This window comes from Paroedura picta, chromosome 2 (assembly GCF_049243985.1).
Source record: "Paroedura picta isolate Pp20150507F chromosome 2, Ppicta_v3.0, whole genome shotgun sequence".
NCBI lineage: Eukaryota > Metazoa > Chordata > Lepidosauria > Squamata > Gekkonidae > Paroedura > Paroedura picta.
In genome coordinates, this window is record NC_135370.1 from 80816338 (window position 1) to 80877285 (window position 60948).

A 60948-nucleotide genomic window follows, 5' to 3' on the forward strand; every position below is an offset into this window, starting at 1 on the left:
CCCAAGCTACTTGTTAAAAGACATCTGCAAGAGGCCTTTTGGGTGATCAAGTGAAACATGCTGACCTAATTGCTACACGCTACACAATCCTAATCACACACAAAGGGTTTTACTATCATTCAGCAGCCCCAAAATAGCATTCCTGCTGCTTTGTAACAAACCTCTCCTAAATGCAAAGGGGGTCTTCCCAGCACGTGTTTTTAGTAATACAACCCTTTTGCCTTTATTTCCTAATGTTAAATCTTTGAGACGGCACAAGCGTATTGAGTCTTCTGAGAAGAGGAAAGAAAAAACCCCAACTGCCTTAACTGACCTGATCAGCTGGATAGACCTGCCTCCTGGTTTAAAGACCTCCTCGGATCTTTCATCAGATAACAACATCTTAGAGGGAAAATTGTTGGGCTCCTTTAAAGACTTATCTCCCATGGATCAGCAATTGATTACGGGCAGACCGGAGTACCCGAGAACCAGCTTACTGAAAAGCACAGCCAGCACAACTCCCTTATCTACTCGGTCAACCCACCCATCAAATATGGAAGCACCTAACCCTGCCTCCAACATGACTATTATTGCCCCTCTTAACAAGGATTCACCAACGGAAACAGCGCCTGAGAAAAATAAACATCTAGGACCACCAACCTCTTACAACTCGGGGGGAGGGAAACTCCCATAAAAGGGACAATATCGAGACAGCACACAGACACAATTGTCCAGGAAAGGGTAATGGCAGTGTTTTCTTTGACCCTAACAAATCTCTTGAGCAGCTAACTGAAACTGATTGACTCTTAAATGACCCCTTTCTCTCGGCAATCAAGATCCTCTCCTGGAATGTTGCTGGTTGGAAAAGTAAGGTGAATGATCCAGATTTCATATGTTTTATCAAAGGTTTTGATGTGGTTTTATTACAGGAGACATGGTCACAATATGAAATTAGCTTAGAGGGATATGAATCCCATTCAGTATTAGCTTACAAATCCAAGTCCAAGGGGCTCTACAGAGCAGGATTAACCCTCTTGTCCTCCCAACAGGCAAGCATAGAACTCACTGCTCTATCTGTAATCCCATTGCTGTAATCCCATTACTTCTTCCTAAAATTTTCCAACATAGCTTTAATAATAATTAATGCTTATTTCCCTCCTTGCCTGGACCAGCAAAACTTGCACTTCTACTGGAGCCGCTTCACGATATTTGTTGAGGAACATGAAGCAAAATTCCCCTTGATTGAAATACTGCTTGCAGGAGATTTCAATGCAAGGATAGGCAAAGATGGCACTTTCAAGGGCATTGGGCTTGGACCCAGATAAACCCCTACCCAATTGTCTTTCTGATACAAGGCATTCCAAAGACTCTCATATAAATAATACCGGAATCTCATTGGCCAAATTTTGCATACGTTTCGACAGATTGATACTAAATGGCTCGTTCCCCCAAGATTATCCTGGGGAATTCACATTTGCCCCTGGGAGAGATAGCAGTATGATTGACTATATATTGTTTCCCCCTGCTCTGAAAGAGCAATTAGAGGTATTTTGTATTCGAGACCGCGCTGATAGCGGTCACCTCCCACTGATATTGACCATCAAGATGACCTCTTCCCTAAGGTCATCTCCACCAATTATGGGCTCTGAAAATGTCCAAGGTACCCTATGTAGGATCCCGTGGTCACAAAGCACTGCTGAAAAGATCAAACATCTATTTACTGGATCCAGTAAGAATCCAGTAAGTAACTGGGTCCAGTAAGAATTGAGCTGAGGCTCTCACAATTTCTATTTTATAATGTTATTATTATGAACTTGTTATTATTGTTATAATATTATTACTGTTACTGTTACCTGTTACCATATGTTAATTTTATAGTTTCCTGTTTTCTGTAAACCGCCCTGAGCCCTCAGGGAGGGCGGTATATAAATAGATAGATAGATAGATAGATAGATAGATAGATAGATAGATAGATAGATAGATAGATAGATAGATAGATAGATAGATAGATGCTGCCAGTACTCTAACAGCATTTAACTCCATACCCAACATCAATGATAATCCTTGTGAGGTTATAAAAAATTACAATAATATAATCACTTGCATTCATCAGCTATTTAGCCCCCAATCAAACTCACAGAAAATAATAATAATAATAAGAGTTGGTTCTTATATGCCGTTTTTCTCTACCCAAAGGAGGCTCAAAGCGGCTTACAGTCGCCTTCCCTTTCCTCTCCCCACATCAGACACCCTGTGATGTGGGTCAGGCTGAGAGAGCCCTGATATCACTGCTCGGTTAGAACAGTTTTATCAGTGCTGTGGCGAGCCCAAGGTCACCCAGCTGGCTGCATGTGGGGGAGTGCAGAATCAAACCCAGCATGCCAGATTAGAAGTCCGCACTCCTAACCACTACAGCAAACCAAACCCTAAATCCCTTGTTTGATTATGAATGTTGTAAATTAAAATCTCAAATCTGTACCATTTATCATGATTATAGGGAATCCAGTGCTAAGCTTATGGCTGCAGAATATTTCCATTTGAAAAATCAATTATACCAACTAACAAAGAAAAAGCAAAGTGATTATATTAAAAAAACAATTGGAACAACTTGTGCAGGCTACAATTATCAACAATACAAGACAATTCTGGGTCCTAGTTTCAGGAGCTTTTCATGAGAAATCTTCATTAACTAACTTCATCCCCTCCCTTACTTGGTATGAATATTTCTTAAACCCATTCCACGAGGACAGAGTAAGCTCCTGTAACCTCCCCAAGATCAACCTGTCAGACATCCCATACTGGGCCCCAGTGATGCCTGATGAAGTCAGGGCTTGTATTGATCAACGAAAGCCTAGAAAAGCACCAGGACTTGGTGCGATCCCTCCTGAGCTGCTTAAAACGTTCCCACACTTGTGGACTACTCTTTTGGCTGCTGTCTTTACTGTAATTAACAAAACAGGCTTAATGCCTGACTCATGGACAAATGCAATCCTTGTTCCAGTATTTAAAAAGGGTGACCGCTCACCCCCAACCAATGATAGACCCATCAGCCTTCTCTCTAGTCTTGGGAAGCTATATGCCAAACTCCTATCAAATAAAGTTACCTTGTGGTTGACTAAGGAAAAAATTTTAGGCCCTGAGCAGGTTGGATTCTGTCAAGGGAAATTCTCCCTTGATCATTGCACCATCCTTGCCCACCTTGTCAACAAATATAGTAAGAAAGAGGGTCCAAAGCTCTTTGCAGCTTTTCTGGACCTTAAGGGGGCCTTTGATTCTATCCCTAGAGATCTTATCTGGGATAAGTTGTTAAAGATGGAGATAGATAAAAGCTTCCTATATCTTATAAGGAAATTCTATTCTTCTACCTGTTGCCAAGTCAAACTCACCCTCTTTGGGAGTCTTACTCCTAAAATACCAATCAACAAAGGGGTAAAAAAGTATGCATTTGGGCTCTCCTCCTATTTAACCTTTTTATGAATGACCTTGCTCCGTCACTATCCCCCAATTCTGACCATAGCCCAAAAATTGGTTCCCTTCACATCCCACTGCTTTTATATGCAGACTAGTAATCAAGCCCGCTGTATTCTGAATACAGCGAGCACTAGGCAAGTAAGCCCCCGGCAGCCGGGTGCAGGGCGGCTGGCGGGGGCTTGTCAGGCCGCTGGCAAAGGAGCAACTGCGAGCCGCGCTGCGAGCAGCTCGCAGTTGCTCCGGGGCGGAAATCGGAGGATCCCTCCGATGGTCTGTCCGGAGGAAGGGTCCAATCCGGACCCTTCCTCATCCCGGACACATCCCGCCCCTAAAGCCCTTACTCTTTTATTTAGTCTGCGGCGCCTGTGGCGGTGTTCAGATGATGCTGTAGTGCTGTCCCATTCACAAATTGGCTTAAAACGCTTACTGGTTCAATTCCTGGACTTCTGTGAATTAAACAAACATTAACAGCCATTCCATTAAGTACTTGCAGGTAATGCGCTTAGTGCATTGACTGGTGAAGGCCTGTTTGGGGAGCAACATTACATTTGGGGCTAGACATGTTCTGGGCTCTTCTAATGGCATTGTGGACGCTCTATCTTGCTTCCAGAAGCAGAGGTTTTGGCAGCTGGCACTGGCGACAAGCCAGTTCCCGGACTGGATTCCAGAGGAATTGTGGATGCTTGGCATGGACCCATCCTAGAGGCTGTTAACTATTCCCTAGCTCTGGCAACATGTCAGGCATATTCAGCAGCTATTCAGGGCTATGTGGACTTCATCGGGGCACTGTGGGGCTTAGGAGCTTGGCTTCCCACTGAGGAGTTGATTTTAAGATATCTTATCCATTTAAGATAAGAAAGCCAGTTTGGTGTACTGGTTAGGAGTGCGGACTTCTAATCTGGCATGCCGGGTTTGATTCTACACTCCCCCACATGCAACCAGCTGGGTGACCCTGGGCTCACCACAGCACTGATAAAACTGTTCTGACCGAGCAATGATATCAGGGCTCTCTCAGCCTCACCCACCCCACAGGGTGTCTGTTGTGGGGAGAGGAATGGGAAGGCGACTGTAAGCCACTTTGAGCCTCCTTCGGGTAGGGAAAAGCAGCATATAAGAACCAACTCTTCTTCTTCTTCTTAAGATCCCAGGGATTATCACCTAGAATCATGGACGTTCATGTGGCAGGCTTGTTCTTTTTGTGTAAGGCAATCGGGAGTGGGGATCCGACTTCATCTTTCCTGGTCCAGACATCCTATTTCTTTAACCATCCTGGTTAAAGATTATATATTAAATTATAGATGGGTCTATAATAGGTTGGGAGCTTGGTTATTATTATTAAAGTTGTGGCCTGTTTAAATCCAAAAGAAGTTGACTCCATGTCTTTGTGGCAAAAAGGTATTCCCCTGCAAGGCAATAATATTTAATAAAATATAGCAATTTTTCCTATCCACTGGCATGCTTATGCAAATCCTAACAAAAAAAAACACTGTCAAGTTGAGTGACAAAACAATTGGTATAGCTGGCAGGATTTGGGGACAATGCTCTGGTGGAAGGAAAAACCTACTGAACAAGAGGATGGCCAGAGTCACATCCCTGGTTGGTCCGGTACAAGTGCTTGGGAGCCAATGGCTTAAGTTTTGAACTAGTTAACCCCAGCAGTATCTTGGGAATCTGAGATGGCTGAACTTGGTGGTCCTACTCCTGTGGCTGTACTTAAGTGCATGCAGTTAATGGGAGTGGAAGAAAGGAGAGAGCAGAAGTCAGTTATGGGGCTCAGATGGGTCCTTCTTACTGCACTCCATAAAGTGTGGGAGCAATTAGAAGCCAGCAAACTGAGGAAACGGCTATTTTGAGAGAAGCAACAGAAAGTGCCCAGGGAAGGAGTTATCTAGCTGAGGAAAGAGCTATCACCATGGTTGTTTGCTTTGCTAAGTTAAAGCTTCCTAAGCAGGCAAAGAGAGGGAGCACATTCCTAACCCTCACAAAGTTGGGCAACCTACACCGGGAATGGGATCCTGAAGCTTTATGATGTCTGGAATTCAGATGATGAGGAATCTGAATGTACTGAAGGAAAAGATGAAGGGGATGATACTGCCTGGGTGGCTGAAGCAAGACCTTTAATCACCAACAAAACTAAAGTGCCACCTGGCAACCCACCTGCTGCTTAAGCAACAAGAGTGGTATGAGATTACACTCAGCAGGAGCTAGCTGAGATGGCAAACACAAACAGGCAGAAGCCGGGGAAAGATTGAGCCAGTAGTTGGTAAGTCTGTGGTATCAAGTAACCACTATTTGAGGTTACATTTGACGATGAGCTCGTCAAATTGGGGGTGTTAACTAGAGATACTCTGATTAATCAATATTCATGGATGCCTTACATGCAAGGAGAACAATCTCTATTTGTGTAGCGTGTGCAGAATATACAAGCTTAATATCCCACTGCAATGGATTGGGAAGAACATATGCCTTCATGGCATACTACTGAAGAAGCTGTTGAACAATCAAGATTCCAGCTATGCAAGCTGGAATTTATCAGCAGGGATTTGCAATACCTGACACTCCGCATCTTAAAGCTTGCATGAGAGCTCAATTACTGAAGAGAGCTCCTTAAGGCTTGTGGTCCTTTTTTAGCTTTATTGCAGTGGTTCTCAACCACCATAATGCCGTGACCCCAACTGCGGCAGTGGGAATGGGGGCAGCGCACACACAGGCACGTGGGCATGCAAGCGCAGGCGCACAGGAATCAGGAGGTGGCGTGGAGGTGGCCAGTGCCATGGCTCCACTGCCCACTGCCTGCCGCCTCTGGCTGCCACTGCCACTTGCCACTGCCCTCCGCCGCTGGCCACCACCACCTGCTACCACCACCAGCAACCACCGCAGTAGCCACCAACCTGGTGACCCCCCGAAAGGGGCCAGGCAACCCCAATTGGGGTCAGGACCCCAAGGTTGAGAACCACTGCTTTATTGGGTCCCACTCAAGGGACACTTATAGGAGAAATTGTAATGTTAAAAGGGCAACTGGGAGATGTTCAAAAGGAGAATATTTCCAGATCTCAGACATGCACAGCAAAGGAAAGGGGAAAACCTAAAGCATACAAAAAGCCCTTCAACAATAAAGTGACTTGGAAGCAAATGTTTGTGGAACTTCTTGAAATTGGGGTAACCAGGGGTGACATAGATGGCATTCCTACAGTAGAAATGTGTAAGTTGTGAAAACAAAAATTTGCACGTAAAGGAAAGTCCCCAAGGGAGGGAACTATTCTAACTGCTCCACCCTCCTTAGCGGGTAATAACATGGCTAGATGGAAAATACCCCACCCTATTGATTAGGAGTGTGGTGAGGATCCAGTGATAAGGCTAATAAAGGCAGCTATCCCTGGAGACCAATACCCTCATATACCTTTGACAATTTACAGACTAACATACAATATATACTGTCCCTCAAGGACACAGGGGCAGAGGTAACCCTGATATATGGCAACCCTAATAGACATAATTTTCAGGAAAGTCATACATGTTTGCAATTCCCATTTATATTGCATTCAATGAAATCCAACCCTTGCAGTCATTATTTCTGACCGATGTTGTTCACATACCCCCTCCATTAAATTATTTTATCCAGTTCAGTTGATATCTAGTTAAGATTGCCCTAACCTGTTCTTTTCAGTATGTTTGTCTGGATTTCCTTCTTCTTCTTTCCTTGTTTCTTTAGAGAAAGTTGACCGGAAACTCCTGAACCACATTGGTGCTCATATTGTCATTGCAGAACTGATTGAACTAGACGTTTACCACTTGTGCTGTACCCCAATGATCTAGAAGAGAAAGAAGGAGAGATGACTAGCTAGATTTGATTCATATTAATTGTTATTCATTATTATAGCTTACCTAGTTTGTAGGATAGCACATTATTAAGAGTATAGACAGTGATTTACAATACCCTCATGTGGAATACCAAGTTGTTTTTATATATATATATATATATATATATATATATATATATATATATATATATATATATATATATATATATATATATATATATATATATATATATATATATATATATATATATATATATATATATATATATATATATATATATATATATATATATATATATATATATATATATATATATATATATATATATATTAATCTTCTATTTTTGTTATTGTTGCTGTAATACATGCATGGATGATTAAGAGGACCTAGAGAAAGTGTGTGTTATTAGAAGATTCACTTTAACATTCACACTTTCTTCTTGCAGTTTATTGCTTATTTTGTTACAACTCCCAGATCTCATTGTTTTCCTTTCAAGTGGGTAACCCTGTTGGTCTGAAGCAGCACAACAAAACAAAATCAGAGTCCAGTGGGACCTTTAAGACCAACAAATCTCTCTTTATTGGGTTGTTGATCCATTCTACTACCCAGGTAAGTGCTGCTGCATGGTAGTATAATTTCAGATTCGGGACTCCCAGTCCCCCTCTTGTTTTCTCCTCTTGCAAAATCTTAAATGCAATTCTTGGTCTTTTGTGATCCAAAATGAATCTGTTAATCTCACTTTGCCACTTCTGTATTGTTTGATCTTTGATGTCAAGAGGGAGCATCTGGAAAAGAAAATTCATTTTTGGGAATACCATCAATTTTGTTATCACCATCCTGGCAGACCATGAAAATGGCTGCCTAGTCCATTTTTCATATCATATTTTCTCTGAGACCATGTCTTGTTGTGGTTATTTAGCATTAGCTTATCTAGTTTTTTTTCCAGATTTGCCTAGGTATTTAATTTTGTTGGGATTAAATATATCAGCTGTATCCAGTTTGCAAAGATGTTGCCACAGTCCATCCGTTGAAGCATATGGTATAGTCCCATCTGATGTTGTCAAAGGCTTTTTCTGTGTCGAGGAAGATGAGAGCTGCTTCTTTATTATTAGCTATTATTAGGCTCATAGCATTAAAACAAAGCAGATGTTGTCTCTCATGTATCTTCTTGGCTTAAAGCCTGTTTGATCCTCCTAAATCACATCCTTGAGTCTTTCAACTAATATCTTAGTGAAGATCTTATAGTCAGTGTTTAGCAATGAGATGGATCTGTATGACTGTGGATACCGCATGTCTAGACCTTCTTTTGGGAGCAGAGTAATGAAAACATATTCCCAGGTGCTGAGGAAGGATCTACTTTTCTGGCCAATCATTTCATTCATTATTCTCTGTAATGATGGTATTACTACATGTATCATTTTTTTATATCGCTGAAAGACCATCTGGGACAGGCACTTTCCCCCTTTTAAAAGATGCTATTGCTTCTGTGATTTCTTGAGTGTGATCCCCTGATTTAATACTTTTTGATGTTCAACTTTTTCAGAGGGTTGTTATGAAAAAAATTGTCTAAATCCTCAACTTCTGAATTTGAGGAGTCATAGAGGTTTTTTGAAGAAGGCTATAAAGCATTGTTTGTATTTTTTTCTTTGTTATAATATCCTTTGTCCCCAAATCTGATTAAGGGGGTAGTTTTTTCCCCACACTCTTTACTTAGTCTTGATGCTAACCACCTCTTGGCTTGTCTACCTGCTCAAAGTTTTGCTGACGTAAAACTTGCAGCTTCTTCCTCATTTCCTCTTTGCCTTTTGAGTTTTTTTTTTATTGATTTCAGTATAGCTTTGGAAGGATTGGTCTGATTATTAATTTCTAGTAACTTAAGTTGACTCAGGATCCACTGTAGTTTAAGTTAATTAGTCTGCCCCTAATGAAGCACTGAAGTCTTCTATTATTATTACCTCATTGTCTATTAGACTTACATAGTGTTGGAAAAGTGTAGTAAAAAAAGGAGTTTTTCCTAGCATTGGGTGCGTAAATATTTACTAGTGTCAGGTTTTTTTTCCAGTTGGTAGTGCTAACTTTAGGAAGATAAAATGGCCTTGTGAATTGTGCATCAGGAGATCTGCTGTGATGTTCAGATTAGATATATATACTGCTACTCCTTTTTTATTTTCTTTCTATAATGATACAAAGTGAACTAAAATGGACAGGAATGGGTGAATTTAATTCAGATGACCATCAGGTATACTACTGTGGACAAGAATCGCGCAGAAGAAATCAACCTTCATAATCAATAAGAGAATAGTAAAAGCAGTCTTGGGATACAATCCCCAAAATGACAGAATGATCTCAGTTTGAATCCAAGGCAAACCATTCAACATCACAGTAATCCAGGTCTTTGCTCCAACCACTGCTGCTGAAGAGGATGAAGTTGATCATTTCTATGAAGCTCTACAATAACTTCTAGAAGCAACGCCAAAAAATGATGTGCTTATCATCATGGGGAATTGGAATGCTAAATTAGGAAGCCACAAGATTACTGGGATAACAGGCAAGGTTGGCCTTGGAGTACAAAATGAAGCAGGGCACAGGCTGGTAGAATTTTGTCAAGAGAATACAATGGTCATAGAAAACACTCATTTCCAACAACCCAAGAGACAACTCTACACATAGACATCACCAGACGGTCAACACAGAAATCAAATTGACTATGTGCTTTGCAGCCAAAGATGGAGAAGTTCTATACAGTCAGTAAAAACAAGACCATGAGCTGATTGTGGTTCAGATCATCAGCTTCTTGTTCCAAAATTTAGGCTTAAATTGAAGAAAGTAGGGAAAAGCACTAGGCCACTCAGGTATTAATTAAATCATATCCCCGACGAATATACAGTAGAGGCGACAAATAGATTTAAGGAATTAGATCTGATAGACGGAGTGCCTGAAGAACTATGGACGGAGGTTCGCAACATTGTACAAGAGGTAGCAACTAAAGCCATCCCAAAGAAAAAGAAATGCAAGAAATCAAAATGGATGTCTGAGGAAGCTTTACAAATAGCTAAGGAGAGAAGCAAAGTGAAAGGCAAGGGAGTAAGAGAAAGATACACCCAACTGAATGCAGAATTCCAGAGAAAAGCTAGAAGAGATAAGAATGCCTTCTTAAATGAACAGTGCAAACAAATAGAAGAAAACAATAGAATGGGGAGGACCAGAGATCTTTTCAAGAAAACTGGAGATATGAAGAGAACGTTTCATGCAAAGATGGGTATGATAAGGGACCAAAATGGTAGGGACTTCACAGAAGCAGAAGAGATTTTAAAAAGGTGGCAAAATTATACAGAAGAACTATACAAGAGCGAGCTTAACATCCCTGATGACCACAGTGGGGTAGTTACTGACCTGGAGCCAGACATCCTGGAATGTGAAGTCAAATGGGCCTTAGGAAGTCTGAGCAACAATAAAGCTAGTGGTGGTGACAGCATTCCAGTTGAACTATTCAAAATCTTAAAAGACAATGCAGTAAAAGTGCTACACTCAGTATGTCAGAAAATCTGGAAAACTCAACAATGGCCACAGGATTGGAAAAGGTCAGTTTACATTCCAATCCCAAAGAAGGGCAATGCCAAAGAATGTTCAAACTACCATTGCACTCATTTCTCATGCTAGCAAAGTTATGCTCAAAATCCTACAAGCTAGGCTCCAGCAATATGTGGAACGAGAACTTCCAGAAGTACAGGCAGGATTTTTAAGAGGCAGAGGAACTAGAGATCAAATTGCCAACATACGCTGGATCATGGAGAAAGCTAGGGAGTTCCAGAAGAACATCTACTTCTGCTTCATTGACTATGCTAAACCCTTTGATTGTGTGGGGCACAACAAATTGTGGCAAGTTCTTAAAGAGGTGGGAATACCAGAGCATCTTATATGTCTCTTGAGAAACTTATATGCAGGTCAAGAAGCAACAGTGAGAACTGAACATGGAATCACTGATTGGTTCAAAATTGAAAAAGGGGTTCGGCAAGGCTGTATACTGTCGCCTTGCCTATTTAACTTGTATGCGGAGCACATCATGAGAAAGGCGGGATTAGAGGAGTCACAAATTGGGATCAAGATTGCAGGGAGAAATATCAACAACCTCAGATATGCAGATGATACCACTCTAATGGCAGAAAGTGAAGAGGAACTAAAGAGCCTGTTGATGCGGGTGAAGGAGGAGAGTGCAAAAGTTGGCTTGAAACTCAACATCAAGAAAAGATCATGGCATCTGGCCCTCTCCATTCCTGGCAAATTGATGGGGAAGAAATGAAGATAGTGACAGATTTTATTTTCCTGGGCTCCAAGATCACTGCAGATGGGGACTGCAGCAAAGAAATTAAAAGATGCTTGCTCCTGGGGAGGAACGCTATGGCAAATCTAGACAGCATTCTAAAAAGCAGAGACATCACTCTGCCAACAAAAGTGCGTTTACTCAAGGCTATGGTATTCCCAGTTGCAATGTATGGCTGCAATAGTTGGACCATAAGGAAGGCCGAGCATCAAAGAATTGAGGCTTTTGAACTCTGGTGCTGGAGAAGACTCTTGCGAGTCCCTTGGACTGCAAGGCGAACAAACCGGTCAGTCCTAGAGGAGATCAGCCCTGACTGCTCCTTAGAAGGCCAGATCCTGAAGATGAAACTCAAATACTTTGGCCACCTCATGAGAAGGAAGGACTCCATGGAGAAGAGCCTAATGCTGGGAGTGATCGAGGGCAAATGAAGAAGGGGACGACAGAGAATGAGGTGGCTGGATGGAGTCACTGAAGCAGTAGGTGCAAACTTAAATGGACTCTGGGGAATGGTAGAGGACAGGAAGGCCTGGAGGATCATTGTCCATGGGGTCGTGATGGGTCAGACACGACTTCGCACCTAACAACAACAATCCAAAAATGAGAAAGGTATGATGTTGAAGATTAAGTAAGAACATGCAAAACTAGTTAGAATCACCCAAGACATTGAAGATGTAACCACTCATCATTGGTGGGATATTTTCTCCGGATGGAGCCCCACCATGACAAATATTTTAAATTTGGTTTGGCACCCAGTTGTTGTGTTTTTAATTGCTATCTTTATCTTATTGATTTTGACTTGTGTTCTGTATGTTAAAGTTAGATGATTGTATATAAAATTACAAGCCCTTTTTTGGAAGGGATCTAACAAGATTTGAGGAAAAGATGCAGCATGTCAAGGGGTGGAGTGTATGGGCAGTGATGAGCAAGATATTGTGACGAGGAGTTAGTGACAGGCCTTGTCTTTCCTCACATCACACATATATTCCTTTCATTGCCTTAAAAATGGATTGTGTTTTGCTTCTTTTACTGAATCCTACTGATACATAAGTACATTGCTCTCAAAAAATAGTTTATTATTATTATTATTATTATTATTATTATTATTATTATTATACTAGTAAAAAAAGCCCATTGTATAAAGAAGACAATGGGCTCTAGCACAGTGGTCCCCAACCTGCGGGCCGCGGCTCCCTCTCCCCGCTGCCCCCCCGCAGTAAAAAACTTCCCAGGCCGCAAGTTTGCGGCCCGGGAAGCTTCTTACTGCGGGAGGCGGGGAGAGGGAATCAGGGCCTGGCCGCGCCCGTGCAGGCCGCGCCCGCGCGGCCCGATCCGCGGGCGTGGCTCGCGGGTGCGGCCCGATCCGCGGGCGTGGCTCGCGGGTGCGGCCCGATCCGCGGGCGTGGCTCGCGGGCGCGGCCCGATCCGCGGGCGTGGCCCGCGGGCGCGGCTCGATCCGCGGGCGCGGCCCGCGGGCGCGGCCCGTGGCGCAGGCGAGGGACTGAAGCTACCTGTAAGAGGAGGCTGGCGGCGCCTCCGCAGCTCTTCACGGGTGCTCCTCGGCGGCTGTGCTCCTCGGCGGCTTTTTGGCTGTTTTTTTTTCTCTCCGTGGCTACTCAGAGGTTTCTTTTGTGCTGCAAGCAGGAGGGCAAGGAGGGCCCGGCAGGCGTGCTGTGCGCACGCGTTGGAGGAGGGGCGCTCCTCGGCGGCCTCTGTTGCGGCTCGTAGGGGCTTTTTGGCTGTTTTTTTTTTTCTCTCCGTGGCTACTCAGAGGTTTCTTTTCTTCTTCAGCCAGGAGGGCAGGGAGGCCCCGGAAGGTAAGCTGTGCACACGGGTCGGAGGAGGGGCGCTCCTCGGCGGCTTCTGTCGCAGCTCGTAGGGGCTTTTTGGCTGGTTTTCTTTTTTCTTTCAGTTGCTCTTCGTAGGTTTGTGTTGCTTTCAGTTGCTCTTCGTAGGTTCGTAGGTCTTCAGTTGCTCTTCGTAGGTTGTGTTGTAGCTGCGCGCGGCTGCCGTGGGCTCCCTTGCGGGCGGCAACAAAAAAGCAACTGCGAGCCGCGCTGCGCACGGCTCGCAGTTGCTCGGGGCTGGGAATCGGAGGGAGCAATCGGCAGGCGCTGCGCGCCTGCCGATTGCTCCCTCCGATTGTCTGTCCAGAGGAAGGGTCCAATCCGGACCCTTCCTCATCACGGACACATCCCGCCTCAGAACGCCTTACCGTTTTATTTAGTCCGTGGCGCCCGTGGCGCCACGGGCGGTGTTAAGATTTATAGCCCGCCACTCCCTTGCGGCTTATTCAAATTCCTTAGTCATTGGGAAAGATTTAAGGAGGATCCTGAGTTGGATGGGATTCACCTGCTCTTATCTCTACAGATGCAACAGGGCCCAGGTACTATGCATTCCTGGAATGAGGAGTTGAGAGGCAGGTGTAATCCATCAGCCTTATTTACCTCTTAAGTTCAAGCATAAAAAGTGAGGTATCACTGCAACATAATGGGCTTCGTTGTAGGCTAGCTGAGTGCTACATATCTTTGGGCTTTGGGTCCATATCTTTACTACAATATTGGGGGCCCCAGTAGTTGATTAGAGATATCCTTGCTTAGTATGTATAAATGCTATATTGAAACATCTATATCACAACTGCCTGCTAACAATATTTAATAAAATATAGCAATTTTTCCTATTCACTGGCGTGCTTACTGTTTCCAAATCCTAACAAAAAGAACCATTGCCAAGTTAGGTGGCAAAACAGCCTCAAGAGTCCAAGTGTGGGTACGAGCTTTTGCCATGGAGCCAGCCCTCAGGAAGACCACAGAACAGGTCTGCATCCTAGCACCCATGGTATTCTTGGGTACAATTGGCTTTGCTTCTAGTTAATTAAATAAACCAATACATCAAAAGAACCCTGAGATGTAGGTTATTAAAAGCAATAGTGTTTTGGAAAGATTCCAGATTAAAGTTGTGTTATGACAGTTTCAACATGAGGCTTCAAAATGTGTTTAACACTATTACCAAGTGGTGGTAATCTCACTAATCACTTTTCAGTTGCAATAAAGGACATGCTATAGATAAGCCTTTCTCAACTTTGTTAGCCTGGATAAACATCTGAAACATTCCTCAGCTTTCAAGATACCCCAGAAATAGTGTAATAATGCAGAATATTGTTGGAATGCATAGATGTGTAGATGCCATCCTGGGGTCCCTCCCCTTCCCACCCCCTGCAGGCCCATTATTGTAGATGGGAGGTTGATGACCATATATGGTCATATCACCTGATAAATGTTTAACAAATTTAAAAATATGTATTTAAAATTAATTAACGCCCACCCATTCAAGAGCCAGTTTGGTGTAGTGGTTAGGAGTGCGGACTTCTAATCTGGCATGCCAGGTTCGATTCTGCGCTCCCCCACATGCAACCAGCTGGGTGACCTTGGGCTCGCCACGGCACTGATAAAACTGTTCTGACCGGGCAGTGATATCAGGGCTCTCTCAGCCTCACCCACCCCACAGGGTGTCTGTTATGGGGAGAGGAATGGGAAGGCGACTGTAAGCCGCTTTGAGACTCCTTCGGGTAGGGAAAACCAGCATATAAGAACCAACTCTTCTTCTTCTTCTTCTTCTTCTTCTTCTTCTTCTTCTTCTTCTTCTTCTTCTTCTTCTTCTTCTTCTTCTTCAAGAAAGCCTTCCAGAGCCATCAAGGAACCCCAAGGATAGGACACAGACCCTTGAAATACCCTTATTTGTATAAGAACTTTTAACATTCCATGGATATGCAAGGGACCTCCACTTGAATATAGAAGTTGGTTTCCCAACCTGGTGATTGAAAAATGATATAAAAACAGTTGTGCATTTAATAGCATAATGATACCCAATTTAAAATGTGACTGCCTAAATTTTGTTAACAAAAAATATGTGTAACTGATAGTGTGGAAATGAAGCAGATATGGAAAGCAGGGAAAGGAGCCAGCTGCCTGACGTAACAGTTGCCTGACACAACAGGATGATATGAACCATTAGGGTGGCTGCAACAGAACCATATAAAACTGCAGAATGGGAACATGTTGCTCCGTTCTTCTTTCAGATCGAGTGGCAGCACAGGTCTTGATTGTAAGATTCAGTACTAGCTTTAGAATGCCTCTACAGTCAGCTAGTAACCTGAAAAGGCCAGTACCTGGTTCCAGCGTCTCACAGCTTTTCACTTGGAAAGAGATCGGACTGCGCTCTGGTCAGAAGAACTCCAGACAAGAGAAGTGGCTGGTCATCAACCGGAAAGTTTACGATATCAGCCAGTTTCATTGGCAACACCCAGGGGGCACTCGTGTCATCAGCCATTATGCAGGACAGGATGCCACGGTAGGATTTTATTATAGAGTCTAGGGCAGAGTCTGCACTTACTTTTTTTATTCCATTGTCAATCCTGTTGAATTCAGATCACTTTGAACTCGGGTCTTCCTCTCCCCCCCCCCCTCCCCATTGAAACAGGAAAGTCTTCTGCACATGGTTAGGGAGGCTCAGAAGGTGGGGGGGGGAGGCAAATGGAGATTCTTTCTTTGTTTTCTTGAAAGGGGGAGAGGATCCAAGAAGTCAGAGGAGGGAGGAAAAAAATCCTTTCTTTTCTTGAAGGGGGGGGGAACGAAGAAGGCACAAAAAAAAATCCAAGGCTGACAGAAGTTGAGAGAAATTAGGGGCTTCTCCTTTGAGGCAGGCTTGTCACATGACCACCTGTAGCCAATCATGGGTCCTCTACCAATGAGGAGAGCCCAGTTCAAAACAATGCGATTTTCTGAATATATTCAGGATTAGCAGCAGTCTGAGATATCCCACAATAAAGGTAGGGTCACTCTGGATCAATCCTTCTTGCTGCAGAAGGAAAATTTAAATTGCCCCAAATCCAAACGGAAATCGCATTCTGTGTAGAGGGCAGGGACTGAATCGATCTGGGGTTGGAATAAAAGCTCCGTGCAGTTTACACCTAGGGCAGTTGGGTTGTGGCAGACAATATGCTTTGTAGTCATAATTCCCCAGGCTTAATCTTGGCATCTCTGAATATTCTCTGGTAACTGGGCTGGGAAATATTTGTGCCTAAAATCCTGAAGAACCATAACCAATCTAAACAGGCAAGATTAAATAAACCGGTATTCTGATTCAGTAAAAAGCAATGTGTGGTCATAGGGCTGAATTCTACATTTGAACAAGTGGAAGGTGATAGTGCAAGGGGTTATGCCCCACATCCCCCACCAGAAACCCCTCATATGCCCTGAAAATTCTATTCTGAACAGGGGAGCTCCATAAAATGCTACGAGGCTTAGGGGCTAACTCCCCTGGTTTCTGGAAGAAGGAGTAGGATGGAGAAAATCATCTTGTGTAAGCTTCTCATCTTTGTAAAACCATAGGATCTGACCCTATGTGTCCACTTAGAGATTTACTATAGCAGTGGTCCCCAACCTTTTGATCACTGGGGACCGGTCAACGTGTAACAATTTTACTGAGGCCCGGGGGGGGTAGTCTTTTGCCGATGGATGTCGCCACTGCCTGAGCTCCTGCTCCACTTGCTTTCCCGCTGGCGCCCCTGACTTCCCGTCGCCAACTGGGGGGCGCTGTCAGCAGCAGCTGCGCAGTGCGACGCCAAGGGGGAGCCCCAGCCATGGTGGCCGCTGGAGAGCACCAAAGGTGAGCTGGCGGCAGAGTGGCAGGGCAGCCCTCAAGGCAGCAGCCAGGGAGGAGGACGAGGAGGAGCCGCGGACCGGTACCAACTGATCCACGGACCGGGACCGGTCCTCGGACCGGGGGTTGGGGACCACTGTACTATAGCATAGCTTCATTTATTTGGTAAACCTGTGTTTGGGCTATAATTATATGATGCTATTGTCTGGCCCTGCTCAAGCTCACGGGTGGGAGCCAAACTCTCCAGGGGACCCCCAACCCCCAGCCAGAGCTCACCTGGATCAACGGCGATGACAGGGACCCAGAGGGGATGTGACCCACCACCTCCAAAGCAGCCGAAGTCGCCACCAATAGGACTGCCATTTTGCTAGACTGCCACTCTGCTTGCCAGCAACACCCAGCTGCTGTGATGGCAGCCCACATTGTCACCTTAGCTCATGGTGGCCACCTGGGGCCCAAGCCATAGCTGCTGCTCTCAGGACAGGCTGAGCCCAGGGAAGTCACGGGCAGCCCAGAGGATAGTCATCCTGGGAGGGGCCTCCTTCCTTCCTTCCTTCCTTCCTTCCTTCCTTCCTTCCTTCCTTCCTTCCTTCCTTCCTTCCTTCCTTCCTTCCTTCCTTCCTTCCTTCCTGCCTGCCTGCCTGCCTGCCTGCCTGCCTGCCTGCCTGCCTGCCTGCCTGCCTTTCTCTCTGTCTGTCTGTCTGTCTTCCTGTCATTCTTTCTGTATGTCTGTCTCCCCACTCCACTACCCTGCTAGCACCCACTGCATTCCTGATTGCAGTAGGCTTTTTTACTAGTGAAAGAATAAAATAATACAACCCCATAAAAAAGGAACAACAATAATCCTTGATGGCGGGAAAACTAATCTAAAACCCTCACCCTACCCTGGTTGATCCCCAATAGTCACCATCATTCTTGGGAAAAGAATACATGCCCAGTTGATGAAGGCAATGCCTCTACAGGCTGCTACAGGGGCCTGTATAGGGATGGACCCAATCTTCGTGGCCTAGGGTGGACCAAATAACTGGCAGAAAAGTTCCATCTTGCAGGCCCTGCAGAAAGTTAACAGCTCTGTCAGGGCCCTCAGGTCTTCCCGGAGCTCATTCCACCAGGTCAGGGACAGGACTGAAAAAGCCCTGGCCATGGTTGTGGCCAGTCAAGCCTCCCAGGGTCCAGGGACCACCAGCAAATCCATACACGCAGACTGAAGTACAGCCATAAACTGCACTCCATCCAGAGAGGGGAGGCATGCTTACTGATCTTGCCCCCTTCTACCCAGCCACAGGACCTCCATCTTGAAGGGGTTGAATTTGAGATGACTCTGCCTGAGCCATCCAGACACTGCTTCCAAACAACTGGCAGATGTTTCTGGGGGAAGTAAGGCTGGTCATCAAACAGGAGATAGAGCTGGGTGTCATTAGCATATTGATGACAGTCCAGCCCAAAGCCCCGGACCCACTGTGCCAGAGGGTAAATATAGATGTTTAAAAGTGTAGGGAGAGTATTGCTCCCTTTGGCACCCCCAAGGGGAGTGCAAAAGGGCCAGACAACTGTTCCCCACTACCACTTTCTGTGTCTAGTCCTGAAGGAAGGAGACCAGCCACTGTAAGGCTGTCCCCCAATCCCTGGCCCGGCGAGAATAGCCAAACCACTTCAATCCAACTGATATGGGTCAAAGTCCAAAGATTTCTCCAAGATTTCTCCAAGAAAGCTCCTCATTCCTCTGGCCAGACTTCAACTGCAGCTCCCTGTCTTTTCAGCTCACCTGAGCCAATTAATCAATGCCAGCTATGTGCTGGAAGAGAGCTCCAGTTTAAAGGGCACCACGTCATGTTAGCAAGACAGTTGCTGACTGCAGAAGACTGTGAGGCATCACAGAGTGAGGATTAAGTGGCTGCTGACATATACTAATTTTGAGGCTGGGAGGGTGATGTATGTTTCTTTAAGAAGATCACTCTCATAAAACTCCTGTGATGCATTTAAGCAACTTTGTTCTCTGGTGAATTGTTCTTCCTTTGTTTTCACCTCTTGTATGTTGCTGCTCCTGCTTTCGTTTACTTATCTTGCAAATAAACGTGCCTGTGTCCAAAAAGACAATCTGGATGTTGTTTCACGGGTCAGCAGAGACATTACATGGTGTCAGAAGTATGTATTTTTTTCAACCCCCATGTCCACTTGTTTTGCAAGGTAATTTGGCTGAGAACTGGAAACGCTGGGAGCAAACTTTTCAAATATATTTGACTACAGCTGAAACTGATAATGTATCAAACAAGTGGCAAGTGGCTATTTTGTCAAATTGTGTGGGCGATGAAGCTTTGTTAATTTATAATACGTTTATTTTTTCTGGTGGAGATCCAGAGAATGTAGAAGAAGTCCTTGAAGAGTTTAAGAAATATTGCATTCCATATTTGAATGTTATTCTTTCTGGAATCATATGTGGAGACAAGGAGAGACTGTGGAGCTGAGTTTAACTAGAAGCTAGTCATTGTGAATTTGGGTTTGCTTTTAATGAGATGGTTAGATATAAAATTGTTTTCAGTGCAATGGAGAAACTGAAAGAGAGGCTGTTAAGGGAACCCAATCTCACTCTCAAGAAAGCGAGATATGCCAGATGGCTGAAGCAACAGCAAGTCAATTGCAAACTATGGAACATGTTTCTAAACAACTTCATGAAGTGACTGTGATAAGAGAGGAACATGATGAGGTTCTGATGCATCTAGAAAAATACATGCTGAGTGGAGATGTGACAATGGAAAGGATAAAGAATATTTCCAGTGTGGGATGTGTTGAGATGAGAGAGATTCAGACACCCACATCTGAGTGTAAGGGAAGTCTGCCGACTTTCTGCCGAGCTCCCCCCGGAGAACAGCATCTTTTATTAACGTCACTTGCACATAACATGTATCCATGTATCTCTTTTGGCCTTCAGGCCGGTACTCAAACCCAGAAGCTTCTTGCATGTAAGCGTACAAGCAGCTATTGTTCTTTGAGCTTTCTACTTGCATTGCGATAACAGCATGTTCAGCAGTTCGCTGTTTGAAAAGCCAGGATTATGGCAGCCAACTCTGCTCGCTGGGCAGAGCTTTGGCCAGCTGTGTAAAGAGATTGCCAAGTGCCTGTAGGAGTTTTAAAAACAATAGCACCTCTTGTTTTTCCTCCATCAGAAAAGACTGTAGGCGCTCCCTGTAAGGGAGTGAGAGACAGAAGACTTAAGAACTTTAAGGAAGAGTTAGTAAAGAGAATAAGACGAGGATCTTTGGGAAGATTAAAAGAGATCTGTCCCACAAAATCTGCCAAAGCGCATTGTAGAAGAAAAGAATGCTGAAATGCTAGGGGAAAAGCATGTTTTGTCAAAGGAACAGAAATTTTTACAAGGTCTGTAGCACCACAGTTCACGACCCTGGGAGATCAGATTAGCTACCAGGTCAGGGAGCGAAGTAAGACTGCCAGAAGGAGTGTGGGGTAGGAACAACCATTCCAGAAAATACAAGCGACAGATCTTTGTGTCAGTAGTCATAAGCAATCCAACAGGAAGAGATTTTGGTGATAGAATTAGCAGTTGTAAACCTTGAAAATCTGGAGGAATTCGGTCTACAAAAGTTTGACTAAGAATTAGTGACACTTGATTAAAAGCTTTGCAAGCCTCTGGAGATGGGACAATAATATCCCCTGGGGCTTTACCCTGCATAAGCAAATGAAACAAAGGACTTAGCAGGTCTGTTGATAACAGAAAAGATGAACGCAGCCAGTTAAGCGCTCCTAAAAGCTGTTGTAGAGCAACTAAGGTTAGAGGTTTTGGCCATTGTAGAGAAGGAAGATGAGGAATAGCAGTTTGTGCTAAAAGACGTCTGCCAAGATAGAGAAATGGTTCGACACGCTGAATTTTTTCTGGGGCAATGTGAAGACCAGAAATAGATAACGTAGCAGTGAGATCTTGTAAGAGGACTAAGAAAAAGAAAGCAAAGAAGCACTCTGATAAGCAGGTTGTTGACCGCCAACTCCCCAAACAGAAGGACACCTTTCAAGTGGCCAATCAGAGGGCCAAAGTGATTGACTAATAACACTTACATCAGCCCCTGTGTCCAAAAGACCCTCTAACTCTTGGCCTTCCACCAAAAACTTGTGCTTTGGCCTACGAGCTGAAATAGGAGTAGAGAAAGCAATCATTGGGCTGTGAGGCTCACGCAAAGTAGAGGGAAAACAAATGAGATGTGCTGGACTAATGTCAGAGGGAAGAGACTGTGGCATATTAACCCACAGCTGCAGAGTAATTGGAGAGTGCGTGCCTTCAGGAAGAACTAAAGGAACAACAAAAAGACCTCTTTGATGAGCTTCAGAGCGAGGCAGGATGAGACCCTGATTGCCAGGAGGCACTAGGAACTTAGATAAAGAGGAAGTGGGTTTTCTTGAAACAAGAAATTTTTGAAAAGCTGAAATACAGGAGAGGCAAATTGCTCTGACCCATAAAGTTGATCAGAGGTGTAGACACCACCAGATGCAGCAACACGAGTAAGACATTCATTACTGCACTCACTGTCCCACACAACAAATTGTGCAGGTGTCATGAGCATTCTCATAGTCACTTTCCAATCTTCAGGAATCATGGCATTATTACGAGCAGTAGCCTCAAACATGCCTTGTACAAAAGTACTTTGAATTCCCATATCAATAATTGCTCTGCGTAGTTTATGAAGAATTTTATAAGAAAGAGGTTGATATTCGACTATATTCTGTCCTTGAGCATTTTGTCTGCCTGTCTGAATTACAGGACAGACTGCCAACATCTCATTAAGTTCAAGAATAGTTTCTGGATCTTTAGTTTGAGAAAGTTCTTTTTGAAGAGCTTCCCTAGGAGAAATGTGACGAGGAACTGGAGAAAAGGCTTCCTTATCTGGAGGCACAGGAGGAGGAGGCGGGAGAGTGGGGGAAGACGGACTAACAGGCAAAGCAGACAAGGCAGGACAGAGTTGAGGAGCAATAGGAATGCTGTCTGAATTTTCTTTTGGCAGAAGAGAGGCGGAATAAGAAACAGGACAGATACAATCAATAGCAAAACAACATTGATGCCAGGTGTGAAGAAACTGAACAGAGACATGAGGTTCTTTGTGCAAAAGTTTCCCTATTTTTCCCCAGTCTTTGATCTTAAGTGAGCCTTTTTCTGGGTACCAGGGACATTGTCTATAAATAGTCTCCAGTAATTCTTGAATATCTCGGTCAGAGGTGGACCTGCCACTTTTCTGACACAGAAACCTTAACTCTCTAACATGTTCCTTCTGAGGTTGTGTTAGATTTGAACCCATACTCACCAATGAGGGGTCGTGAAGACGACGAAGTGCACTGTGGGGCCTGTTCCAGGCGTTGATGAGTAGGTGATGGTCCCTGTTCGGGCGCCACTTGTTGGGATGAGAGAGATTCAGACACACATGCAGGTATCTGAGTGTAAGGGATGTCTGCCAACTTTCCGCCGAGCTCCTGCCAAAGAACAGCATCTTTTATTAACGTCACTTGCACATAGCATGTATAAGCTTCTTGCATGTAAGCGTACAAGCAGCTATTGTTCTTTGAGCTTTCTACTTGCATTGTGATAACAGCATGTTCAGCAGTTCACTTTAGCAATACACACACACACACTAGGCCTGCACCACAGGGATGGTGCATAAGACTCAAAGGTGTTCAGCATATGGGAAAATTTGCCACAAGTGTGGAAGAAAAAATCATTTTGCCAAACTATGTACTATAATATCAACAAGGTATAGATCAAGGACAACAAAGATATCACGTTCATAATTTGGATCTACACAGTTTATTTATATGAGTGTTGTCCTATACTGCTGGTGAACTGGATGCAATTCAAGCCCCTGGGTGGTATGTAGATATAAATATAAGAGGATATACAGTAAAGTTTAAGTTAGATACAGGGGCTGAAGCAAATATTCTGCCACTAAAAGCATATAATGACTTGCCAGTTCAGAAAGCACTAACTAAAAGTTATACAACTCTAGTGGCTTATGGTGAAAAAAAGATAAAACCTTTGGGCACCATTGCCCTTGTAGTTCGTACCATAAAACAGGAAAGAGAAATATTGTTTTATGTAACAGACAAATCAACTCTTCCATTGTTAGGTAGGGTGGCTTGTGAGACTTTGGCTTTGGTTTGTCATGTAGATGTTGTAAGTCCAGTAGAATCATTGTCACATGAACATTTGTTTACAATGTATTCTGATGTTTTTGAAGGTCTTGGGGAGTTTGAAGGTTCCCATCATATACATATTGATCCAGCAGTTCCACCAGTGATTCAAGCACGTAGAAAGATACCTTTTGCAATACTGGTCAGGCTGAAGGAGGCGTTAAGACAAATGGGAAGTGTAGGTCTGATATCTAAAGTTTATGGGCTCAAAGAGTGGGTAAATAGTTTGACCATCACAAAAAATAAAATGGGAAGTTGCGTATATGTTTAGATCCCCGCGACCTGAACAAAGCCATTTGTAAGCTATACACTATACTATCCCTACAATAGATGATGTACTGATTCAGTTTGCTGGAATGAAAGTAGATGAAATTGTAGACAGGAATTGTAGATGAAAAAGATGATTATTGGCAAGAGAAACTGGATGAACTGGCATCACACTTACATACATTTAATATTAATTAATTAATTTGTTTGTTTGTTTATGGATTTGTATACCGCCGCCACCCAACAGGTCTTGCAGCAGTTCACAATAAAACATTAAAATGTTTTAATGTTTTATACATTAAAACAATAAAACATTAAAACATTAAAACATTAAAAGCCCCATAATCCCCATTTTACAAAAATACAAACAAAATACAAACAAAAATACAAACAAAAAAATACAAACAACGATGGCATTCTAAAACTACTGACCCCACCTTGTTCAGTCAGAGACCATACCATCAATTCCGTGAGAGAGGGAGCTAGACCGATGGATCTTGGGGATTCAAGATGGAACCCGGGCTCTACCCTGGCCTCAACCATATGGCTGGCGGAAGAGCTCCGTCTTGCAGGCCCTGCGGAAAGCTGGTAATTCCTGCAGGGCCCTCAGCTCTTCCGGGAGCTCAGCCCACCAGGTTGGGGTCAGGACCAAAAAGGTCCTGGCCCAGGTTGAGGCCAGATAAACCTCCTGCGGGCATGGGACAACCAGTAAATTCATACCCACAGAGTGCAGAGCCCTGCAGGGGGCTTAAGGAACCAAGCAGTCCTGCAGGTAGGCAGGACCCAGGCCATGTATGGACTTAAAGGTTAATACCAATACCTTAAACTTCACCGGAAAACAGACTGGTAACTGATGTAGACGACAAAGTACCGGCTGAATATGGGCCCTCCAAGATGTCCTATGGAGGAGGTATATTTGGCATTGCTTGAATATTGCAATACACCTGCCACAGGCATGGTGTATTTCCCAGCTCAGATGTTGACAGGTAGAAGGCTCAGAAGTAACGCCATTGGCTGCAATTAATATGACCTTATACTCTCTCCAAGAGACAAGTATTTGCTTATATGAAGTTTGTCTGAAACACTAATAATTTGTCCCTTGACAAAGCCAGCAGGCAAAACGCGTTGGGACTTATATGAAGTATGAATTAAAAAACATCTGAAACTGAAGAGAGACGACTCTATTTGGATTTATTATTGCCATACTGGTGTCCCAGTGCATCTGTACTATTTCATATTTGTTTGTTCACTGGAACCTACCCCTCCCAGTTCATTCATTTTTGCTCTCACTATTGTGAGATCACACATTGTTTTCAAGCAATAATTTATGTCCACCAGGAGTTTTGCTTGGGTATTTTCTGGTCTGAAAAAGTCCCAAAGATGCCTTCTTGCTCTATTATACCCAGACACCCATACAGAAAAACATCCCTTGGATAGTATCTAGATACTAGAATTCTCCTAAGTGACTGTATTTGTACCTCTCTATAGTAGTATGAATTATCATAAGAAAATCCTGCTCCATAAAGAACATTGAAAATTGATATTAAATAGCCAGAAACTTAGTATTCTTGTATGTTAGCAGCATTAATGCAATAACAGTATCTGATATGCCCCTAAATGACATCACATTGACTAGTCATATTGACTAGTCATATTGACTAGTTTTCTTTCAGTGCATTTGTAAAAGTTAAGTGGAATGGAAGAAGCCCCTGTCTACCACATCAGCCCAGCTGTTAACCAAAAAGACAATCTCCTAATTAGTTGAGATAATTAGCAAAGGAGACAGAGTGAGAGGTGGGTAAGTGGGATTTTCCACCTACATAAACCTGGATTTCTTCCTATGAGAATTCTCAAAAATAACCAAACATATCTTCAACAAGTAGGATTTTATTAAAAGAAAATGAAAATAAATAAAATTGCATACACACCCTGAAACACAGAGAAGACCAACAAAGAAAACAGGGAGGAAGGGGAGAGATTTTTAGGGAAGGGTGATAATTATTGTTCTTGAAGAGGTCCATGGAAGCACCAGTCTAAGAGCAAAATGACCAGCATTTTGGGAAGTGAAAGAGTAGACCCACATACAACTGGATGGCATATTTATAGGGCAAAATGTACCCCTGGGAAGGGATGACATGCTTTCTAGAAAACAATGACTTAACAATTTAACCAGAGGTAGACAAAAGATTATGAGATTCTTGATTGTTTCAGGAGTACTGGACAGAAAGGGCAGTTGGAAGAGTGAAAAGATTTAAATATTTATTAATTGCTGTTTAATCAAAGAATAATGGGTGAGGAAGTGAGGCTGAGATGTTGGTGGGATTATGCTGAGTGACTCAAAAGTCTGGGGCAATCTATTGTTCTAAAGCAGGGGTAGTCAAACTGCAGCCCTCCAGATGTCCATGGACTACAATTCCCATGAGCCCCTGCCAACAAACACTGGCAGTGGCTCATGGGAATTGTAGTCCATAGACATCTGGAGGGCCACAGTTTGACTACCCTAAGTCTCCAGGGCAAGGAGGGGCTATTAGTCACCCAGTTGCTCTTGATATGAATTTTAAAATTGTTTCCATGGGTTAATGCCTGGCTGGCATCCATCTTGGTTCATTTTGGCCCAAGCAGAGCCCTGCACATCAAATATTGAAGTGATATTTAGAGGGATTTTTCTGTCTCTACCTGAAGACTGTCCTTCTGCTGGAAGAGGGGTCTGACTGCTAACACAATGGCCTTCTTCTCCTTTTGATAATACCATCTTTTTTATATTTCCAGGATGCCTTCACAGCTTTCCACAAGGATGAGGACCTAGTACAGAAATACTTGCGTCCACTACTAATTGGGGAACTGGCACATGATCAACCCAGCTGTGAACCCACCAAAAATGTGAGTTTTCCCCAAAGTAATTCCCCCCCCCATTTATTTTGATGTAATATGAGTACAAAAGAAATCAGTAGATGACAATTACCATAATTCTTAATACGTGCCTGTTTGTTTCTAAGAGCATGGAATACAAACTACTATGGCCAGAGTTACACTCCTATTGTTGCCAGCCAAAAGATATGTTTCCATGATATTTTGCAAATAGTCTCTTCCTATGTCCTGATAGGTTCATTTGGAGATTTCCTGCTATTTTGAGCAGACTTCCTCCCTGCTTGTCTTCAGGACTGCACAGAATGACACCCCTGAGCCGTATGGGAGGGCAGTATAAAAATCAAATAAATAATGATTGCAGACTCCTTTTTCTGTACATAGTTGTTGCTCTTTTAAATAAAACTATTTAAATCTTTAAGCATCCTGGTCCTTGACTCCTTCACATAGCTAAACTCTGCTAACAGCTAATACCCTCACAAGGGCCTAATAATTCTGCAAGTGGTAAAGCATTTGTTCTAGACAGGAAGAATAGTGGACAAAAAGTGGAACCTTTAAAAAGGTAAGAATACATGGCAAAACAGGAAGAAGAATGGCTGGAGGGACCCAGAAGATAAAGGAACAACATCTCTTGACATCTGAATTAACAGCTTCCCGAACATGGAATCAGTGAGGATAAAAAAATGTCATTGGAGTCATGAATGGATCAGTTGATCTCTCTACAAATCTTGGGCAACCTGAGTTTGCATTAAAATTTTACTTTAAAAAAGAGGAACTGATAATAAAAGGGAAAAAATAAATTTGAAGATCTCATGAGACTCAGGAGACTTTAGTAGCCACTTTGTTGGTAGTTGGTGTCTGCTACCGACCGCCCGACCAACGAGAGGATGTGGATGCTGCACTTTGTGAGCAGCTTGAGAAAATATCCAAGCGGCAGGACCTTGTCATCATGGGTGACTTCAATTTCCCAGATGTGTGCTGGGAAACAAACTCTGCAAAGCATCCTCAGTCATGCAACTTTCTGACCTGCCTGGCTGACAATTTCATTTATCAAATGGTAGATGAACCCACAAGAGGTTCAGCCATACTGGACTTAATACTGACCAACAGGCAAGAGTTGGTGGATGAGGTGAAGGAGGTGGGGACCCTAGGGGGAAGTAACCATGTCCTCATAGAATTCCTTTTGAGATGGGGAGCCAAGGAAGCTTGTAGCCAGAGGCGGATGTTGGATTTTTGTAGGGCAAACTTTAATAAACTCAGAGACATGATGAGCGTCATACCATGGACGAGAATGCTGGAAGGGAAGGGAGCATGTGAAGGGTGGGTGCTACTCAAACAAGAGCTATTGCATGCTCAATCAATGACTATCCCAGAAAGACGAAAACACTGCAGGAGCTCTAAGAAGCCTATTTGGATGAACAGAGAACTTCAAAAAGAACTAAGAAAGAAAAGGAAAATGTTCAGGAAATGGAGGGAAGGACAGAGCTCTAAAGAAGCGTACCTACAGGTTACTAGGCACTGTAGATCAATCATCAGAAAGGCCAAAGCTGAGAGTGAGCTAAGATTGGCCAGGGAAGCCCATTGTAACAAGAAAAGATTTTTCAGTTATGTGAGGAGCAAACATAAAGTAAAGGAGGCAATAGGCCCACTGTTGGGTGCGGATGGACAAACTCTAACAGAGGATGCAGAGAAAGCAGAAAGGCTTAGTGCCTATTTTACATCTGTTTTTTCCCACAGGTCAAAAGGTTTAGGCACATCTAGAGATGGCCGTAGCCAAAGGATAGTGTCTTGGTGGCACGTTAACATGGATAGAGAGGTTGTCGAGAGGCATTTAGCTGCACTGGATGAGTTCAAATCCCCTGGTCCGGATGAAATGCACCTGATAGTACTCAAAGAACTTTCCAGAGAACTTGCACAGCCCTTGACCATCATCTTCGGAACCTCTTTAAGGACTGGAGATGTCCCAGAGGACTGGAAGAGAGCAAACGTTATTCCGATCTTCAAAAAAGGGAGGAAGGATGACCCGGGAAACTACAGACCAGTGAGTCTGACTTCTGTTGTGGGGAAGATAATGGAGCAGATATTAAAGGGAGCGATCTGCAAATATCTGGAGGACAATTTGGTGATCCAAGGAAGTCAGCATGGATTTGTCTCCAACAGGTCCTGCCAGACCAACCTGGTTTCCTTTTTTGACCAAGTAACAGGTTTGCTGGTACCTTGGGGTACTCGTGGATTGTAAACTAAACATGAGCAGGCAGTGTGATGCAGCAGTAAAAAAGGCGAATGTCATTTTGGGCTGTATCAACAGGGGCATCACATCAAAATCACAAGATGTCATAGTCCCATTGTATACGGCACTGGTCAGACCATACCTGGAGTACTGTGTGCAGTTCTGCAGGCCTCACTTCAAGAAGGACGTAGATAAAATTGAAAGGGTACAGAGGAGAGCGACAAAGATGATCTGGGGCCAAGGGACCAAGCCCTATGAAGATTGGTTGAGGGACTTGGGAATGTTCAGCCTTGAGAAAAGGAGGTTGAGAGGGGACATGATAGCCCTCTCAAAGGTTGTTTGAAAGGTTGTCACTTGGAGGAGGGCAGGATGCTGTTTCCGTTGGCTGCAGAGGAAAGGACACGCAGTAATGGGTTTAAACTTCAAGTACAACTATATAGGCTAGATATCAGGAAAAAATTTTTCACAGTCAGAGTAGTTCAGCAGTGGAATAGGCTGCCTAAGGAGGTGGTGAGCTTCCCCCTCACTGGCAGTCTTCAAGCAAAGGTTGGATACACACTTTTTTTGGATGCTTTAGGATGCTTAGGGCTGATCCTGCGTTGAGCAGGGGGTTGGACTAGATGGCCTGTATGGCCCCTTCCAACTCTATGATTCTATGATTCTATGATTTGTTTGGCCCAGGCAAATGTAAATAACATCACCAATATTGGCTGTGTTTGCCTACATAATCCAACATGGTTGCCTGTTTTATTTTGAAGCTCAAGGTGAGTTGCAGGGAGGGGAGAATATATCCCTGTGGTTTCCGCTTCCTAGAGAACAGTGCATCTCTCTACTCTTCTTGTCCCTCTTTTCAAAGACTCCTGAATAACCACACTGGCAACAATCCTTGTATGCTCAGAATATTAGGAAATGTAGTTCACAAATTCCCACTCTTAGGGTAACAGGAGCCATTCAAAGCATGGTAGAGGAAAGGAAGAAGGGCAGGACGGAAATGAATTGTTTACTAAGTTTTCAGAATATAACTTGTTGGAAAGAGAAAATATCTAGAAGTACATATACTGGAACTGGGAGAAGTTAACTTTCATCATTTTTCATAGGAAATGCTGGTAAATGACTTTAAGGAACTCCGTAGCACTGTGAAAAGAATGGGACTCCTGAAACCCAGTTATCTCTTCTTCGCCATCATATTTCTCCATGCTTTCCTGCTAGATTGTACATCCTGGCTTACAATCTGGTTCTTTGGAAAGTCCTGGATACCATTCCTTGTTGGCATATCACTGTTCACAACAGCTCAGGTAATGTATCTGTGGTCCTTGTACTGGTAAGTTTTTAGACTGTTCTTCAGCACTTTTAGAACGACTTTACTGTAATACAGTCCACAAAATAACCCACAAATTTGACAAAGTGAATGAAAATTCATTGTCCTTCTCAGAGTTATGGAAATAGCACCAATTCTAACTGAGCATCATGTACTCAAAATTGTAATAGGCATTCAGGAAATCTGAGTTTCCCACAAAAGACATCATCTCAGAAAGAACAGCTGGTATAGCTGTGATAGCCTCTCAGAATTTACATAGACTTATCTCCCAAAATGCAGAATGAGTGGAGAAATCTACCTCCTTTCTTCTCCATCTCCTCTTATACTATTTTCCTCAAATGTACACAAAAACTTGCCATATTTTATAGAAAACTAGTAGTAAAGCCCATTGCATGCTGTAATGCAATGGGCGCTAGCTCATGGTTTGTGATGGGTTTTGTGCCTCACTTGGAAGCTGGCAAACCTAAGAGGAGGTCTCTCTGTGCACAAAGCCCTAACCCAAGTCAGGTTCAAGCATACCTAGAAAGTGTTGAATTCCAGAATGTGAACTTACACCAATCTGGCAACCTTACCTCCTCTCTGCAATGTTTTCTTGACCTGAAATAGGCCGGGGGCACTATGTGGCTGATTGGTCTGTCTGTCTGTCTGTTTGCAGCAAAAAAAAAAAAAAACCTTTTTGCTGGTAAGGACTAGTCAAATCCCAGACCCCAGGAGGGACACACCTGCACCACCACCCCATCCTCAGCCTACAAGCCCTTACCATTGTCTCTATTGCTGCTCATCTCTCGACTATAAAGATCAAATCTACAGTCAAAAATTGCTGCTTTAGAGGAGGCATTATACCGTTTTGAGGTACCACCTACAAATATCAAGGAATATTTCCAACCATGGGGTAGCAAACCTCCAGGTGGGGCCTGAAAATCTCCTGGAATTACTGCTAATCTCCAGACTATAAAGATCAGCTCTCCAGGAAGAAATAGCTGCTTTGGAGGATTGAGAGGGCTGTGTACAAAAAATACTTTTGAGGACTCCCACACAAAATGTTGTTGTGGAGATGAAACACCTGAGGTCCACAGCACAGAGTTTTTGTGTAGATGAAACAGGAGGCAAAAGAACCCCCACAACAGCATCCAGTTTCATCTGCACAACAACCCTTCGCTGTAGGACACAAATGTTCAGAGAGTGGTGGAGAAGAGACACACATGGTTTGGCTGCATCTTCCCTCCAGTAGTGAGGCTTGCCACACCAGTATTGTGAGAAGGGGCTTTTCTGTGGCCTCCCTATAAGCCAACCATTAGGCAGACAGGGAAAGCTTTCCCCCCTCAAATGGAATACAAGTGTATGCCCACGGACTCCCTTGCATTGCTCTCAGAAACATGTCCCTCACATCAGTTAGGGACTGTTAGACACTTCCTTCACAGCAGGCCTGAAGAGAAGGGGGTGTGAAATTCTGGGCAAGAGCAGCAGTTGGCTCTGAGGAGGGGATATTCCACTAATTGGAGGCTTTGGAACCTTCAGCATTTTGTCTGGGTGTATGGTCAAAATTTAATGTATATAGACTAGTAGTAAAGCCCGTTGCATTCTGTAACACAACAGGTGCTAGCTCATGGTTTGGTGTGCGTTTAGTGCCTCACATGGAAGCTGACAACCCTAAGAGGACGTCTCTCTGCAGTCTGAGACTGATAGAGGACAGAGGACCCTGCAGGGACTAGTTCTTTAAGAGTGACTGTCTTGCTCTCCCTGACCCAGGTTTCCGTCATGGTCGCCATGTCTATGTTGTTGACTGCAAAGTAAGTTTACAAGCTGTGGTTATTGATCGACCTGGCATTGTACTGCATCAGTGTCAGAGGCAGGTTATTCACCTTTGCCTTCACCCTAGTGTCCTGAGGGATGGGACGGAGGATGGAAGAGGTCCAAGCATGTCTGTATATCGGATCCCTTATCTTGTCCTACTTCCTTCCACCGCTGTCTCTGCCTCTTCCCCTCAATATCAGATCCCTCATCCTATTGCACTCCCTGTTGTTATCACTGACTCCATTGTAACTGATGAATGTGTGATGTCCATATTTAGTGGTTGAAAGTTGTTTTGTGTCTGACCAGTATGTTTCCTCATAGGTCTCAGTAGGATCTTAATTAGCTACTTTTCCTTGTTTTCTAGGGCTCTTTTTCAGGCCCTAGTTACTTGTTTGGTGTGTGAATGGGTTTCTTGTCTGCCTTGGTAGATTGTGTGTTTTGGAGGGATGGCCCCAATCACTGATTAAGGCATCTCAGGGCTACTCAGGCAAGTTAACAAGTTTGGTGCAAATCTGTGTATGATGTTTGTATCTGGAGGGGTAGCTCCTATCACCAGTTTTGGCCTCTCAGGACAAGCCCAGTCCAGTTGTTTGGAGTATGTGTTGGTGTGATTTGATGGTGTGTTCAGTCTACATTTTGTGTGGGGTGTGGGGTGTCTCTTGGGTTGATTGGAGTGTGTTTGATTCCATTTGTTGGGATTAATTAGAATTGGATAGGGTGATCATATTGAATTGATTAGGGTGGTTGATTTGGATAGGATTGATCGGGAGTGTAATCAATATGAAATTAATTGGGGATCAATTTAATTAATTAGGGGAGCACTTGAAGTGATCAGGGTGATCAGTGGCCAATTTGAGTGAATTAATTGAGGGGGTAGTCAATTTGAATTAATTAGAGGAATTCAGTTTGACTTTGTTTGGAGTGATCATGAATTCTTCACATTGTGTTAGTAATTAGTGTAGCTCTGGTATTCTGGACAGTTTTGGAACACTAATGAGTGACAGTGCACTTCTCCGTTTGTCCCACCATAATTTCACACCACTTTAGGTTGGCTTTGTCTTTGCTTTGGGCTGGGAGGGGGGATGCCTTTTCTTGATGGTTAGTTTTGTTTTATTTCCTTTCTTTTCTTCCCTTCTCCCACCCTCCTCTCATTCTTTTTCTTTCCCCTCTAGTCTCCCGCTCCACTAGTTCCTTTAATTCTAACATTTGATACTTTTATTTCCTTTGTTCTTGAATTCTTCCCTCTCCTGGACTCCCCCGTTTCCTTCCCCACCCTTCCCCACCCTTTTAATTTGTCTTAATCAGCTGACTTGTTGTATGGTGAGACCCAGGCTGGGGAAAAGGGAAATATGGCAGTGGGAAAAGGATGATCAAATGAAGGGGCCTGTGATACAGATGTGCTTGAACCCCTTCTAATTTTTATCCCATCCCAAGAAATTCAGAGGTAGATGCTAAGGGAAATAATCTGTCTCCAACACTGATGCTATGCTTAGGGCTAGTCCTGCGTTGAGCAGGGGGTTGGACTAGATGGCCTGTATGGCCCCTTCCAACTCTATGATTCTATGATTCTATGATTCTATGCAATGTCAGGTTAATTAATATTAAGACCTCAACTCTGGAGAATTATTTTGCAGAGCACAAAATAGATGTGGCTTGAGTGATAGAGACCTGGATGAGGGAAGGTGAAACAGTCACCCATCAGCTTTTAGCTCACCACCTCATTGATGCAGGGATACAGGAATCAGCCTTAAAGTGTCTGGTTCTTTTCTCCAAAGTCAAGAACAAATGATAGCCATCAGGGAGGTACAGTCAGGCCATTATGGACTCTAGAGGTACCTCAGGGCATGATTCTTTCTCTGATGTTATTTAACATCTTTATGTGCCTTCTAGCACAGCTGGTCTGGGGGTTTGGACTAGGGCATCACCGATATGTGGATGACACCCAGTTCTATCTTCTTATGGGAGACTGGTCATGTCAGACATAATGGTCAGATGTTTGGAAGTGGTGGTGGAGTGGCTCCAACAAAACTACCTGGAACAAACCCCCAAAAGATGGAGGTACTATGGCTGGGTAGGAAAGGGCTAGAAGAGGAAGCATATCTTCCCTGCCTTGAGGGGTGCAATTAATAACTTTACACTCCATCAGAAATTTGGGAGTTATTTTTGATGCCTCCCTTACAATGGAAGCACAGATCACAAAGACCTTTTTCTATCTGCTACAAGGAGTGCTACAAACACCCTATCTAACCCCAGAAAACATCACCACAGTGATCCATGTGATGGCCACTTCTAGGCTAGATTACTGAAACTCACTCTACACTTACCTATCTCTAGACTTGACCTGATGCGAAATGACCTGACTGCAACTGGTGCAAAATGTGGCTGCTGAGGTCTTCACTAGGACACTGTGGAGGAATCATATTCAACCTGTCCTCCAGCAGCTATATTGGCTACCAGTTGAATTTCAGATCAAGTTCAAGGTTTTGATTTTCAAGGTCATATGTGGTTTGAGCCCTGTGTATCTCTGGGGCAGCCTCTCCCAATATGTCCCAGAAAAGCACTTAGATCATCAAGTGCCAATATGCTGTTTGTACCTGGTCCAAAAGAAGTATGTCTGGTTTTAACCAGGGCCAAGGCCTTTTCAGCATTAATCCCAACCTGGTAGAATATGCTGTTGATGGAGATCCAGGCCCTGATGGAACTATCAAAGTTCTTTATATGATGCTATTCCACCAAGCATTTGGCTGGAGCCAGAGCAAACATATAAGATCAACAGGTCTTCCCCCATGCTCCAGAATATGACCCCTCAGAGTATACCAGCATAGATGATCTAATGATACAGATATAAGAATAAAGCCAAGAGGTGAAAAACGGGGCACTCATGGCTATAATTTTATGGCTTTACTGTTTCATAGTTTATTAGAATTTATGGAGAATTTTAACATGTTTTACATTACCCTGAGCCTATATAAGGAGAGATGGGTTATAAACCCAATATAAATAATATAAAATAAAATGATCTTTTGTAGTATATTTTCTATTTTAATGGTAGACAAACACTTATCCAGGGAAAACAGTATATTTCATCAAACCATAAATACTGGTGTCCTGAAAAGAGATTTGACATACAAATAGCAAGGATGTACATTTATGTTACAAATTGCCCTCTTAAACATACTCTCTGCTCAAAAAGAAAAAGGACTTCAGTATCAGAAGAGGCTCTCAAAGCTGAACTAAGGTATTACAATTCTAAAAACACACTGAACAAGAAGTAAATCCCACTTTAACTATAAGTTAACTATATCTGATGAAAGTTTATGCCAAAGTACAGTTTATTCATCTTTAAGGTGCTGGACTCCTAATTTATTATGTCAAACTTTGTGCTGCAGATTTTTAATCTACTACTAATAATAATAGTTCCCCCCCTATCCTAAAGAGTCCCAAATCAGCTTATAATTGCTTTCCCCTTCACAACAGGTACCTGGTGTCATTTGGGAGCTCATTTCACCAGGTGGGAGCCAGGACAAAGAAAGCCCTGGCCCTGGTCAATGTCAGATGCACTTCCCTGGACCCAGGGATCAGCAGCTTGTTGGTGTTAGTAAAGAGTAGTACTCTCTGGGAGGCATAGGTAGAGAGGCAGTTTCTCAGGTACCCAGGCCATGAATGATCATGAAGGTGATTACCAGAACCTTAAACTTGATATGGTAGTCAACAGGTAGCCAGTGCTGTTGTTGGCGCATGGGCCAAATGTGGCGCCTTCAAGGTTTTTTTGTAAGAAGACTTACTGCTGCATTCTGCACCAGTTGAATTTGCTGGATCGGGGATAAGGGTAGGCCCACATGGAGTGAATTCCAGAAATTCAGCCTAGAGGTGACCGTTGCTTGGGTCATTGTGGCTACATGTTCTAGGGCCAGGTAGGATGCTAGTAGCTTGGTCTGACACAGCTGGAAGAACAACAGCCAAACTACACTTGTGCCCTGTTCCTTCATAGAGAAGGAAATGTTGAATATCATGCCCATGCTCCTGGCTGAGTGTACAACTAATAGTTGTACGCCATCCAGGTAGGGCAGCCGTGCTTCCTTGCCTGGATCTTTCCTACCAAACAGCAGGACCTCCTTCTTTGAAGAATTAAACTTCAGATGGCTCTACTTGAGCCATCCCATCACTGCTGGATTAATTATAGACTAATCAGGCTCTTAAACATTATTAGTAGGTTGTATGCAAAAAACCTATTGGAGAAATCTTAGAGTAGCTTAGAAAAGAAGATATTCTGGTGGAAGAACAGGTTTTAGAGTACACAGGTCGACCTTAGATCACTGTTGAAAATAACAGCATCTTATAGAGAATTATACTTCTGGGGACAAGCATAACTTTATGTCACAGTTCTAAAAGCAACATTAATTAATTAATTTATTTATCTATTTATTTATTTATTATTTATTTAGATTTTTATAGCAGAAGTAGACTTGGAAAAAGTTATGGGTTTCTTCCATAGATAAAAGATAATTATTTTTAATACAGGCCATTCATTAACATACTGCTCTGAGGGCATCTAAATGACCCCATTAAAATATATAGGGGCATCAGATAGCTATGCTTATTGGCTTCCTTATTATTTATTTTCTATCCAAACAACATGTTGATATTTTGAGCAATTCTGAATTCCATTAGTATTTGTTGGGTGTTTTTATTGTCAACTCACAGCTGACATAGCAAGCGTCTAGGATTTCAAGGCAGGAGACATTCAGGGGTGGTTTGCCATTATGTGCCCCCATGCCATGGCCATGATTTTTCTTGATGGTGTCCCATCCAAATACTAACCAGGGCCAACCCTTGCTTAACTTCTGAGAGCTGAAGAGATTGGCCTAGCCTAGGCTATCCAGGTAAGAATGGTAGATGTAGAGCATGCTTCAAGGAAGTTGAACCATTGCATGGAAAACTTCATATGATTATCTTGGTGTTTTTTTTAAATGCTTCCAGATACAGTATGGATTTTTCCAACATGATCTTGGACATGTTTCAGTCTTTCAGAAGCCCAAGTGGAATAGACTGTGTCATTTCATTGTGATGGCAATATTTAAGGTAAGTAGTCATTTATTAATGTAGCAGTAGTTCATTTATTTGGGTGCTGAGGATGACATTACAATAGTAGTATCCTCCCTACATTCAGCCTGGGCAAGAAGGACCACTTCCAGGTGGTGCATTGAAGATAATATTCCTATGAACAGCATTTATGTAACTAATGTCAAACAAAGTATCACAACACCGCCTGCAGCGCCGCGGGCACCGCGGACTAAATAAAGCGGTAAGGGGTACTTGGGCGGGATGTGTCCGGGATGAGGAAGGGTCCGGATTGGACCCTTCATCCGGACAGACAATTGGAGGGACCAATCGGCAGGCGCTTCGCACCTGCCGATTGGTCCCTCCGATTCCAAGCCCTGAGCAACTGCGAGCCGCGCACAGCATGGCTCGCAGTTGCTCCTTTGCCGGTGGCCTGATGCTGCAGGAGGCGCGAAGCGCCTCTCGCCACGTCAGGCCGCTGCCTGAGGGAGCCCCCGGCAGTCGCGCGGAGCGCGGCTGCCGGGGGCTCCCTACCCGCCTCCTGAGTTACTGCCGGAAGCGCCGCTGCCACGGGACATCGCCCCCTCGGCCCGCCCAGCCACCGCCGCCCACCGGAGGCTGCCTCGGGACCGCCAACACCAGTGACACCCTTCAGGAGCCCGCAGCGGCGGTGCCGATGCCCTCCACCACGGCCTGCCAGCCTACCGCACTCCAGGTAGGCCGCAAGCCCCTGGCCCCACAGCGCAAACCCAGCCTTGCCAAGCCAGCCCGCAGAGCCCCACCGCCCTCACGGCGTGCCCTCCTAGCGCCCACTGCATTTTGACTGCAGTAGGCTTTTTTACTAGTTTTAAATAATACTCTGAGGGACTGCCTGTCACCCTATGCCCCCCGCAGGGCCTTACGCTCTGTGGGTGAGAATTTATTGGTCGTTCCCAGCCCTAAGGAAGCGCGTCTAGCCTCAACCAGGGCCAGGGCCTTTTCGGTCCTGGCCCCTACCTGGTTGAATGAGCCCACAGGTGAGCTGCGGGCCCTGTGGGATTTACCAACTTTCCGCAGGGCCTGTAAAATGGAGCTCTTCCATCAGGTTTTTGGTTGATCCTGGGGTCAGTGAATGAGATCCATTGCGCCCCCCCCCCCCCGGATTAGAAGTTACATCACTCCCTCCTTTCCTGCCACTCTGGTAGGGGGGAGTGGGAATAAGATTGTTTTTCCGCCATGTTGGGATTTTTAAAGTCTTTTAATGGATATTTTAATGGGGTAAGACTATCGTTACCCGCCATGAACCTTTTCAGGCAGTGGCGGTAAATAAATATTAGTATTAGTATATGAGATTATTATTATTATTATTATCTCATTAATCAAGTAATGACTAAACTAAGACCAGGAAGAACCACGTTTAAATCTCTACTTGATGGAAGACAAAAAGGGAACAAAAACCCAATGTACGAATCAAGTGACGAACCCAAAGGTTGAGCAAAATGACATAAAAATACAATTATTTATTATTTAGTCACGTAAATCAGATTAAAAACACCTTTAAAACATAAATCCCCATTTACTGCAACCTGTGCAATGTTGCACATAAAGTACCAAATAATAACATATCAATGGTTGCATACAATATGACCAATGACCAGATGCGATTTGACCTTGAGTGGGAAAGTAAACAGTATAAACACATACATTCATACATTATATCATTATTTTAACCAGGGTGGACCAAGCAGCTGGTGGAACCATATGCATAACCAGCATCATGCCAAACCTAACTGTTTTCGCAAGGATCCTGATCTCAATATGCACCCTGTCTTGTTCACTCTGGGGAAGACACTCTCTATAGAGGTGAGCAGACAAGATATCAAGGTCTGACAAAGTCAAACCGAAAAAAGAATGGTGGGGAGGAGAATACAAAAAAATGTAACACAGTTAAGTCCTAAAAGAATTGAGTTGGCAAAAATGAAGAGTGCTGACTGAAAAGGCAAAACTGAACATCCCAGACATTAACAGCATGGGCACTGTTCCTGCTTTCTGGGGAATTTCATTGAACCTGTTCCTGGAGAAATGTGTAAAAAACACAGCAAGTATGATACAGAAGTTCAAGTCATCTATGTTCCATCTTTCTTAACCTCACTCTTTGCCCATATCCAGGATAGTTATTCGTGGTCTTATCCTAAATTTAGAGGAAGTATATGGGTAACTCTGACATGTGGTGCTGTTTATATATCCCCACCTTAATTGTTCTTTTCTGCTGTCTTTTTGCAGCTTGGAAAAAAGAAGAGAAAACACATGCCTTACACATACCAGCACACCTATTTCGGCTGTGAGTATTTCTACAATTTGCTATCATTCTTTGATTTGGGAGGATTTGTAGTGCAAGATAAATATTCATTTTTTGTTGCCCTTGCTTTTCTTCCTTTTATAGTCTTAGCCCCGATGGTATTTGTTGTCTTTATGCAGCTGACGATATTCCGCTTCACAATACTTAGGAAAAAATGGATGGTAAGTAATCTGCAAACAAGTTGCAGTGTTTTCTTCTATAAACCAGGGCTCTCTCAGCCTCATCCACCTCACAAGGTGTCTATTGTGGGGAGAGGAAAGGGAAGGCAACTGTAAGCCGCTTTGAGCCCCCTCTAGTTAGAGAAAAGCAGCATATAAGAACCAACTCTTCTTCTTTTTCTAAATGCTCTATGCTAAGGCCTCAGTAAGGTAAAGGTATCCCCTGTGCAAGCACTGGGTCATGTCTGAGCCTTGGGGTGATGCCCTCTAGCGTTTTCATGGCAGACTCAATACGGGGTGGTTTGCCAGTGCCTTCCCCAGTCATTACCGTTTACCCCCCAGCAAGCTGGGTACTCATTTTACCGACCTCAGAAGGATGGAAGGCTGAGTCAACCTTGAGCCGACTGCTGTTATTGAACTTCCAGCCTCATGGGCAGAGCTTTCACAAATTATGTAAAGCAGCATTATTCAGAAGGTTATTTTTGTAAAAGACATAGAGCTACATCATAACAGTATAGTACTAGAAACTACACTGGTTTTCTATTTATACAATACCATGTTCTGCATTGTATATCATGTCCAGGAAAATGCACTGCTTACAATATTACACACTTAATTGTTGATATGTCATGTTTAACACTTACGTTTGTTCAGATAACAGCTTTGGTTCAGATTTCTGCAATTCTAGTCTTATTCATTGCTGATTTGGTGTATCATGCTATTGATTGCATTGATTTGAAATCCTCCTTGAGTCTCAGTGAGAAAGGTGTGGACTAAAATAAATGTAAATAAATAAATATATACATAACCATATTTATACATTTTCCCATGTCTCACAACATGTTTCTTAAAAAATTGCTGTGACAGACAGCACCTTGAAAGTCAGATGCCAAGTGCTGAAGTAACAGCAACAGTAAGTGATGGGTTTAAAACCTTCACTAGGCAGAGAGAGCTAGAGCAACAGGCTTCTCTGAGCACTCTGATTGGCCAGCAACAGCTGAGAGAGAGTTGATATACTAGCTGTTCACTGGAGGGATTTTTTTTCCTATTCTGATTCAGAGAGCAGTCTGACAGAACCAGCATTTGCTGGCAGGGGATCATGAGAATTGAAGTCCATGAACATCTGGAGGACCACAGGTTGACTACCCCTGCCTTAGCTGACCATCTGTTCTGAGGAGAAACTTTCGAGAACTGAAAGCTAATTTACTGAAAGCTAATCTACATTGTGTCAGGAGAACTGGGTCAGATATATGGAGGAGAGAATTTGGGAAGTGAGGTACTCACAAATATTTGGAAGAGGGAATTTTGGATAATGAGGTGATCACTCTCCAATTCAAGCCAAAGGAGTGGGAGGGGAGGATTCCTTGTCCAGTTAAAAAGATGAAATCAAGTATGAGGATTTCCTCTGACTTGTGTGAGAGTACATTTGCTTTAGTCTCCTCAATAGGCAGTTGGATATGGTACTTCTAGGAAGGAAAGTGGAGGTACTAGGAAAGAATGCCCATCTTCTAGAAGTCAAGGGAGTTCAGTGGAACTCACAGCAACATGAATACAGTAACAAAGCTCCTCAAAGAAAATACTAAATACTCAGACTACAACTTGACTCTGCAAAATACAACTTGATTCTGCAACTTGACTTCCTGCAAAATAAAAAAAATCCACTGACCCCCATACAATGGAATCTTTCCGGCGTCACTGCATTTCCTGGGGGAGACATATTTGAGTGGGGGACCAAGTGCTCCGCTGAAATGTGTCCCTGTGGCGGACATATTTCAGCACTGGAGCAGCTCCAGCTCTGAAACATCTCCCTGTTGGGACACAGAATGCTGTGAAGAATAAAGCTCCACAGCACTGCAGTGCTGGCAGCTGAGCACAGCCACCGCCATGCGGAATCAGCCAGGGTGTTTGTTGTAGGTAGGGGAAAGGGAAGGTAAACCTGGTAGAGAAAAGTGGCATATAAAAACCAACTCTTGTTTTAAGACAGAACAACTACAGCTCTCCAAAGCCTGTAACAAAGAATTTTAAACTGTAAAATTAAACTGATCTGTATGAAAAAGCTTGAATTCCTCATTCCTCTTTCTAAAATAAATCTATTTGCTTGCTGTTGCCTCAGTGCTATTCTGACAAAGGTTTTAAAAAAGAGGGCTCTACACCTTCCCCAAAATTTCCAAGGCTGAGCTAAAGCCAAAAGATCTGTCTGTGACAGAGTGGGACTAGGGTTGTGCGCTTACCTTGAAATCTGGACCGCTTTGGCTTCGAAGGAAGCCACCTTGGGCCGCCTTGGCTTTGGAGGAAGCTGCCTTGGCCTGAGGCGATTTTGGGAAAAGCTCGGCCACCTCGAAGCCTCAGAGATCTCCGGGGTACCACGTCAGGGCCCCTTAAAGGGCCACGAGTTGAGAGGAGGAGAATGGGGCTAGTGGCAATGGCGATGGTAGCAGCAGCAGCTCCATCAGGCAGATTGTTACACTCTGGAATGGAGCCCAGCCACTGGCCTGGGTGAACTATGCGGAGAGCGAGGGAGAGGAGGGGGTGGGCAGGAGCATCATCATCCTCCTCCTCCTTCTCTAGTTGGGAGGGAGGGGGAGGGGAAGTGATGGAGGGACATCCCTGCTTCAGGGTGCCCTGAAGCACTCCAAGGCAGCCAGAGGCACCCCAAAGTATACCTTGGAATGGCTGCCTCGGCTTGTCTGGCAGAAAGATATGGTGCTTCAGACCATCTTGGGGTGATTTGTCTCCGAGGCACCCGTGCTTCAGAGGTTTCTCAACTGAGGCAGCCTGAAGCGCACATCCCTGGAATGTGCGCTTCATTTTTATAACAAAGAAACCATGGCACAATGGCAGCTGTGAGGAAGCAACATTTTATTTTTGTGTGAAAAATTTACTTCAGAGGGGGGAAGTGTTTGGGAGTCTGTCATAATTGTACTCAAAACAGGTTTGGTTACTGTATGGAATTGAAAGTGTGAATTTTCAGATGTCTTTCTCCTCCTCACATATACAACTCTAATGCAGATTTCTCCATGTATCATCTTGTACCTATCCCTCATGTCACTAACAGATTTTGGAGGGGGGGTTGCTTTTTTCCATTAGTAAGCATAGCATCATAGCAATATATTTGTCACTTTTTTTAAACCAACAAAAAGTAGTGGGAAGGCAGTCACAAGGAGGTAACATAGACAATACTCCTCAGTGAGCCTCTGTTGCTGCTATAATGCAGTACCATTGCATTCACAGTAACAATGAAAGAAATATAGGGAATCATGATTGAATGAAAGCAATCTTGGCTGTAGATTTCTGCTCAATCTCAGATGTTACTGGTCCTCCTTTTGGCACCATTGTTCCACTATCTTACCAGGGTCGAGTCTAGACTTTGTTTTTTATCGTCACCCAGCCCAAATAAACCCCTCCCCTCTGCACTGAATTCAATTTCCATTTTGGTTTTGGGCACTTTAAATTTTCCCTATTTAACATCTATGATTGATTCCCTATGACCCTACCATTCCCCCACAATATCCAGGAGCTGTATTTGCTGTATTTGAAGAACCGGCTTTTAAAGCTCCCAGTATAAATGTAGATCTTCTGCGTTTTGCCAGATAAACATCCTCCAATGCTGATGTAGCAAAGCAGTTTTCCTTGATTGGCCAGGGCATCAGTTCAAAGACTTCCTGGTTCCCAGTTTCAAGACTTTCCTGTTTTAAAGTGACTGCACTCCAGAAGCCCACACTTCTCTCAATAGAGATTTTCCTCATTCTCTGTGAGGCTCAGAGTCAAAAGTCAAGAAATAAAGCACTCTCCTTTAATGCCAGCCACCCTCACCTGTTCAGGAAAAGAAGCATAAACAAGCAGATTCACTTCCTTCCCTGCTCTGAACTTCCCCAATCAAGTGCAGAACATTTTCTGTTTCAATTCGGGGGATAGGAGACAGGAAGACCCGGGTTCAAATTGATCTGATTTCAGCAGGATCAACAACGGAAAAAACAAAGTAAGTGCAGAACCAGCCCAGATACTATTATCAGATGCTTCCATGCATGCATATATTGTTATTGCTCTACATAATATTTTGTTGTGAGCTTTATAATCTTCATAGTTGCTCCATATGGTGATGTGAAACTGCAGCAACCTTTCCTCCTTCTTTCTGTCTTAATGCTGTTCTCTTTGGCAGGATATCATTTTCATTGTACTCTACAATGTCCGTGTCTGTCTCATGTATGTTCCTATAATGGGATTTAAGAGTTTCATGGCATACTACTGGCTGGCCAGGTAATAATAATCATGCAAAACTTTCTTCTGACTTCTGTTCCTATATGGATCTCATAGATTTATGGAATATGAAAGGTTGATGTTCTGCGTATCCAAGTTGTCTGTTTCACTTCCCAAATTTATTATGCCAGGCTGACTTTCCATATGGTCTCATCTGATCTTCATAGAATAATAGTATCATAGAATCATAGAGTTGGAAGGGTCCATATAGGCCATCTAGCCCAACCCCCTGCTCAACGCAGGATCAGCCCAAAGCATCCTAAAACATCCAAGAAAAGTGTGTATCCAAACCTTTGCTTGAAGACTGCCAGTGAGGGGGAAGCTCACCACCTCCTTAGGCAGCCTATTCCACTGCTGAACTACTCTGACTGTGAAAAAAAATTCCTGATATCTAGCCTATATCGTTGTACTTGTAGTTTAAATCCATTACTGTGTGTCCTTTCCTCTGCAGCCAACGGAAACAGTATCCTGCCCTCCTCCAAGTTACAACCTTTCAAATACTTAAAGAGGGCTATCATGTCCCCTCTCAACCTCCTTTTCTCCAGGCTGAACATTCCCAAGTCCATCAACCTATCTTCATAGGGCTTGGTCCCTTGGCCCCAGATCATCCTCGGCACTCTCCTCTGTACCCTTTCAATTTTATCTACGTCCTTCTTGAAGTGAGGCCTCCAGAACTGCATGCAGTACTCCAGGTGTGGTCTGACCAGTGCCGTATACAATGGGACTATGACATCTTGTGATTTTGATGTGATGCCCCTGTTGATACAGCCCAAAATGGCATTCATCTTTTTTACCGCTGCATCACAGTGCCTGCTCATGTTTAGTTTACAATCCACAAGTACCCCAAGGTCTCGTTCACACACAGTGCTACCTAGAAGCGTATCCCCCATCCAGTAGGCATGCTTTTCATTTTTCTGACCCAGATGCAGAACATTACACTTATCTTTATTGAATTGCATCTTGTTCTCATTTGCCCATTTTTCCATTGTGTTCAGATCTTGTTGAACTCTGTCTCTATCTTCCAGAGTATTTGCCAGTCCTCCCAATTTGGTGTCATCTGCAAACTTGATGAGTAGTCCCTCCACCCCTTCATCTAGATCATTAATAAATATGTTAAAAAGTACCAGACCGAGCACCAAGCCCTGTGGTACCCCACTACTCACCTCTCTCCGGTCTGATTAAACACCATTGACAACAACTCTTTGAGTGTGGTTCTCTAACCAATTCCCTATCCACTTAACTATCTGAAAATCCAGATTGCAGTCCTTCAATTTATCCATCAGAACATCTTCAGAAACAGCCCAAGACAAAGGTGTCTCCTGATTCATAAGTCAAACAGTGTCACTGGTAGAGCTTCCAAAATGCTTTGTCCTTCAAAACAATGTTCAACAGCTGTAGCTATGACAAGTTTGGAAATCCTTGAGCAAAATCAGTCATAGATTACAATATTTCATTCAGGAGCCAGCGTGTTGTAGTAGTTAACAGCAGTGGATTCTTTTTTTTTTAAACATTTTTATTGAAAGTTTTACACAACCACAAAAAGGACACAAAACCTATGAAACATCACCACCAACACCCCTTAAAATAACTCCAGTAATAAATAAGACACCTCCCCCAATAACCAAAAATATCCAATGACAAAAAAAACACACAAAACAAAACAAAGAAGAACAACAACATACATTTAGAAAAGGCCTCCGACCATCTACAAATCAGGTTCTTTAGTTTTCTGATACCACATGCATAAAGATATTATTAGAGATCAAAATTTCATAATTAAATATTTCATTAACTATTCATAATTATAATATATGTCCTTAATTAAAAATAATATGTTAATGAAATACATATTTGCATCTAATGTCTTTACTTTAGAATACATTTTATTCTCTTCTTTCTGATATATATTCCTTCTTTGTCTTAACTAATTTATTCCACATAACCAATAGTAATACTCTCATTTATTACTTTTAAGATAATATACAAAAGGCTCCCAGTTTATTATAAAACTATCTAGCATTTGGTCTCTTATTAATATGTTAACTTATCTAGTTCTGCATATTCCTTTACCTTATCCAATCATTCATTTACACTTGGTATTTTTTCATTTTTCCAGTACTGAGCAGTGGATTCTAATGTGTAGAACCAGGTTTGATTCCCAACTCCTCCTTGGTCTAGTCACAGTTCTGTTAGAGCTGTTCTCACAAAGCAATTTTCTCAAACTCTCTCAGCCCCACCTACCTCAAAAGGTGTCTGTTGTGGGGAGAGGAAAGGGAGGTTAAACTGCTTTGAGAACTCCTTCAGGTTGTGAAAAGCAGCATACAAAAACCAACTCTTCTTATTGTTATTATTGCAAGTGAATGATCAGTTGTATATCAGCAGTATATATCTGCATCTCTGTTCAATGGAAGCTGCATTAGAATAAATGTTAGTACATCTCCAAGTCTTTGTACCTTAGTGTTTTATATTTTAGAGGTAGTGTGGAATTTGGTAGGTACTGAAAGATTCTACTGAAAGGTCTATGTTTAATTCAACTAATGATAAGAAAATCAGACACACACTACTAAAAACTCAACTGTTTGTTTTTGTTTGTTTGTTTGTTTACTGCCACTCCTGGCCTACTGAATAAAATACAGTTTAGAAATTATCTAGAAATAAACATGTGATTTGGAAAAATATTTAAGCATAAAGAATCATGCTGCAGGAGCTTACACAACAATAAAAGCAAAACATTCTCAGTCAGGGTTACTAGTAACCCCAGGGTTACTCCAGAACCATGGAGAGGTTACTCCAGTTGAGCAGGATATCTGGAGGACAGAGTCGCTTTCTGTTCTACAGTGGTCTAGTTGAATTTACGTACAATGGAAAATGAATCTGCTGCACTCCCCCCATTGGTTCCTCTATTTCCTCCCATTCAGAATTTCTTCTTGGAGCCCTGCTGGTAGAAAATGTCTGGAGGAAGGCTATTGCAAGAAAAGAAATTCAGATATTCTAGCAGAAAAGGACTGTTTCCAATGCCACAGTGTCTACCCTCCAAAGGAGCCATATTCTCAGGTCTTGCTAGTATTGCCAGTCTCCTGGTGATTCCTGGAGATCTCCCAAAGTTACAAATGGTCCCCAAACCACATAGATCATTTCCTCTGATGAGAATTGCTGCTTTGCATGGTAGGCTTTATGACAGATGAGATGAATGCTTCCTTGTTCAGTTCAGGCAAAGTATTGCACACTCAAAAATAAAAGTAACTTCTCACTTAACAAGCATTTTATTTTATTAGTGATGCCATGCATACTATAAACATGACTTCTGTGAGAGTGGTGAGGAGGTATAGCTGGTTGGTATCACTTCTGGGGTTACTTGAAGCTTGTAGAATATTTCATGGGTTACTCCATGGTCAAAAGTTTGAAAAGGCTGAAATAGTTTGCCTGTACATTGACAGCTTGAGTGCTTTGGCAGCTTCCACTCTAGACATGCCCTATATAGGTTGCAGTTTTAGAATAGGCTGTTTAGATCTGATTTCCAATAGGAACTATAATAAGTCACTCTATTGTCCTGAACTTGCTTTTTTATTCCATGAAACCATCTCTTTATAGCGTTGTAGTGCAATGTTGATAATTGCTCAGTGTTTGCTAGATGGGGATGGCCTAGGTTTATACTGCAGAAATTTAGTTATAATAATGTTAACTTGTAAATAGCACATGATTTACAACAGTCATACTACCTTTATTTATTTATAATTTAATTTATACCCTGCCTCTCCTGAGCAAGTCAATGCAAGGTGGCATACAACAATAAAAGCAATATCCTTTCCCATGGTTCCTCTATATATTTGTGAAACAGCCTGAGGGGTGTCCAAGTTGGAATAGGGCCAATCAGGGTTGGCCCTGCCCCTGCAGCTCCTGACCTCTGTCCCTGGACTCTAGCCTCTTTGCTCTCAGATGTGCCTTAATGCCCGGAGCCAGCAGCAGGTAAGGGGAGGGGGCCCTGGGCAAAGAGTCATGGTGGAGGGCCTGTTAATTAAGGCCTCTGGACCTGCTAATCAGAGCCTGCTAACAAGGGCCTCCCAGCCTGCTAAGTAGGACCTGCTAACAAGGGCCTCTTGGCCTGCTAGGCTGGGCCTGCTAATGAGGGCCTCCCAGCCTGCTGACTGCCTGCTAAGAAGCTCTGTCCCGGGCCTTTTAACAATCTGGCCAGCCCCCGCCTGCCCCACTTGATCCGACTGCAAGGTGCGGCCCAAAGCCACCTTAAGCTGCCTGGCTGGGGGCCAGGGGAGGGAGCCCTTTCAAGGCCCGTTCTTAGGAACGGGCTTTGAAGCTAGTACAACAATAAAAGCAATACATGCCATAAAGTCCCCTATTCCCTCCTGGAGTTCTAGGAGCAGCAGCAGCAGCCACACTGTAGAAAAGTGTCTTCCCTTCTTATTCTCCCAGCCTCCAGTAGATGGCAATGGAGTACCAAGTCCCGCGATTGGTCTTCCATTCTCCAGCAGATGGTGGTGGAGAGCCAGCCAAGCATTCTCCCCAGCTGTAACAAAGACCAGACCGATGTTCAGGATGGAGGGGCTTCTCCCTCCGCCCCCAGGCAGATGCCCAACTGGCCAGGCAAACCTGCAACACTGCGCTGCCCACTCCAACAAGGGAGGCACTCTCAAAACGTCCCCTCTCCCTCAGCATTGCACCTTCCCAATGCTGGCTGTCATCTCAGCCTGTTGCTCTCTGTCTGCCCAACTGCAGGCTCCTCTCGCCCCCCATCAGAATGTACTTCATGTCCCTATTCAAACCTTGGCATCCTGCACAACATGGACCAGTGGTTCAGGGAAGTTGGAATAAGCCTGGGGACTCTGAACTGGCAAAACCTTTTCTTTTCCCAAGCCCCCAGCCACACCCTGCCACTGTGTGGACTAGGAGCCCAGGGCTGGTTGAGCAAGAATGGAGGGACAGGAGCCACAACTTCTTCTCTCAAAGCTGATCCAGCTGAACCTGGTAGGCAGACAGAAAACCTCCAGGGTAGTCTGTTCATTCAGGGTGAGGAGCGGATAAAAGGAAGGCAAGAAAGGATGCAGAGCCCTCCCTGTCCACACAACACTCCACTGTGTAGCCAGACTCTGCCACAGCTCCAGCCACTTCTCTCTTCACATCAGGGCCCACACCTGGTCTTGATGGTATTTGCTGGGGCACCTCCCACACATGAATATAATAAATAGAATAAGGTTAAGGTTAAGGTTAAGGTTAAGGTTAAGGTTAAGGTTAAGGTTAAGGTTAAGGTTAAGGTTAAGGTTAAGGTTAAGGTTAAGGTTAAGGTTAAGGATAAGGATAAGGATAAGGATAAGGATAAGGATAAGGATAAGGATAGTGACAGGGATGAATCCTCCACAGCGGGCCTCTTCCAGCCTCCTCTATTCCCAAACCTCCTGGTTCCAACTCCTGTCTCTCAACTGCTCCTGCTGACTCCCTTCTACTCCTTCTACTGAACCTGGGCAATATATAAATATAATACTGGGCGGTATATAAATATAATAAATAAATATAATAAATAAACACTCCAAGAGTGGTAGAGAAATTATCAGAGCTACATAGGTGGCACATCATCAGCTCCAAAAGGAAAAATCCCTGAGGGCGGTGGAGCACCTGCTCACACGTCTGACCTCGCTGCCATCACTTAAAGGACCTTAAAAGACCATCTGGTTTTTTCTGTGGCTTGCAAGGTGACCTTTGGGTATAAGAACATGTGCTAGTTTGGGAAGATATGGATGATCAGTATATTCATGTGGCAATTGCTTTTTTAAAAATTGTTTGCGTTTGTGTGTTTGTGCAGGCTCCTGGAAAGTGCTTGGTTTCTCTGGGTCTCACAGATGAACCACATTCCTATGAATATTGACTATGACAGGAATTTAGACTGGGTCTCTGCCCAGGTGAGAAAATGTCTTTTTCCATCTAATAATGTCATTCCTAAAGTTATTGGGTGTATCAGTTCATAGCACAGTCCCACAGCATACTATTTTTGTTAAAGACCATCAGGTTAAACTGTTGTTTTCATTTAATTCATTTATACTCTGTCTGCGCCGCAAAAGGGGACCCAAAGTAATTGAAATCATTCTCCTGTCTTCCATCTTAATTTCACAACAATAATCTTGTGGGGGGGAAGACGACTGAAGATGGCACCGTGCTAACCCGTTCCATGACGAGCTCTCGAGCCAAGCAGAGGGCCAGGAGCAGATGCACCTGGCAGACCTGAGCGGGATGCGCAAATCTCGCTCACTGGTCTCCCCAGGAACCGGGAACGACATCCTGAGGATCCTACAGATCCGCGGACATGCAAAGACTGTGAGTTCTCTCTTTGCTATCCTATTCTTTAAAGCCAGGCACCAGCCCCCCTCCTTCCCCCCTAACCAATTTACAAGGGAATCCTTTCTTCGGATGGGAGGCAAGCCAGATAAATACACTCGTTAAAACAAACAAAAGAAAGAATTTAAAGATTTGTGAAGGAGAGCTCAGCGGGGGATGCTGACTTAATACGGAGATTGACAAACTGATATCGCCCGAACTCTCACGAGACCTCTTGTCTGTAATCTGTAACTATTTACAGCTATGGAAAAACTAACTAAGGCACAGTTCTTTCACTTGTTATGCAAAGGCAACTCAGAGATACTGAAAGTAGTCAAAAAGGTTGAAAAGGAAATTCAAGACACCAAGAAAGAGCTCTCAGATAGAATCGACGGTTTGAAAAAAATAGCTGATGAAAACACAACTCAGCTGGCAACACACCAAACGAGAATCCAATGTCTGGAAGTTAATCAACAGCAGTGGGAGAGAGTGGCAGAAGATAAATCAGAAGCCCTGGAAGTAGAATCTAAAGCTAGGAACGTAAAAATAAAAGGCGTCTTGGAAGAATTTGGGAAAACAGACCTAAGGAAGGAAATCACCGAAAGCCTGGAAGACTACTTAGAGGAGGAAGAGATTTGGATTGACAAAATATACAGAGTCTATTCAAAGGTGACCGCACGCAAGAAGCACTCAAGAGACATCTTTGTGGGCCCTGACAGCAAGTCTGCAAGAAATATTCTACCCAAAAAGCTTTAGGTGTCTTGAATTTCCTTTTCAACCTTTTTGACTACTTTCAGTATCTCTGAGTTGCCTTTGCATAACAAGCGAAAGAACTGTGCCTTAGTTAGAAAGCAAAGAGAGAACTCACAGTCTTTGCATTGATTTCATCAGACTTCAGCTCTTGTCAATTTGCAGAAGAATGCAGGATTTTATCAGCTGGTCATTTCAAGCTTAGAAAATTATTTACGACAAGGACACCATCATGGCCCCCAGCACAGGCAGCGACGATCCAGAGAACTCAGTCTCCATGGATGCCGTTCCCAGTTCCTGGGGCGACCAGCGAGCGAGATTTGCGCATCCCGCTCAGGTCTGCCAGGTGCATCTGTTCCTGGCCCTCTGCTTGGCTCGAGAGCTTGTCACGGAACGGTCTAGCATGGTGCCATCTTCAGTCGTCTCCAGTAGATTATATTCTTATATGTATTAACAATTACTTTGCTAAGAAAGACAACAGTAACTTTTAGGTTAGGACTAATATGCAATGGGAACTGAATATGTTCTTTTTAAGATAATAACAGACTATACTCTTACATGTATCAACAATTATTTTGCCTGCTGGTTGTTTCTTTTTCTTTTCAACTTTCTGTAAGCGCTTTATATACAATTAAAAAAAAAAACCTTGTGGGGTAGGTTAGTCAGAGAGTAAATGACTGGCCTGAGGTCACACAGTCATCTTCCATGCCATAATGGGAATTTGAACCTGAACCTCCTGCCATGCTAACTATTGTACCATACAGGGGGGATTAGTATGAAGTCAGTTAATAGTTTTGCCAACCCACTGTTTTTGGGTGATGGTGACACCATTTTTGGGTTTGTACTGAAAGTGATGACAAAAGCCAATTTTCCTTTCTCCCCCCCCCCTTTTTTTCAGTACACCAAGTAACAGTAGGAGTGGTGGGGCTCAAGGTGGGAAGTCTCTCTGCTGTAAACTGACCATCATTCCCCTAATCATGTCTAAGACTCCTACGTCTCTCAGGCTGGCAGGAGACCTCCCACCAGCAGCCTTCCTGCCCTAACATTACTATGGGCTGGCGGGGGGGGGGACTATTGCTGGTGACATAGTGACATCACATTGCCTACTTACAATAACTAATCTTTCTTTATATGGGCATCACAATCCCAGGCTAGGGTTGCCTATGATAGCCTGGCAGGGCAGGTGGAGCAGGGGATATGGTGCTATAATAATGTCACCTCCAGCGAAGTGCTAACATTTCACCAATGTGAGTCGGATTTGGATTAGACATGTGCACTCACCATTTGGTCTGGACCACCTCAGCTTCAGGGAGCCGGCTCAGCTCAAGGCGGCGTCAGGAGGTGCTACCTCAGTTGCCTTGGAGATCTCCGAAGCTTCGGAGATCTCCAAGGTGGTGCTTTGAAGACCTGGACCATGGTGAGGAGAGCAGGATCAGCATCTGTGGTGCATCGGCCGGCAGCTGCTTGCTGCAGTACAAGGAGAGCAGCGGCAGTGACGCACTGGCAGTGGTCACTTGCTGCAGAAGAGGGGGAGCTGAGGCAGCAGTGCACCGGCTGATGGCTGCATGATGCAGTAGAGCACGAGTAGGGGTGGCGGCAGCACACCAGCTGGAGGCTGCAGGCTGGAGCAAAGCCCAGCTGCCAGGTGAGCCTGCCATGCAGGGGGTGAGGGAGCAGAGGGGGAGGGCAGGCAGGTTCTCATGAAACTGCATCCTATCATTTTGCATCCCTAAGTTGGATGACATTGGTGAGGAGTTTGAACCCTGAGCAGTTTGGCCAGGGAAGACCCAATCACTCAGGGTGCAGAATTTTGCCACTGCTCCTTCTGCAGAGTGATCTGGAGGATCATGCAGTGAACAGCAGTAAGAGAGCAGAGGTCCCCCCAAGCACATCATGTGGCAAACTGCTTCATGAATCTTCTGAGCCATTGGAACTACCTCCCAAGAAACACTGATAAAAATATATATACTCTGATCTGGATTCTGGCTGTGATACAGGCCAAGAAGGATGCTTAGGGCTGATCCTGCTTTAGGATGCTTAGGGCTTATCCTGCGTTGAGCAGGGGGTTGGATTAGATGGCCTGTATAGCCCCTTCCAACTCTATGATTCTATGATTCTAAGAAGGAATGAATAAGACTTGGCTTGTTCTGCTTATGAACTACTTTGACCCAGCTACCACGAGGGATGTTGATAGGATCCTGGGATCTTAGAAAGCCACCACCTGTGCACTATTCCAGTCCAAAAGCAGGGTGTAAGCTTTCTAGAGTCAAAACTCATTTATGTCTCTGACAAAGGGAGCTCTAACTCTCAGAAGCATATACCCTGGAAATATCGTTGGTGTTCAATGTGCTGCTGGATTGGAAACTTACTGCAGAACAATATGGCTACCCACCTGAAATGATCTTCACTTGTGTACTGGATCCTTGCCCATCCTGGCTGCCAAATTCATGTAAGGACCACAATCATTAGTCCTGATGTACATAATAAGCAAGTCACTAATTCATGGCAACTTTCCTCAGCCACTCAAAAGAGTCTGTCCCCTACTTCAAAAACCATCCCTACAGACAAAGTGATGTAACCAGTTATCAACAATTATCAGCTGAACAAAACCAGAACAAAATGGGAGTCCAGTGACACCTTTAAGACAAACAAAGTTTCATTCTACATGCGATCTTCTATGTGCATGCATTCAGGCAATGAAACAGGAATGATCAGAGAGCAAATATAAGGAAATTATCAGTAAGTTAGTAAACAGCATCATGAAGATATCCAGCTGATATGCAGCACAATAAAGATGTTTGTCACGATCAAACGATGCCTTGCTAGAATAATAGAGCTCATCAGTCGTTTAGATTCAGTTGCCATTCACAAATATCAAAATGAAATAAGAATGTTAAGGTTAGTGATGAATTGCAAATGCTTTTCCAGTTGTGAACAGAAGTACAGTAATTAAAAGGGGCCTGTTGGCCGGTTAAGAATGGAAGCATACCCACAAGTGACAAGTTGTGTTAAGTTCAATCTCATGCCCTAAGACCAGAGAGTTCGATTCTAAATAACCTTGTGTACTTCGTTGTATAACATTACAGTTCTATTGTCCCAAATTAAATAAAATGAAGAGGGGATTGTAAGGAATGCAGATTTGACTTATTCATGAGAGTTTTGTTATACAGTTAACAGGGCTATACTGTAATGAAATGTTTCAGAAAGATGCTTTGATAAAGAGACAGGGACTGTGAATTAAACTATTGTACATAGTACATACTATGGGTGTGATGTTACTATGTAATTTCTTCACCATTTAACATGTTGTGTTATTCTTTTTTCCCCTAGCTTGGCTTCAGCTGTGTGTTCAAAAGTATGCAATCCAAACCCTGTTGCACTATTATTTGATGTCTCATTCCTGTTGATTTAATTGTCTCATGCTTTGTGAGACCCCTCCCAGAGAAAAAAGTGGACTATAAATGCCATATTTAAAAAATGCTGACAGTGAAAGACATACTTTCAAGTCATTGTTTAAAAAATTTGTTTAGCTTGCAGCAACATGTAATGTGGATCAATCCATGTTCAACGACTGGTATACAGGACACTTGAATTTCCAGATTGAACATCAGTGAGTATAAGAAACAGAGAGAAAGATTTGATATGGGAAAAGGTTCTTCTTTGAATATAAGAGGCATTTTCCTGAAAATGTGGAAACACATTTTTAGCACATTTTGGGTGTTAAGGAATTTAAGAGCTTAAGCAGGGATGTAATACTTTTTGCTCTTTCAACTCTCTGATACCTGCTTCAATCCATCCTTTGCTCTCCCCCTGCAGCCTTTTCCCCACAATGCCTCGAAACAATTATTGGAAGGTGGCTCCTCTGGTGAAGTCCCTCTGTGCCAAGCATGGTGTTCAGTACCACTGCAAGCCCCTGCTCACTGCCTTTGCAGATATATTGCAGTAAGTATCACCCAACCCAGTGGGAAGGAGGAAAAGGCTGGGTATGAGAGGGTCAGGGTTGCACAGGAGAATCACGAAAGTACTCGTGGCAGGGCATGGAAGAGCCAGATATTGGGATATTTACCAAAGAGACTCCTTTTCCCTTTCTCTTGGCAGCTCTCTGAAGGAATCGTCAGAACACTGGGAGGAGGCCTATCTCCATGGCTAAGAAGAGGCAGGGCCTCAGGAGGACGTCTCCTCACCAGGGATACAGTTTTCTCAGTTTTCTTGAGGGAGGGCGTGGTGCTGAGCCCAGTCCAGGTCCGTACTTATAATCTATATTAAATTAATTCAGTATGAAATTATTTAGTCTGAATATGCCATCTTATTGAACAGTGGGTTCAATAAGGTGCTGAGTCATTTGTAGAGGGAACAGCAGCTGAACTCCAGCTTACCACCCAAACATATATACAGTCTGTGATTTACTCGGTGTGAGTCCCCAGACTTAAGCTCCTCTGCCAGGCATTTGGTTGAGGTCAACCAAACCACTGCTTCCAGTTGGCCCTCAAGCTCCCCCCCTCTACGACCAACACTAATCAGTTGCCCGCAGGGTCCAGTAAGAGTTAAGCTGAGGCTCTGACAATTTCTATTTTATGGTGTTATTGTTATGATCTTGTTAAGTTATTATTGTTATAATATTACTGCTGGTATATAAATATAATAAATAAATAAATAAATAGCTAATTGGACCATTCAAACAATCCAATGGCAGGATGGATCCTGTGTGCTAAACAATGGTATTAAATGTCCCTACTGTTTGAATTGGGTTTCCTGCTCTGTGGGTCTGCTTTACTGCATACACAACACCATCAACAATTAAACGTGTGATTTTAAAATATATTTTCATTTGTAATTGAATGCGTCAAAAAAAGATGACTCTACATGAGGAGAGAAAAGATGTCATAACTCTGCCACTGAGACATTTACAATAAATGGTGCATTTGTTTATGAAAGGAAATACCTCCTCTCCCTCTCTGTCTTTTCCTGACAGCTTAGGCTGGATGTGTGACTAGTCCAAGGTCACAGAGTATACTTCAGAGCTAAGTGGGTATTTGAACTCTGGTCTCTCCAATTTTGGACCAACATGCTGACAACTACACTGCCCACATACTGAACACTCTAAATAAATATCTAAATACATCTCAAAATCTCAGATACCCTAGCTTAAAAATATGGGAGAATTGGTTTAGCTGAAGTCGAGGTCAGAATATCAGCATCACTTTATTTTCCATATCTGGGTAATGTCACCAGAAATCCATACATGGGTGTCCAAGACACATATATGAGCAATGGGGAATTGCTTTGCAGGAGGCTTGGTAACGCATTTGCCAATGTTTACAGGGTGATTACACCCTTTAGAACTCAAGGCAGACAACAGATAGTTATGGTAAAATAAAAACAATCTTTATTGGAAGGAAAACAATAAAAAGCAATAAGCAAAAATATACCTAGCACACTAGTAGTCTAACAGATAAGAAAATAAAATGGGGAAACGAATTGGACTAGTGTAATGACTAGCAGTCATTTCAGCCTAACAGCTGATGGGTGCACCCACCCAACTGTTAGGCTGAAATAGTTGTGAGCCACTTCAACCTAAGAGCTGCCCCTACCCTGCTGTCATGATATACTTTGACTCGGATTGAGGTTTTGAAACCTTGAAGCTGCTTGGCAATTACTGAAAAATTAATAAAGGGCTTGCCACTGAAGAAATATTGGCAATGGAAAATGGGTGATATTTGGAAACCGTTCTGGCAGAAGTCCTGGTGAAACAAATAAAAACCAAGGAAAGAAAGGACATGCTTTGTTTGAACATCTATTAATTGACACTTTTCGCCACTGGGATTGGTCTCTCTTCTTTACCCTTTGTTGAAAAAACTTCATAGACAATTTCAGAAACAGATATATCCTCAGCCCTCAGCCCCCCTTTCATGAGATTTGTATGCTACCACAGAAAGGTGGTTGTATCTAAACTACAAATGTAAACCATTCTTCAAACATCTTATTCCCCAGATGCAAGGTAATTTACATTCCTTACATCACTAAACAGTACCAACAATAAAAGAGAAGAGGAACAACTTCAGACCAAAGGGGAAAGGGGAGTGGGTAAGAGAGGCTGGGGGAGCCTCCTGGGAAAAGCAGGACCCTTCATGGGCCCTATCAGCTGAAAGCATTGACCCGGGCTAAGAGTACATGACACTTACCCACTCCTAAAATACCCCTCCCACCAACTGTTCATGTTAACCAAGTATGGGCTGGCTATTGCTCAGGTCTGATTCCAGTTTTGCATGAGCATCCTCAACTGCTTGGAACTGGGATTGGAGCATCCTCAATTTCTACCCAGCCCCTCTCTTTTATTGTCATGCTAGGGAAGGTGGGATAGGACATTTACCAGGAAGCTGGACTTTCTGGGCAGGTGCTGCAGGATGAAATCAAAATGGGAGAAGAACTCTGCCCACTTGATTTGTTTGGCGTTTGGCTTATGAGGTTTGTGCAGCACCTCCAGGTTCCTATGGTCTATCCAGACCTGAAACAGCTCCCTGGCCCCTTCCAGGAAGTGGCGTTAGGGGGAGAGGGCTAGTTTCACAGAGAACATATCCTCCCAGACTACCCAGTTCCTTTATATCTATGAGAACTTCCAAAGCATCCCATTACCCTCTCTCTGCAACAACATCCCACCCATACCCATATCACTAGCATCCACTTCAAAAATAAATTGCCTCTGAGGTTTGGGTATGCAAGCACTGGTTCAATGGTAAAGAACCTTGTAAACTCATTGAACACATATTGGCACAATTCAGTCCAGGGCAGGCAGTTCCCCGAATGCTTAGCCCCCTCCCTTTTCCCTATGTTTTCAACAGGTCCAGAAGGGGAAGCAGCACATAGGCAAAGTAAGGGAGGGAATCATGGTAGAAGTTGGCAAACCACAAAATTGAATGTAACCACCTGTGAGTTCTGGGGGGAGACCAATATAGAACATCCTGAAACTTGTCAGGGTCCATCTTGATTTATAAAACCATAGAGTTGGAAAGGTCCTCCAGGGTCATCTAGTCCAACCCCCTGCACAATGCAGGAACTCACAACCAAGCTAGGCTACAAGTGCCCTACCTGATCTCAGAACACTTAGCCAAAGTGATCCATGCAATGGTTATGTTCATACTAGACTTCTGTACCTTGCTCTGTGTGGGCCTTCTCTTGTCACTGACCTGGAAATTACAGTTGGTGCAAAATGTGGCTGTTAGGGTCCTCTTGAGGTCATCTTGGAGGGGCCATACCCAGCCTGTGCTGAGGCAGCTGAACTGGTTACTAATTAGGTTTCAGATCAGGTTTGAGGTTTTGATTCTTGCCTGCATATCTGAGGGACCAGTTATGTCCAGCTTGGTGTAGTGGTTAAGAGTGTGGACATAGAATCATAGAATCATAGAATCATAGAGTTGGAAGGGGCCATACAGGCCATCTAGTCCAACCCCCTGCTCAACGCAGGATCAGCCCTAAGCATCCTAAAGCATCTAATCTGGCAAGTCGGGTTTGATTCCACAATCCTCCACATGCAACCAGCTGGGTGACCTTGGGCTCACCACAGCACAGATAAAGCTCTTCTGACTGAGCAATAATATCAGGGCTCCCTCAGCATCACCTACCTCACAAGGTGTCTGTTGTAGGCAGAAAAAAGGGAAGGCGACCAAAAGCCGTTTTGAGACTCCTTTGGGTAAAAAGTAGCATATGAGAACCAACTCTTCTTATTCTCCTCCTCCTTATGCTCCCCACAGGGATCTTTGCTCTGCAGGTTTGAAACTGCTAGTTGTCCCCAGTCACTGGGAGTATGCCTGGCCTCTACCAGGGCCCATATGCCAGACATTTGGGCAAGGACTACCTCTCCCGAGAGTAGCCGTGTGTTACTATCACCAGGCATGGAGGGAGTGGGGGGAGATTATAGAATTGCATTGTGCCAGCATCATTGTTGTACTTTTATTTTTTAAGGATTTTATTGTAAACTGCCATGAGCCAGCAAGGCCCGGGTTAATAAAAACTAATATAAATAAGAATAAATAAACTACATGCCTACCCACAGTGGCCCCAATTTCATGCCCAAGAGATCCCCCCACCAAAACTGTCCAGAATCCAGCCTGGTCTAGAGGAAATTCACCAACAATCCCACAGCAGTGATCAGCAATTCCCTGAGAATGCAAGGAAAGGCTACAAGAGACAAACACTGACACATCCCTTCCTGCCCACCCACTCACAATGTGTCTAAGTTCTTAAAATCAGCATTTCTTTATAGCCTCTGCTAAAAAAAACCTCCAAAGAAGAAGAACACACCACCTCCCGACCAGGCCTATTCCACTGAGGAACTGTTCTAACTATCAGGAACTGCTTCCAGATGTTAAGCTGAAATTTCTTTTGAATTAATTTCAACCCATTGGTTCTGGTACAACCCTTTGGGCAACAGAAAATAACTCTGCTCCATTTTCTATATGATAGCCCTTCAAGTATTTGAAGATGGTTATCATCTCACTTCATAGTCATCTTCTCTCCAGGCTAAACAGACCGAGCTCCCTCAACCTTTCCTCATACAACTTGGTCTCCAAACCCCTCACCATCTTTATAGCCCTTCTCTGGACATGTTGCATGTGGCCACCAGGTAACCCAGGTAATTTAAGCTCTTTTGGTGAAATTTTCATTTAGATACTTTGGTGTTGAGCTAAGAGTTGTCTGAGGACCTCCATGACTAGAGAAATGTATTTCTCAAGGTTCTGGCTGTAAAGCAAAACATCATCAAAATAAACAACAACATCCTTGTAGTGTATGTCCATCAGGACCTCATTGATCACATTCATGAACACCCAGGGGGTCTTGCTGAGGCCAAATGGCATTCAAGATACTCAAATTGACCCAAGGCCATTTTCCATCCATCCCCAGGGGCAATTAACACCCTGAAGTATGCCTCCCTTAAGTCCAGCTTGGTAAATAACGTTCTTCCACCCAACTGCCACAGCAAGTCTTTGATCAGTGGGATCAAGTAGGTATTAGTCTTGGAGAAGGCATTGATGGCTCTATAGTCCCTGTACAATGTAAGAGTGCTACACTTCTTGGCAAACAAAACTGGAGTCTTGGACAAAGTCATTGAGCAAATGAAACCCTGGGCTAAGTTCTTTTCAATAAAAATGCACCAGCTCTGCCTGGCTCATGGATCTTGGCCCTGGGCAACACAGTCCCCAGTTTCAACTCAATAGCATATTTGATGGCCTTGTGGGATGGAACTGGTCACAATATGACTGCAAAAACATCCTCCCACTGTCAGGCAGGTTTTCCAACCATATCATGGTGGCCCCCATACTCATGCCATTCAAGGGGAGCTTGGGCCATGGCTATGAGGGCTGGGCTTGAGAATTGTCTAGCGCACTTAGGACTGGAAAACTCTATTGCACCTTCCTCCCAGAGGAAGACCTGGAAGTGGGTCATCAAACAATCAATTTCCATTAGAACAAGGTACCCAGCCACTGGAGCCACAATCATAAAAATCTGCTCCAATAGGAAGGGTTACATCGCCACCATGATTGCTCTTCCTCCCACTGAGTTCCCATCCACCTGTTCCAGGATCAGAAGGTTGACCAATTTCTCCAATTCCAACCCCACCTAGATGGATAAATGGATCCCTATGCACTCATTGATGAGGGTGGCTGGAACAGGAGGGGGATATAGGCAATGGGGCAGTGACAGTACACGCATCTCATTGACCTGCTGCAGGGCACTCTTCATGGAAGGTCCTTTTCATTTCCTGATCGCTGCCTCTTCTCCTCCATGGACCATGATCCCTTCAGCTCAAGACTGAGAGGGCTGTTGACCAGCAGCAGCATCTCACATGGCTTGCCCCCCATGATGACTTCAATGATATTCACGGGGGCCATTGTTTCTGAGACTCATGCTTTACCTTGGCTGTTCCAACACACAGCCTGGAACGGTTTTCCTCTTTGGACACATGGTGGCAAAGTGGCCAGCTGCCCCACATTCCAGACACAGCCTATTATGCCCCTGCTGACACTTCTTTGGCCCTCTGAGGTGTTGCCACAACAACCAGAGCCAGCTGTTCCACATCCATCATCTGGGCAGCCAGCATCAGCTGAAGATTCTTTCAAACACAATGCAGATCAAGCAGAGAGTGAAAAGATGGAG

General features: G+C 43.7%; 1 protein-coding gene across 1 annotated transcript; it reads left to right on the forward strand.

Annotated features, from left to right (window-relative positions):
* The first annotated feature begins 15718 nt into the window (after positions 1-15718).
* LOC143828739 (acyl-CoA (8-3)-desaturase-like) lies at positions 15719-55419 on the forward strand. Its single transcript, XM_077318991.1, has 12 exons — positions 15719-15940; positions 26474-26584; positions 29897-30094; positions 36892-36993; positions 38686-38814; positions 39235-39292; positions 39395-39471; positions 43628-43725; positions 49538-49634; positions 54327-54406; positions 54613-54738; positions 54895-55419. Exons 1-12 carry the CDS (start codon positions 15719-15721, stop codon positions 54944-54946), a joined length of 1350 nt encoding a protein of 449 aa, XP_077175106.1. The 3' UTR covers positions 54947-55419.
* Positions 55420-60948: the final 5529 nt, after the last annotated feature.

Excerpts from the sequence above, each read along its gene's own strand:
- LOC143828739 (XM_077318991.1), top strand. The coding sequence starts at position 15,719 with ATGCCTCTACAGTCAGCTAGTAACCTGAAAAGGCCAGTACCTGGTTCC. Across the intron at positions 15,941-26,473 it reads ATGCAGGACAGGATGCCACG|GATGCCTTCACAGCTTTCCA; the intron begins GTAGGATTTTAT and ends TTATATTTCCAG. Across the intron at positions 54,407-54,612 it reads AATTTCCAGATTGAACATCA|CCTTTTCCCCACAATGCCTC; the intron begins GTGAGTATAAGA and ends CTCCCCCTGCAG.